Source organism: Seriola dumerili, unplaced genomic scaffold (assembly GCF_002260705.1).
Source record: "Seriola dumerili isolate Sdu_G_001 unplaced genomic scaffold, Sdu_1.0 BDQW01000105.1, whole genome shotgun sequence".
Classification (NCBI taxonomy): Eukaryota; Metazoa; Chordata; class Actinopteri; order Carangiformes; family Carangidae; genus Seriola; species Seriola dumerili.
The window spans coordinates 1,548,901-1,617,852 of NW_019174360.1; the positions used below are offsets into that span (position 1 = coordinate 1,548,901).

At 42.8% G+C, this 68,952-nt stretch overlaps 6 protein-coding genes and 1 long non-coding RNA gene across 14 annotated transcripts in view; 4 read left to right on the plus strand and 3 right to left on the minus strand.

Annotated features, from left to right (window-relative positions):
- Positions 1-845: 845 nt before the first annotated feature.
- cpo (carboxypeptidase O) lies at positions 846-4,940 on the plus strand. Its single transcript, XM_022746468.1, has 9 exons — positions 846-913; positions 1,666-1,705; positions 1,831-1,932; positions 2,043-2,147; positions 2,298-2,414; positions 2,762-2,855; positions 3,228-3,430; positions 4,318-4,402; positions 4,505-4,940. Exons 1-9 carry the CDS (start codon positions 846-848, stop codon positions 4,768-4,770), a joined length of 1,080 nt encoding a protein of 359 aa, XP_022602189.1. The 3' UTR covers positions 4,771-4,940.
- Positions 4,941-5,025: 85 nt separating this feature from the next.
- On the minus strand, positions 5,026-6,699 carry nudt15 (nudix hydrolase 15). Its single transcript, XM_022746560.1, has 3 exons — positions 6,462-6,699; positions 5,496-5,692; positions 5,026-5,402 (listed from the first exon to the last, which is right to left on the minus strand). The coding sequence occupies exons 1-3, from the start codon at positions 6,608-6,610 to the stop codon at positions 5,296-5,298; spliced, it is 453 nt and encodes a 150-aa protein (XP_022602281.1). The 5' UTR covers positions 6,611-6,699; the 3' UTR covers positions 5,026-5,295.
- Positions 6,700-9,101: 2,402 nt separating this feature from the next.
- On the minus strand, positions 9,102-9,709 carry LOC111222781. The gene is made up of 3 exons (XR_002665147.1): positions 9,621-9,709; positions 9,447-9,509; positions 9,102-9,191 (listed from the first exon to the last, which is right to left on the minus strand). It is a non-coding gene; the product is annotated as an uncharacterized LOC111222781 (long non-coding RNA).
- A 2,266-nt stretch (positions 9,710-11,975) lies between these two features.
- LOC111222670 (E3 ubiquitin/ISG15 ligase TRIM25-like) lies at positions 11,976-17,713 on the plus strand. Its single transcript, XM_022746470.1, has 16 exons — positions 11,976-12,679; positions 13,717-13,812; positions 13,915-14,148; positions 14,533-14,692; positions 14,778-14,810; positions 14,909-14,947; positions 15,033-15,077; positions 15,170-15,223; positions 15,312-15,359; positions 15,461-15,505; positions 15,619-15,798; positions 15,940-16,044; positions 16,232-16,267; positions 16,368-16,436; positions 16,545-16,610; positions 16,780-17,713. The coding sequence occupies exons 1-16, from the start codon at positions 12,050-12,052 to the stop codon at positions 17,352-17,354; spliced, it is 2,415 nt and encodes an 804-aa protein (XP_022602191.1). The 5' UTR covers positions 11,976-12,049; the 3' UTR covers positions 17,355-17,713.
- A 1,374-nt stretch (positions 17,714-19,087) lies between these two features.
- On the minus strand, positions 19,088-36,490 carry LOC111222695 (trafficking kinesin-binding protein 2-like). Of its 5 annotated transcripts, XM_022746498.1 has the most exons (17): positions 36,391-36,490; positions 32,596-32,788; positions 31,227-31,412; positions 27,628-27,687; positions 26,866-26,942; positions 26,655-26,771; positions 26,299-26,517; positions 25,754-25,832; positions 25,519-25,649; positions 24,972-25,046; positions 24,433-24,570; positions 23,943-24,022; positions 23,673-23,813; positions 23,280-23,578; positions 22,514-23,032; positions 22,332-22,431; positions 19,088-21,974 (listed from the first exon to the last, which is right to left on the minus strand). In XM_022746498.1, exons 2-17 carry the CDS (start codon positions 32,648-32,650, stop codon positions 21,200-21,202), a joined length of 3,051 nt encoding a protein of 1,016 aa, XP_022602219.1. In that variant the 5' UTR covers positions 32,651-32,788; positions 36,391-36,490; the 3' UTR covers positions 19,088-21,199. The 5 variants fall into 5 exon arrangements, with proteins under 5 accessions (XP_022602219.1, XP_022602220.1, XP_022602221.1 ...); XM_022746499.1 differs by lacking the exon at positions 27,628-27,687; XM_022746500.1 differs by lacking the exons at positions 31,227-31,412; positions 32,596-32,788; positions 36,391-36,490 and adding an exon at positions 30,626-30,712.
- Positions 36,491-36,587: 97 nt separating this feature from the next.
- Positions 36,588-44,429, plus strand: LOC111222754 (STE20-related kinase adapter protein beta-like). Of its 4 annotated transcripts, XM_022746591.1 has the most exons (13): positions 36,588-36,791; positions 37,311-37,424; positions 37,574-37,640; positions 38,338-38,418; positions 39,759-39,861; positions 40,000-40,121; positions 40,230-40,338; positions 40,511-40,634; positions 40,742-40,913; positions 41,112-41,216; positions 41,322-41,578; positions 41,682-41,724; positions 42,440-44,429. In XM_022746591.1, exons 3-13 carry the CDS (start codon positions 37,629-37,631, stop codon positions 42,599-42,601), a joined length of 1,290 nt encoding a protein of 429 aa, XP_022602312.1. In that variant the 5' UTR covers positions 36,588-36,791; positions 37,311-37,424; positions 37,574-37,628; the 3' UTR covers positions 42,602-44,429. The 4 variants fall into 4 exon arrangements, with proteins under 4 accessions (XP_022602312.1, XP_022602311.1, XP_022602314.1 ...); XM_022746590.1 differs by having other exon boundaries at positions 37,311-37,640; XM_022746593.1 differs by lacking the exon at positions 38,338-38,418.
- Positions 44,430-50,237: 5,808 nt separating this feature from the next.
- nbeal1 (neurobeachin like 1) overlaps positions 50,238-68,952 on the plus strand; it is a 39,221-nt gene continuing 20,506 nt past the window's right edge. Inside the window, exons 1-11 of the mRNA XM_022746471.1 lie at positions 50,238-50,294; positions 59,090-59,181; positions 60,619-60,780; positions 60,943-61,024; positions 61,218-61,345; positions 61,659-61,741; positions 62,991-63,076; positions 64,371-64,737; positions 64,829-64,935; positions 66,734-66,820; positions 68,815-68,898. Coding sequence (XP_022602192.1) covers positions 50,244-50,294; positions 59,090-59,181; positions 60,619-60,780; positions 60,943-61,024; positions 61,218-61,345; positions 61,659-61,741; positions 62,991-63,076; positions 64,371-64,737; positions 64,829-64,935; positions 66,734-66,820; positions 68,815-68,898 — 1,329 coding nt within the window. The 5' untranslated portion in view covers positions 50,238-50,243. The remainder of the gene's footprint in view (positions 50,295-59,089; positions 59,182-60,618; positions 60,781-60,942; positions 61,025-61,217; positions 61,346-61,658; positions 61,742-62,990; positions 63,077-64,370; positions 64,738-64,828; positions 64,936-66,733; positions 66,821-68,814; positions 68,899-68,952) is intronic.

Sequence of the window (68,952 nt, forward strand, 5' to 3'; positions counted from 1 at the left end):
TCCATATTTTCCTCTTCTTCTGTGTTTTATTTTGAAGTGTCGATCCATAAGAAGACATATTTGTGGTTTTAATAACCAAAAACCATCTAAGTGTAGTTTTACATCTTCTCTCTGGAGCTCCAGTAACAACAGGTCATTTTGTGTCAGTCTCTGAGCCTCTCTTCTGATTGGCTGTTAACAGAGTGATGCACGGCCACCACGGGTAACGTGGTAGCTTACTACTGTAGCCTGGTAAAACTCAGATGGTTACCTCGACTTGTATATATAATACTGTGTCTCATGTGAGTTTATTACAAGGCGGTTAAACTGTTCCTTCTCGACCAGGATCAATCGATCAACCACTAATGGATGGGTATGTTGAAAATGTGAGAAAAGAGTGAGCTGGTGTGGACGCAAGGAAAAGTTAAAGTTAGCAGTTGAGAAACATTAAAGGTCACGTGAAGACGGGAGATAACAGTCGTCAAGAAAGAAGCTTACACTGCAGTTCAGTGTAAAAGCATGTTGCTCAAGTCTAGATTTTCTTTCCCATCATTTATCAGATTGTCAGTCAGATGACCCTTATTGACCCTTATGAAAACAAGCACATGCCAGTACACGAGATATAAACAAAACATTACTGACACCTTATTAAGTTATATCCTCCATTCTAAAGCAATTTAGCAGTTCAGAAGTATTAAACGCTCCCAGCTCAGGGTAAACATTAACTAACACGATGGTCATGTCAGGGGTCTGTGGCTGAGGCAAAGGTGTGTCTTTATCTGATGGATGTCTTCTATAAAGGCTTTCACTGAGGTCACTGAAGTTAGCAGTTTGCAAACAAGGGGTTTATTTTTCAGTAAGTCACAATGCTCGACTTTATGGGACTGAGCTTCGTGGTGCTGCTCTCAGCAGTGGGAGCAGCAACAATAGACAGGTGAGTTTTACTCATAAAATTGCTCAAATGAAAGCAGCAAAACTGAAATATCAAAATATGCAATTAAAAGTAAAGGTCTTTTTTTAATTGATTTATTTTTTTCATTGAGTAAATGTGCAGAGGAATCTTATTTAAACGTACCTCAATGCAAAATGACCCATATTAACATGTTACATTATTATAATTTAAAGCTGAAACAACTAGTTGATTAACAGAAAATTAACTGGCAGCTATTTTAATAATCAGTTAATCATTTATCTCAAATTCATTAAGCAAATTGCTCTGGTACTAATTTTCTGACATTTTATACAACGAAATATATCAATTAATTGAGAAAACATTTGACAGATTAATCAATGACAGTACCTGTTGCATCCCTAATGATAATGATTATTGCAGCCAAATGAATCATTATATTGTTCGTTGATAGTTACACATGAAGATGGATACCATTTCTGTAAATATGAAGCTGAAGGCAGCAGCCGGTTACGTTATCTTAGCGCTAACCAGATACAAAATGCTAATTATTAAGCTTTATTTTTTTATTTTTTTACCTTGGACGGAGCGACGTTAGCTGTTTTCCCTGCCACCAGTCTTTCTGCTGAGGAGGGACGACCAGGGGTGTAGCAGAGAGTGAGGGGAATAGGTGAACTAAGTAACTGGGGCTAGAATTAATTAATTGTGTGTGTGTGTGTGTGTGTGTGTGTGTGTGTGTGTGTGTGTGTGTGTGTGTGTGTGTGTGTGTGTAACAGAGTGGAGTATGACTACTACAAATACCATCCCATGCCGGAGGTGAGAAAACCTGACCACTGTTCACACTTTGACAAACACTACATACACACACACACACACACACACACACACACACACACACACACACTCTCTCTCTCTCTCTAATGTGTACATCTGCTCTACAGATCTCCAAATGGATGGCTCAGATTAAACAGGATTACTCCGATGTTGTAAGCATAGTGGATTATGGTTATTCCTACGAGCACAGGACCATCAGCTTGCTGAAGGTAAGCCGCACTTTTAACTTTCAGTTTTAGAACCACACACCAGATGGACACTGGGGGGTGTTTACATTTTATGTGTTTGTGCTATAAGGTTATTTGAATTTGTCTTTCAGATCGGCCTGAACACCGGAGAGAGAAAGAAAGCTATCTGGATGGACTGTGGTATACACGCCAGGGAGTGGATCGCCCCAGCCTTCTGTCAGTACTTTGTCAGACAGGTAACAGACAGGCAGTCATTAAATGATGATTTATCATTTAAATAAATATAAAAATAAAGGTTAATTTATTAACAAACAGAATATTATTTTGTTGGGTTTCCAGACTTCTTTCACTCAGGTTCTGTGTTTTTCTTTCCTCTCTTAAATCAGATTCTGCAAACATACAAAACAGACCCAAAAATGGAAGAAATGATGAAGAACATGGACTTCTACGTCACGCCAGTGCTCAACGTGGACGGCTACATCTATTCCTGGAAGGACAACAACGTCAGTGCTCGAATTTGATGGATATTTATCCAATTATTTTTCCAGGGTTCAGCTCACAAACCACAGATGAACCGCATATGATGATGATAGTTGATGAGAGTCTATTAATGGAAGTGGTGGCTCCATTAAAACGAGCTGCGGTTCAATTATTGAAAAAATTGATTTCTGATGCTCAAAAAGCCCCAAGTACAAAATCATCTAATTTTCTCAAAATACAAGAGCAATCCCAGGCAGCATTAAGTACCTGCAGCATGTGCAAGTGTTAAGTGCCAGATCAATTTATGACCAAATTAAAAGATGGATGTGAAGCAGCTGATTCAACTGACTGAACATTATGTCCCATTCAGACTCGACTGTGGAGGAAGAACAGATCACCGGGACCTTCAGACTGCAGCTGTCCCGGCACCGATCTCAACCGCAACTTTGATGCCAACTGGGGCAGTGAGTGTTGTTATTATAAACTCCATTATAAACAAATATCACAAAATCAAAATACCCACATTTCCCAGAGTTCCCCCGGCTTCTTCTCTCTGGTTAAAAAGCTAAATATTTCTCTCGGGAGCTGGTGAAAACCTAAAACAAAGATAGACTCACGTTCATAAACTAAGAAAAGAGAAGTTTTACTTACTGTCTACAAGTCACTAAATGGTCTGGGCCCTAAATATGTTTCTGAAATGTTCGATGTTTATAAACCTAATGATCTCAGGAGCTGAGAAACGTGTAAAATGGCTTCAACCATAACGTGTGAACGCAGCTTAAATGTGTAAAAAGACAAATTATCTCAATGATCTATTCCTTTGGCTGCTTTCACAGCAATTGGTGTGTCGACTGACTGCTGCTCAAACATCTACTGCGGGAGCAAACCCGTGTCTGAGCCCGAGGCCCAGGCCGTGACTGAGTTTGTTGGAAGCCGGAAGGACGACTTCCTGTGTTTCCTCACCATCCACTCCTATGGCCAGCTGCTCCTGGTTCCCTACGGACACCCCAACTTCACCGCCTCCAACTACGACGAGCTGGTATTTACATCTACGAAACACAGCAACACAATATCCTCCATAATATCACACAACAATTCAGGATAAACAACGTTCATGCGTCTTTATAAGCTGATTATAATTATCGCTGCGTGTTTCTACATTAATAAAGAGACTACTCTGCCTATAAGCAAAGAAACGCACAGTAACGAAGATAATGATTTTAATTCATGTCAGGGTTTTGGATCTAATATTGTTTATGTGATATACAGTGCAGTTGAATGGTGCATTGCAAGATACACACACACACACACACACACACAATGTCATTAACGCTCTCAGCATCCTCGGAGGAAGCTGTGAAAGCTTGACTGTGAGGAGGGAGGCTGAGGCAGGTAATAACCCAGCGGAGCCGTCATCCAGAGAGAATTATGCAAAACAGGATTATGTCCGTTCGTTTCCCGGGCTTTAGCAGGACTTTAGCAGACAGAGGCCAGCCCTGTATCCTAAGCCATTCAAACACCACCACCGTTCTCCGGCTCGGACCGGACGCTGAGTCACACCGCACTTTTTGAGGTTTTCAATTATGAATCTCAGGTGACTGAACCTGGAGCAGGATTGGTTTATGAAACACTGAGACTCCAAAAATGATGCCAGAACATCCTGGTGGATCCTCTTGATGAGACAGTTGACACTGAGTTTGGTGATAATAAACTGCTTCCTGGTGTCTCCCAGTGGCCTGAGCGCGTTTCTAAACTATGACTTCAGGCTCACAGAGCTGGTGCACCTGTAAGAAAGGCATATATTTAACACCAAACACACTGAAGTTTCACACGCGGCTCAAGCTCTTTTCAGCTACATCCATCTGCATCTACATCCCTGCACATTTCAGTGACTTGCATGACAAAAGCTAATGTCTGCGTCCTCAGATGGAGGTGGGTTTGGCTGCAGCAGACGCCATTAAGAAGGTGCACGGGAAGAACTACACTGTAGGAACCTCACCTGATGTATTATGTAAGTCTACACACCCCTGCTGAGCATGATGACTGGTTTTAGTTTAACTGACTATGAAAACAAATTGGTTACTTGACATGAAAATAAAAACTCTTCCCACAGACCCAAACTCTGGGTCATCCAGAGACTGGGCTCGGATGCAGGGGATCCCCTTCAGCTACACCTTTGAGCTGAGAGATAAAGGGACTTTCGGCTTCGAGCTCCCGGAGGATCAGATCCAGCCGACCTGTGAGGAAGCCTACAGAGGAGCCCTGCACATCATCACCTACGCCCACGACAAGACCTTTAATAGTGCTGTGGCCGCCACTGCCGCGACCCTGTGGACCATGCTGTTAGCACTGGGTGTCACCGGCACCACCCTGATGTGAGGTGGAAAAAACGTACATCAAACTACATATATGGCTACAGAAACCGTTTTTTTAACAGCTGAAAAGTGTATTTGAATGTTTATATCTGTCCACAAACTTCCATACGTGTCATATTGCAGCCAATAGTTGGAGTTGGTGCATTTAATTATTCCAGAGACTATTTGTTTTCATCTGTAAATATCATGACGTATAGCCGACATTACCTGGCAATAAAAAGTGCAACAACTTCTCCATATAAACCAAAATATTCACATATATTATATTTTTTATTCTGTTCATTTGTGTGTTTTATTTGTGGCATTATTTGCTTAAAATCTGAATAAACTCAAAGCTGACTCTTCTACTATATTTGTAACCGTTCTTAATATTGGCAGAAATTACAGTATGTATCATGACATTTGAGGAAAAGGTATCTACTGTATGTAAACTGACCACTGATGTAAAACAAGGTATTAAATATATGTCCGTTTATCCCCTGAGGTAGGATAAGTTTCCTAATGTAACATGCAGTTTCAAGGCTGAGTGTCAGTGTTTGTTTCTGAACGGCTGGAAGCCTTGTTGTCTCAGACCGGCCAGCGGCAGGAAGAGCTGCTGCTCCGGAGGAAACTCATCCCAGTGTGTCCACGTCCAGCCTGAGGGGGAAAGGACCACACATTCATTCTTATCATCTGCTCAGGTGGGCAGAAATGATTACCCCCCCCAATTTAAAAACCCATTTCACATACCCTCGTTCTTCTCCGGCTCCAGGTTCTCTGGCTCTCCTGACTGCTTCCTGTCCAGGTCTCCTTGCATGAATATGGTGACGTAGTGGTACTGCTCCTCCAGCCTGATGGAGTTCACCACTGACGCAAGGCGGACGTTCACCAAACGCACCCCAGCTTCCTCCAGCACCTCCCTGTGAGCGCATTCCTCCCACGTCTCTCTTTCAAGGACACAGAATCAGTGTCACTCCCCCCCCGGAAACCATCACATTCAGGTCTTCCTCTCCACATTTCACATTTCAGGGAAGGTCTTATGTTCTCTGGGTCAATGACGTATAAGAATTTTCAACAGGGCAATTTTAAAATACACAAAATAAGAATATTTATTTCAATCATCAAATATTACAAATGTTCAGTACACATATATTTATATTACATTTTTTTAATTAATTGATTTCAGTGTTTTTTCACCCAGATGAATTGGCTGTGGCCTTAAAGAAATATTTTTATTTTGAATTTAATATAGTTATTGCTATTATTGGTCGCACCACATGATATTTTGACACTTTAAGTGACAGAAAAATAACAAATACCTAAAGGTTTTTGAAAAGTTAAAGTGAGCACACAAGCTAACTGACTGTCTTTAATGGATCTTCAAGCATCTCAGAATGGTTATCCACACTTCGCCACACTGCCTTTACAAATATAGAAAATAAGTATTTGTGAAAACTTATTTGGCAGACACTTGAAACAATGCAAATTTACAATATGTTTTTAATATTTGTTTACAATTTAAGAAGAATTCGGCGTAATAATAAATGTGTCATAAATCATAGTGAAAGGAGGGAAGCGCATGTTTTGTCAAAAGAAAAGATGTTTGGTGAATAACAATAACAATAACAATAATAATAATGAAAACCAGTGTTAAACAACCATATAAACGCTCTTAGCCGGTGTCGGATTTGTGAATGAGGTTTGCTGTCCACCTACCCAAACTCCAAATGACCACCGGGAAGCTGGTACGTCCCTTTGCCCACAGCGCTCCTCCGTTTCCCCAGGAGAACGCACCCGGGGTGGGCCGAGTCTGTCACCAGCACCCCGACCCCCACCCCTGGCCGTTTAACTGTTTTATCTGACATCTAGGAAAAACAAAAACTCACGCCTCGTAAACGGGACAAAGTTAGCAAAACTAGCCCGTGCTAACGCGGCAGAGTCGCTATTCAGGAGGTGCAAGAGTTTGACTTCTGTGTACTTCCGGGTTCGTTTTACAGATCGTCTGGAAGAGCCATGATTGTATTAGACCTTATAATAGGAAACCAGACTCTCTCTTGTTGGTCCATTTACTTGTTTGGTTTTGTGAAACAGGAAAACAACAATATTGAGGTATGTGAGTAAATAAATAACTGATATAACAGTTTATATTATCCAATTAGCTGTTTATTTTTTAATTGGCTGGGCACCAGTGCACTCTCTTCACAATTAAACACACTTTGGCTAAACTTTGCTTTTAATTTCAAAGCCAAAACTTCTATAATTAGTTTTTTTCTTTAATATTATGTACAGTAATAACAGAGTACAGGGATGCAACACTGCCACCTACTGACATACTTAGTGTATATTCTAGTAAAAAGTCAGCTGTAATCACTGCTCTTAACAGCTTTAAATCAATGTATATCTTGACTTAGATATGATGAGGCTTTGTTTGAAATTAAAGGATATATAGGAATGTGGCAAAATACATAAAATTAAAAAAAATAAAGCATTTAGCAGGCTATAGTTATATCAGACTTTTACACATCATTGGATATTATTATATTGGATTATTAAAAGTAAAAGTTGATGCATCAGTCAAGATTTCTTTTCGATTCTGTGATGCGAATTCAGATTTGATTAATTGATCCTAGAAACTCATAAGTCTTCCTCACTAATAAGGACAAAAAGTTTGAGCTAAACCAAACTTGAATTGATGGTGCACAAGTTTAATTAAACACACTGAACACTGAAAATCAATTCAGTCATTTAATTAAAGAAAAGATTGAAAGACAGAAAGAAGATACAGAATGGATGTGTAAGAGCAGATTAAATGTTGTCCTCCTGTGAAAATAGCAATAAAGATATTTTAGTTTTTTGTGAATATTTAAAAACAGTACAGTGTTAGTAGTTACAGCTTTTAACTTTTTAATATTCACTTACCAGGATTTCTTTAGAACATAGAGATCAATTAATCTGCAAAAAGACAGATTTTAATTAGTAAACTCTGTATATTGAGTTCAATTCATATTGAGTTTTAAGCTTGTAGGATAAATTCACTACCGGTGTTCGATACCCACCACTTCTTCTCTCCTTCCCTCTGCTGCTTCATCCCTCTCTCCTGCCTGCTGCAGCCATTTCTTCACCGCAGACTCCACCGCCTCGTCTGCAGCTCTGGCACACACACTGTTCCTCCTCACTGCATCTGGAAATGAAAGACGGAAAACTTAAGAGCTGTTGTTTAAATTTTAGGTTTAACTGTGCAACAGCGACAATTGTTTGTTTGTTTGTTTTTTAACTTACCGTTAACAATGTCCCTCAGACATGAAGTCGCAAAGGACACCTGGTTGTTTTTCCCTCTCCAGTCCATCCTCTTTGCAAATGTGTTGGACAGCATCCTCTCCAGTATCCTCTGCACTGTTTGATCAATAGGACGTCCATCAGTGTCCCCGAAAAAGCTGATCTGAGAACACAGATTAATGCCACTCCATGAAAAAGTGAACCCCAAATAAACAGCCTGTGATTCACAGTTAAGGAAGGAATAGATGATGGACATACTGCACATGACTTTATGTGTATTTGTGCTGAATTCATGATTATTTTATGATCTTTATTAACCAAACTGACACAAATTATTACACGTCCTTTCTACTGACGTGTATGCAGCAGTAGCTTAACACACTGAGCACCAGCTAGCCAAGGTTAGCTAGATAAGACAACTTAAATGTGAAAAGATACTATAGTCCAGTTTATAACATTATCTTCATCTTCAAGTGCTCGTCTTCATCAATAACATTTTGTAGATATGTGATTTAAAATCTCTTCTCGTAATGCCTCCTTTCTCAGACTTAACTAAAAACCTCCTTAGCTAGCTAGCTTTCTTAGCGTTAGCTTGTTAGCTTAAATGCTTTAGCTCCATTGACAAGAGTTTATACAGTGATTCTACACTGAATGTAGTACAGTTAAGATAATTACTGTGACAATTGTTGGTTGGTGTAATTTCATTACAAACTTTAGCTTCAGCTAGGTAGCTAGCTGAAAATGTTGTGATAAGTGTGTTTTAGCATTGTTTAGCTAGCAACACAGTCTGACCTGCTCAACTGAAAGTTTAAAGTAAAGTGAAAGATAGAGTCCTTAGAAGAGTAAAATGAATTAAGCTTCATTTTGTTTTTATCTCCAGATTAATTTAAAAGTGTTACTTCTTGATGTAATCATTTATATTTATAACAGTTTTGTGGCTCTATACAACATAACTTCTTACAAGTTGATTTTTTAACTCTGGAGTTTCATTGAGCTTCAGCTCTAACAAAGTGAGTCCTTCCTCATCTGTGATGGGGAACATGGCCTTCAGTTCAGCCTCAGTGGAGTCATTAATGCTGTCTGTGTTGGTGAGTTTCAGCAGCAGCTGCAGGATTTGGTTCTGCTGCTGCTGAAGGACTCTCAGCTGGGTCAAGATGTCCTGCTCGACTGCTGTGGAAAAGTATAAACAGACCGTCAGCACATGGTTTATCCACCTGAGAGGCTTTCATGTGATGTAACGCATTATAAACAAACATTATCTTGCAATACATAAGTGTTACCAGTCATTTTCTGTAGGTTTATCACAGGTAATGAACAAAGAAAATATAAATAATATTATAAATAAATTACAAATAAATTAACATGTGACAAATCTGGTTAAATCTGTTGTTAAATAGTTGTTTTACTTAGTTTGAATCTGCTTACGAGTGGGATTGTGATGACACTTTGATCCACCAACAGCTGATTCAGTTGTTACGTTGAGCCGACCTGTGAAAAAGGACAAACATTTCCATCATTATTAAAGTAAAAGAAAAAAACAAACCTAAATAACCCTGTAAATTTGCTTCCAACTCTATTGTATAAAAGAAACAAAAATACCTTTGAGGGCTGAACTTGAAGTTACACCTGAGTGCTTCATTTTCATGTGGATGTTAGGCCGTCTTTTATTTATCACCGCATTGCACTGTGGGCATTCTGCAAGCTGCTTTGGCCCAAGTTTTGATTGACATGACTTATCTGAAGGTGCTGAGGCCAGCTCATTATTTAAACCTGGTCCTTCAGTCGGTGGGGGAGCCACGATGTTTGAAAACGCGTCTGAAGTCCATGCTGTTGCATAATCTGTCTCACATGAGCGCAGAGTGTCATTGATGGGAGCACAGGTTGGACTCTGATCAGCGTTAGGTTGCTCTCCTGACGATGGAGACGCAGGTAGCGACTGCTCTGCATCATCATCACCATCATGAGCTCCAACACCGGGGCAGACAGACACACACGCTGTGTGTTTTCTGTTCAGATGATGGATGAACTGATTACGATTCAGGAACAGTTTCTCGCAGAAACAATGGAAATGAGCTTGTGGTCGGCATCCCAGGTTGCATTTGTAGATGCTGTACCCTGTGGGTGGGAAGAAGAGTCACAGTTAATAACTACACTAAATGTTGATTGTGGGTTTCTGCTAATGCTGATGATAATTATTTATGAGGGATTTGTTTAATAATGTAAGAGCCTTACTAGACACCAATACAATCTAGATTAAACTACGATATTTTATTTTATTTTAATTCTACTAGGCATTTATAAAATACACGCCCTCATAAGTTTAATGTTTTTTATATACAGCATATTACAATGTAGACGTAGAACCTAATTTATGACGTTGTACCAATAACTTCCTTATTCTGGTAGATTCAGCCTGAATTGAACCACAAAATATCTCTTCATTACAATCAATTTACAACTTTTCAAACTGTTTCCTGTTTGCCGCTGCTGCGCTGGATTTGTGCAAATATAACAGGGAATTAATGATGATATATGAGATTATTTACATAAGAAAGGCTGTTTGTTGTATATGAATACGCCGAATTGTAAAGTCCCCTATAGTATTTCTTAACATATACTCATCTGTGTTCGTGAACCATACAATTAAATCAATTAGGAGTAAGACGATAAATTAGACACCTTCTCAATGAAATTTGGCACCTTGTGTTGACACATGACATCACTGATTTACCTTTAAAATGAATGGCTCTCGTAAGGTGACATTTCAGATGTCTCTGGACCTTATATCTATGTGCCGGCTTGTAGACGTGAGGGCTGCAGAGAGGGCAGTGGTAAAATAAACAGCACTGAGAGCATTTCTGCACCGGCGGCAGCTGACTGCCCTCCTGCACGGTGATGTGGTACTAAAACAGGGAGAGGAACATACCACACTTTAAAACAAAACTGTATTTATAACATGTCATAAAATGTAACAGGGTTGTCTGTTGACGACAAAACACACTTAGCAATTCATAGAAGTTATTTTGAAATCTAATAAAACTAAGATTTACTGAGAAGGGAAGAGAGCTGGGGACATATTTACTCAGGGACTAGTTTTAGCAGGAAGCTAGCAAAGCCAGTCTCGCAAAGGGAAATGGTTTTGATATGAAAAACAGCTACATTACCTGCGACATTTAGGCCAACAACTGCTCTCACCTCTTGCCTGACTAGAGCAGCATAAACCACACTGACATGACACTAATCTGCAGATTGTTTGTCTCTGTTTTCTTCAGTAAAACTAACTCAGTCTGCGTGTTGCTGCTGGGCTCAGACAGGTGCGCCCTCTACTGGCCGGGTGGACTCCTACAGTGGCCAGTTTTAGTGAGAGGACACACTGTTTACCACAGGCACACCCCCACCACCCCAGTGCCTAACAATGGCAGTGTTGCATTTGAGCCACTTTACTTGAGTATTTTCTTTTTATTTATTTGACAGATGTAGTTACTAGATTCAGAGAATAATCTTTTAAAATACTGGGTTCCCAACCGGTTTGACTTGGGACTCCTTACAAAAAGCAGTGTGCTGTTGAGCCTCTTGTCACATTTGTAATTTATCATGAAGCATCTTAAAAACTATCTGAAATGACTGAAAAAAAAATACAAATTTGTTTAGCAGAATTTTAAAGGGCCTGGTTTGGGAGTGAAGTGAACAAAACTTCCCAGTATCTGACTTCTACCACAGATTTGGTGAAATGATAAATTGATCGGTCTATTCACACCTTTATTTTCCTGGCATTTAGCAGTTTCCCACCGACACCCGTTTTCCCCGCTAGACCTGCCTGGTGGCTCTGGCCCCGCCCTGCTCACCTCTCCCAGCTCTCACCTGAGAGACAGCATTCCCTCCTGTGAGTCCAGACTAAACCGACCTCTTTGCATCTCTGGATCTTTGTCTTCCATGTTCTGCTTTATACGTGTAGAAATTTCTCATACCTACTAACCATCTCTGTATTCTCTCAGTGTCTTCCCTCTGTTTTGTCTGACGCCGTCACCATGAGTAGCAAACTGTGGACAGAGGAGCAGTTTAACTGCCCCGTGTGCCTGGATCTCCCCAACGATCCAGTCACCATCCCCTGTGGGCACAGCTACTGCATGGCCTGCATCAAGGATTACTGGAGCAAGGACGACCCCAAGGGGATCTACAGCTGCCCCCAGTGCCGCCAGACCTTCTGCCCCAAGCCCTCCCTCTCCAGGAACACCATGCTGGCTGAAGCAGTGGAGCAGCTCCGCAAGGGGGCCCTCATATCTGATGTGCGTGAATCTATGCGCAGCGCCCGCGGGGCTCCTTCCTCCTCATCCAGATCCAAAGGGAAGCTGTCCTCCTCAGCAGTGCCGTGTGACATGTGCAAAGGAGAGCAGCGAGCAGCGGTCAAGAGCTGCCTGGTGTGTATGAGCTCATACTGCGAAGCCCACCTGAAGCCCCACCAGACCAAGAAGGCCCTGAATAAGCATGAGCTCATCGCACCCACGGGCAACCTGGCTGAGAAGATCTGCACCCAGCACAAGTACCTGCAGGAGTTCTTCTGTCGCCAGTGTAAGATGTTCGTCTGCTGGCTGTGCACCAGCAACCAGCACAAAGGCCACGAGTGTGTGTCCACCAAGGCCGAGCGCATGGAGAAACAGGTGGGCATGTTATGGATGCTGCAGGGGCCTCAGGCTCCAGAGGAGAAGCCGGTGATGAGGGTCCCTCAGCCGGTAACCAGGGTGTACTGTTATGTGATCCAGTATCAAGTGTTTGGCTTATGTTGCAGATAAAATCCTTTTGAGTAAGTGTTGTAAATTACACAATGAAAGATAATGTAGAACCAATTCATTATGGATAAAGATGCATTTTATGTGTATTTGTTAAGCCAGGTGTGCGTTTAATCACTCAACCAAGGCTGCAACTGATTAATATTTTTATTACTGATAAATTAGCAATTATTTCCTTAATTAACTGAGTTGTTTGTTCAACACAATGAGAGAAAATAGTGTAAAATATTTCCATCTCAAGCACAAACTGACATTTTTGCTTTAAAAAATCACTTTGATTGACATTTTCCCTGATGAAAATAACAGAAACAATAGCTAAGATGTGAATGTGAACACTCCAAACAACAATCACATAAATACATGTAGACCAGCTGACACTGTATATTGTTGACTGAAATGAAAGAATCACAAACATACAGAGACAAGAGGAAAAAACAGACACTGGAGAGAAACAATAGAAAGAACTTAGTCTACGTGGCTAACGTACAGTTGCTTTCTGCTTCCTGTTTGTACCCGGCGTGATGTCAGCACACCTAACAATATCAGTACTTTTAATTTTGACTTGTTAAATATTTATAACAGATCATAAACTGGAACACTGTTTTATTTATTTCCATAAACCACCTTAGATGGAAAGAGCTGTTTCTACAGGTGACAATCAATACTATATATGAACAGTATATCACCCCTATTGCTGATGGGTTTCTGTTTCAGTGTCATCCTCTCTCCTTTTGTTTGGGAGGACATGCCTAACTACATTCCTGTCCCTCGCTCCACCCTCTCACGCTGTCTGCCGTGTCACTCTTCACACAGCTGTTTCCTCCTGCCGGTGTTGTCTTGGTGTCTGCGTGACTTTTTGACGTCGGTAACGGTTTTGGATGTTGTGTCTTTTATGTATCCGTCTGTAGAAAGTGCTGTCAGAGATGCAGACAGAGAATCAGCAGAGGCTGAAAGACAGAGAGCAGGAGCTCAAAGACATGAAGAAGGTGATGGAGGGGATGAAGGTTGGTCAGCAGAGTTCACCATGTTTACAATAACGTCATAAATTACACAGTTTACTCTGTACTCACCTACTGGAATCACCTTCTTCTTCCCTGCCTGCACAGCGATCTTCAGACAGGGTGCACGATGACACGGAGGAGGTGCTGTTGGACCTGCAGCGTTCAGTGGAGCGTCTGCAGGAGCTCCTGGAGGAGGTGCTGGATCAGGCCAGGCTGGAGAAGATGGGCCAGGCCCAGGAGGTGGCCAACAGTCTGGAGGCAGAGATCAAGGAGCTGAGGAGGAGGGAGACGGAGATGAAGGACCTAGTTCGCTGTGAAGACCACATTCACTACCTGCAGGTAGACTGGGCTGTGTAGAGGTGGTGACGGACGGGGTCGAGGGTTAGACTCTCACTCCCTTTTATTACAGCTCATCGTCATTCACACTACCTTATTTAAACATGATGTTCATATTGTCATGTTAGCTGAGCGACATGCTAACGCTTTCACACTAAAGTGGGATCCATCTCTTCCTTGTTAAATATAGCAGATTTCAGGTGAAACACTCAGAGAAACCAAATCCTGGTGGGCGGGGCTTGGGGCATGGCTGAGAGTGGTGACTGCTTTGTTGTGACATCACAAAGTTACAGGAAGTCCTGATGGCTCGTGTTAAGGACGTTGGAGGTCCTGTCTGCTGTAAGGACGTGTATTTCCTCTTAACAGTCAAACCATATGTTCCTTCAGACTTACGAGTCCATGTGCAGTCCCTTGGAGTCGGGGGACCTGCCCACTGTCGTGGTCAATCCGGAAGCTTCCTTTGAGCCTGTACGTGACGCTATCCTGGACCTCAGGGAGCGAGTGGAGGACCTGTGCAACCAGGAGCTGGGCAAGATCACCAAACAAGGTCAGCCTGAGTCTTTTCTTGTTTATGCACCTTCTTTTCTTTTCATGTTTTATAATGTTTCATCTTATTGTCTGTTCTCTTCCAGTCAACGACACAACAATGTTCACTTTGGGAGACTGTAAGCTCTAAACGTTTTTCTTTTCAACATGAGCATAAATAAAGTTGTGATTGTGTTGAGCTTTCTTATTAACTGTGACTTCCTCTTACCTCTTACAGCCAATCGGAGCGCGGGACAGAGAGCGGGGATATTTAAACGTGAGTCTGAATATATCATAGGATTACATTTTCCATAATCTCATTATTCTCATTATTCAAATAACTCATTTCTGATTTTCTATAGTGTTTTCTGGTTTGGGTTCCCGCAACACAAACAGCCGTTCACCAGGTGTGTTCAGAGTTTTTCTTTTGTCCATCATCATCAGCCTCTTTTCACTTTGTCATCTTTGATATGAATCTGAGTCTTTTCATGTCTCACAGCTTCTACTCCCAGTCTCTCAGTCGGATCGCGGAGTACAGACAGACGAGGACTTGGTACCGACATTAATTATAATATTCAATATATAACAACATCAAAAGTAATTCAGTATGTTCTTATTAAACGTGACATTTTATTACTCAGGTATAGGCCTCAAAGGTCAAGATGTGAGGAGCAGAAATACACCACGAGGTGAGACTTTGTGCTGTTAATGAAGGATAAACTGTAGTGAGACTGACTCACAGTAAAAATGTGTGAACATGTTTTAAAAATATTCTTTTTCCTTGTTGCAGACAGAGGAAACACGAACTCCCCCAGACAGAGGAGAGAGGAGACAGGTTTGTCGACTTGACAAAGTTTAGGTGTCACATGTGAGATGTTTGATTGGTGTCTTGTTTCCTCCGGCTATGTCTCAAACCTTGATCTAACACCTCACACGTCCTCCAAACAGTGAGGGAGACCAACTCCAGACCCAACCCCAGACCCAGTCCAACCCCCAGTCGCAGAGAGTCTCAGTCCCTCTGGAGCAGGTCCAGTCAGAACCAGATTGCTCCTGCTGCAGCTCCGACCCCGACTCCAATCCCAGCCACACCGGCTCCTGCTCCTGCTCCTGCACCAGCATCGACTGGAGGTATAATACAAACCTTTAGACAAAATGCATTTGCCGCCACCGACTGGCCAAACCTGAACAGTGCAGCTCTGACAAACACTTGCATGATTGAAACACCTTTTATTTTTCATCTGTCTGCTCTGTCTCCTCCCCCCTGGTCAGCTTTCAGTCGGATGGCGTCCATCAGCAGCCTCTTCCGCTCCCATCGACGGGGCACCAACCAGGCCACCCCGGTCAACAACACACCACCTGCAGGAGGAAACCCATGTAAGGCCTGACTACACCTCCCATTACATGTTCATTCATACAGTATCTCATCTAATATGCTGCCATGAATCTGCCTTATCAAGTGTTGCAGACATTTTGCAGATATTTCAGTTTAGTCAGTAGAGTTATGTGGCATGTACATTAAGTTTTTACTGTCTAAATGTGTGTCTCTGTTTACACTCAACAGGGGGGATGGCTGCTCTGTCTGAAACACCAACACAAAGTAAGAATATGTCAAATTAATCTAATTGGCACATTCAGTCTGATCACTTGAAGATGTGTTGTAATACTAATGTGTATAACATTGTCTCCTCACTGGACAGTTAACCCTGGTCTCTTTTTGGACTCGCCCACCCCTGACACCATGAATCATGCTCCTGCCTTCCCTGCTCGTGAGTAACATGAATGAAAAACTGAGATACTTGAAAAATCCTAAAGTGTGTACGACAAAGAAAATCAAAAAGTGTTTGTGCATGAACTGACAGACTTTGATTTTCCAGTGAGAGAAATCAACCTGGACAGCATCCAGGCCCCAGAGCCCAGGACCAGAGAGGAGTTCCTGCAGTGTGAGTCTCAGTGTTTAACCACAACATTAGATTTTACATATTAGACGAGTTACAATGCAGAGAAGGTTTTATACTCATGTCACTGAAAGTTCAGTTAACTTTAATGCTTAATGAATATTCTTGTGAATGACTCTCTCTCTCTCTCTCTCTCTCTCTCTCTCTCTTCTAGACTCTGTGACCTTGACCCTTGACCCCAACACAGCCCACCGCCGACTGGCTCTCTCAGAGGGTAACACCAAAGCCACCCTGCAGGGGGCAGCTCAGCCCTACCCCGACACTCCCCAGCGTTTTGACGGCTGGACCCAGGTGATGTGCCAGAGCCCGCTGTACGCCCAGCGCTGTTACTGGGAGGTGGAGTGGAGAGGCCGGGGATCATCTATGGGCGTAGCCTACGGGGCATTGAACAGGAAGGGCTCAGACGCCAGGTCAGGTCTCGGCTACAACGCCCAGTCTTGGACCCTGGAGCTGTCGGACACCTGCTGCTCAGCCATGCACGACAATGAGAAGAGGGACATACCGGTCACCTACTCCCCCCGTCTGGGCATCTACCTGGATCTGTCCACAGGGACACTGTCTTTTCACAGTGTGGCAGAGAGCATGACACACCTTCACACCTTCCGCGCTAACTTCACCCAGCCGCTTTACGCTTGCTTCGGGGTGGGGAGTGGAGTCGGGGTGGGTCTGGACTTTGCCCTTGGCCAGTTCTCCTCAAGCTCTGACAGCATCAAGATCTGTCCCATGTGAGGATGGAGACTGTAAATCAGTAACTTGGAAGTGTTCATGTCGATAAAACTCATTCGAATCTGACACAATGACTGAAAGTGTTTTGTGAAGTTTGCTTGCACCTGATCTTTTTTTTTCATGTTAAATGCACTTAGTAAAAGAAGATTATGTTTTACACAAAAAAACAAACATTGCATTGTTTACAGCCATGGTAGCAGCATGAAACTATTGATAATGTAGTTCTGTCAGTCTGAAATCTCAAAAACTATTGGATGGATTTTATTTTATTTTTTTGTATTTTTTAATTAGAAGATCCTGCACATCCATGATCCAACCCAGTGGTGTTTAGATTTCTCATTTTCTCTCCTGACAAGTTAAAACTGGTGAGTTTGGTGACCTCCAACCTGATCAGGTCGAGTCAGCCACAATAACTGCAGAAAACTTTTCTGCAGGTGCTTCAATAATCTATAATAATGCATTGTATTTTTATGTTGATCATATGTTATGTATTTAAAACCATTGTATATTCTAAAGTCACATAAATTGGAAATAATCAAAGTGGCCATACGGATATTTTTTACAATAATTATGTATCAAATGACAATACGAAAACAATGTGAAACATACAGAGCTTTATGGTGAGCGTTTAAATGTAGTTCTGGTTCACGAGAGCTCTAAAATCCCACTGTACATTACCTGCTCACCGGGAGACAGACAGTCAACAACTAGCTAGCAAATATAATGGTGCTTTTAGCAGCTAAAGAGCAGACTGGCCATGCGGACCGTCAAAACATACATAAAGTTTTTAAAGTTTTTACTGGCTCTATCAGTGTAATTCGTGTGACTGGTCCAAGGTTGAAGTTCTTTCTCAGGACCGTGGAGCCAATACTGGTCCGGCTTTACCGAAATGGGGAAACTCTACGAGCGGCTAAAGGGTCCCGCTTGACTCGGAACTGGCTTTTCTTCCCGTTAATATGTAAGTAGCTTGATGGTTCATAATGTTAAATGTCTGTTACGTTATCACAGTAGGCGTGTTAACGTTAGCTAACTTAACGTTACAAATTTTATGAATGTGTCCGGCTCATGTTGCCACTGCTAGCTGGCTAACTGTCAACATTGCCGTGGCGCATATCACGGCTATGCTAGCGTGGGCTAACGGTTGTTTGTTTTTGGTCTGAGATGCTGGTGGTTTAGTGACATCTCGTGGCAGTGACGTTCGTTTACAGAACCTTTTAAATAATTAACTAGTACCTCAAAAGTTTGCACAATGTGTATCTTTGTACCTCAAAAGTACAGTACTGAAGTAAATTTGCCACCAAATACCTACGAAACTAATGAGCAGCTGGTGTACTTTGGGCTAATTAGCAAATGTTAGCATGCTAACATGCTAAACCAAGATGGTGAAAGCCGATAAGCATTACCGCCTAAACATATAGCTCAAACCACTACTGTGCTTGGTCACAGCTAGCTTCACATAGCTGCTAGCAAGCCTCTAAACACTTAGTCTAGTTTTAATGTATTTGTTGTAATGCATTATTTTGAAAGTATGTTCCAGAAAGCTAGCTTGTGTTAGCTGAAAGCTAGGAGTTGCGTGGATTAAAATAGTCTTAATGTAGGACCAAACTTAGTGTACTGTACATTTATTCCGATTTTCAACCAATTTTTAGCTTTTGCCTGTCATGAAATCAATCACACAATAACTGAATTCTAGCTCAAGACTTAAATAAACCAGTGCGTGAGTCAGAAGCTTTTTTCCATTGCTTTATTTAAAAAAAGAGGCAACTGTATAATACCCATAGTTTACAGAGGATCATGATCTTAGAGGGGAGACATGAAGAGGATATCTTATATAGACAGAAACCTGAACCTCCTGCTTTACTGAAAGGAGAGCATATGACTACAAATAATGTAAAGATATGAACAGTCTGAATGTGTCTTCTTTCCTCTTCTCTCCAATCATATAAACATACAAAACATCAAACTCAAGCTCTTCTTCCAATGTTAAATATGTTACAGCTGGTTAGCACAAAATTGGTTGCATACAGTATACACATATGTAAGCCAGAGTCCTCCATTTCTTCAGAAATAAAAATAACATTTGGCTTGATTTGGATTCCCTTCTGTGGGCCTCTAGTTATGAAAAGGAAAAAAAAAAGGAAAATAATGCTACATATATTAAAATCTTATGACAAAATGTTAGCTGACATTATTAAAACAGGCACACACTATGCTAAATTTTCTCGTTATGTTAAAATTTATATACTTTCAGATAGTGATGTCAGTAAAACAAGGTTAAATATAAAAAAAAAAGTAAAAGTGCAGTAACTGAGTGGTGGAGTCTGGTTGGACTGACACATAGGGGGCAAGCACAAAGCTCTAAGCTTACTTGTATATAAGCATGAGATTATGTGGTGTTATAAGTAGAATATAGAATAAATATTATAATAATCCGACCTTCTGGCTAAAGTGTGAACTATATATGTCCTTGACATAACCCCCAAGGTCCATTTTAAACAGAAAACAACCACTCATAGTAATCCTGGATGTGATGTACAACTAAAATAATGTGTCAGTGGTTTTTCCCTCTGAACAGACTGAACCTGAACGCCCCACAGGCCTGAGATAAACACAATGGCTGAAAACTTTTCTTTTAAAGCCCCAGCGCTGTGGTGAAATTTTTTCAACCAAGCAGTGATCCTAAAATGAACTCAACCTCAACCTCAAAAAATCCCACCGAGTGCAACTCATATATACAAACATGGCTTCACAGGAACACAAATCAGAACAGTGCTGGCTCCTACATAAGGCCTCATCATATTAAAAACACACAAAACACAAGGACCTGAAGGAGAAGGTAAAACTTTTTTCTTTTCTGTATTTTTTTTTTTTTTTTGCCTGGTGTTTTGATTTGGTTCTGACCTCGCCTTCAGCCTGGCCCCACCCGTCTGCCAACAGGGTGCATGCTGGGAACCTGTAGGCAAGGTCGCTTTAGACGTGTCATGCAGACGCTTGCAGGAGGCAGGAAAAGGGGAAGGGCACGTGGACGGTCACCAGACATTTGTGCAACAATGGTCTATTGTAAAGTTATTATAATATTAATACTGGCATGTTAGAGGCATGGTCTGACTACAAGATGAGCCTGGCAGTATGCCGTTGAGCCAGCTAGCACTTAAGTCCAGTTCTCAAGTAATAAAAGCAAACTGAATCCCTTCCATTGTGACTGTAAAGGTTTAATGTGCCGAGACAGATGTTGTTAAACCAGTCACTGTGTTATGGGAATGGTCGGCCAACATGATGCTGTTTTACTACAGACTAAAGCTTTTCCAGCCCAGAACAAAACAAGCCCTTGAAATGTGAAAACTCTGGATGCTCAGTCCTTCTCTCTTCACCTTACGCTCACTTTCTCTTCTTACTCTCTCTTCTCTTTACAGCTTTACCGTGCCTTAACTCTTGCTCTTTTCTAATCCACTTCCACAAACCCTCTTCCACTTACATGTTCCTTCTCTCCTCCACCTGTGCCTGAACATCCAGAGCCTCACAGGAAAACTACAAAACCTAATTCTTACACGACTGAGAAGGTACAAAGCTGAACAACCCGTTCAGAGGCGAGCTAAGGCCTTGACAACTAGCATCATGGCAAACATCTACACACACAGACACTGCGTTGTCGCTAAAAACAGTCAGTTTAGTTTAATTGTGCTTTAAAATTAAGTCTTATAAAGGAGGGATTGTTTTGCCCATCGATGCCCTGACTCTTCTCTCCAAAGGCAGAAAGGAGGAGAGATGAGAGGAAGAAGGAGGGGATGAAGGTGTAAAGGAGGAGGTTCATGTTCTCGAGTATGCGCCCTCCCAGTCCATCCCTCTCTTCAGTGCTTGGGTGAACTTGACGGGACACGGGAGACGGAGGCAAGATGCCGGCGCCGCTCTTTAAGATTTCCCCATGGTGGTGGGGGGAGGGCTAGGGAGGTGGGATGAAGAGGAGGCGTGGGGTGACCGACTGGCTTTCCCGCCCTTGCACCAATCATGGCAGGGAGGCTCTGGTTGCGCCTCAGGCCGTCCAATAGGCTCCCCCCGCCTGCCGAAACAAAAGTGGCAGAATCCTTACGCGGCTCAGACTCCGAGCCGTGGAGCACCTTAGTGAATCCCAGCCGCCGCAGCCTCTCCACCAGGCCGACGCTGACCGGATCGGACCTGGCTCGGCCTGAAGAGCCGAGGGCTGGGGTTTCCTGGGAGGTGCTCGGTAGGTCGGGATGTGGGGCACGGCCCAGATTCAACCCGTAAACGTCTTGGAGAAAAAGCTCTGCCGGCCGCGAGGCTAGAAAATTGTCGGCTGGGTGCTGGCGAGGCTCCATGGGCACAGGGGAGGGACAGGGCGAGTGGGTGGGGGAGTTAGGGGGTGTACTTGGGAGGAAACGGTAGAGGGGCTGCCGTGGTGTGGGTTTCGGGGATGAAGGTGGAGTGTCGGTAGACACCTGTGCCGAAATGCCCCTCTCTAGGACCAGCTTGGCCAGGCTGCTGGTGGGTGCAGGGGGGCGTCGAGGGGGGAAGGAGTCACCCAGGCTCAGTCTGCAGGGGGTCACAGGGGTGCTGGGACCTGTCCTCATGGAGCTGGGTGTGTTGGCCATGAGAGATGACTGAGAGCTGCCAACACAGACACCACACGAGGAGAGAAACAGAGATGTGTGTGAGCATGATGATGATTTGACCCATGGCGTGAATAGGCTTGTAATTGACTGTTCACTAAAGCCGTCCCCCAGACAGCGACTGACCATCATAGAGTGTAGAGAAGTGTAAAGAGAGTGTGTTAAATGTTTATCATGTCAGACTAATTAGCATTATAATATGTAACATTCCCAAACTGTGTGGCAGCCAGTCCTGGATGCTATCAGAGCTCTGGCTAACGTTAGCACCTCTGTCCTGCTCTTTTGTGGATTTGGGGAACAAATCAAAATGCAGACATGATATAATGATAATCTTAAACCGTTGAAGATGATTTACCTCGGGGTGACCTGTGTGACATCACTGGGGTGCAGGATGCGGCAGGTCGTGAAGGTGTAGGTGGAGAAGGTGGAGCTCTGACACTTCCCTGGATTTTGGACTGAACACATAACAAATCAGGTTAAGAGAAAAACCAACTCACTCAGAATGAGCAGTAATGAAATACAGCACACAGTGTTTACCAGAGGAAGATGCCGTTGTTGATATTGAAGTGCAAATTTGACTCTGTGGTTGGACCGCTGCTGCAGAGACTTGTGGAATGGGCTGAGGTGATAGGCTGGATGTCTCAGTGACTAGTTGAGCTGCAGGTGTCAGACAGATGTCCGATCTGACCGAGGAGGATGACGTGGGCATGGTGGGGGAGAGAGGCGGGACAGGGAGCGGTGACACCGACTGCTTCCTCTCCTTCCTCTCCTCTGGTGTAGATGTGTAGCGCACCTTGAAGGTGATCCCGCCCTCCTCCTCTTCCTCGTCCTCCTCTTCCTCCTCCTCCTCCTTACCCCGCTCTGCTGCCCCCTTCTCCAGGACACCAGCCCCTCTGAGCTCTTCATCCTCCTCATCCTCCTCCATGTCAGAGAGGCGGTAGACAGCGTCCTGAGCCAGCGGGCGGAAACCCTTCGTCACTACCCCCGGGTGTGGGTCCAGGATGGTGGCCAGGTGCGGTTTGGCCAGCTGCTGCCAGTGATGGAGCGTCAGTGAGCCTGAAAACACAAAGCCAGGATTATTTTTTGTTATGGCTGCAACATTTACAAAGCAGCAGCTGGTTGTGAATGTAGGAAAGATGAAATCAGCCAGTCACGATGTGGCTCATGGTACCAACCTAATAATTCTTCACATTTTCCACCAGAGACTCATGTGACAAGGCCTGAAATTGCTGCATCTAATGGAGAAGTGCCATTTGAATGGCTTTGAGGTAAACAGTGAAAGACTGTGACAAATCATTTTTACCTTCCATGGGTTTGACGATCTGAAGCTTCTCAGGCAGGAAGGTCTTAAAGACACTGGAGCTGAAGGAGAGCTCCGACAGGTTAGAGAAAGACGAGACCACGCTGCCCATTGGTGAGCTGCAGCCGCTGCCCTCTCCGTCTGCCTCCGCCCCCGCCAGCACCTGCAGCTTCTTCTCGCGCTCCGCCTGGAAGAACTGACGCTCGGACAGGAAGTTCTGTCGTCGCAGCGACAGGCGGTGGAGGGCTCTTGTGAGGTCGTTTCCACCGGGACAGCCGGGCTGGCCCATTCGCACCTCCTCCCTGCAAATAAAGACATTTTTTTGAGCTGAAGGGGTCCACACTTCATCCTTAATATAAAATGCAAGACAGGAAGGCGATATTCTTAGTAACGTACCCCTGAATGGACTGGAAGGGCTGCGCTGTCATCACTAGAGAGCTCTGTCCTGAGCCGGGGATCGGAGGCGTAGCTGAAGCTGGCCGCGATGCCGAGGCGTTGACGGAGCGGACTGTTTGGAAAACTCGCTTCTGGGATATTCTGCAGGGCGAAGATGTCACAGGTCAGAGACAAGGTCAACAGCATGGACACCCTCACCCTCCCAATCACACCAGTCTCTTCTCTCCTGTCTGAGTCGTAGCCTGAGTGTGAAGCGTCTGGGTTTCTAACCTTTGGTCCTGAAAGGCAGTCTCCTCCTCCACACTCAGCTCTCTCCTCATGGTGCCCTCGATCTCTGCTGCTAGAGAGTCCTGCACACACACACACACATTCAAAAGTGCCCTCTGGAGTTTTTCTTGTAAAACAACAAGTTTTTTATTGTATGGTGACATTCAGAAACACTCCTTATTAATTAGTCCTTTAGCCATTTGCTTGAAGGCCACTCACATCAAAGAATATTTGTGCAATGATTACATCCATGTTTTCCAGCTTGAGCCTTTATTGACGCATTGCTACGCGTCTTTGTGCACCACCAACACCAACTGTCAAACAGCGCGATAGCAGGAAACTGGTGGTAGGAATGGTTACTGTGTTGCGCGCGTCAGGCTCTTTGTGAGACCAGTTGAATTAAATGAATTAAATAGCAAATCTGTGACACGTCAGGGTTGAGTGAATCTGTATCTTCTTTTCTTTGTGAGAACCCTCAGGGTTTTTCTCTCACCATGGGGTAGAGGCCGTAGGACAGGTGCCGTCGCATCCCGGCAGAGGGAGAGTTTTTACTGCGGAGCTCTTTGATCTCCTCCTGAGACTCATGGAGCATCTCCACACACTCGGCATTCCTCTCCGCCAACTCGTTCAGCTGCGACATGCACACACACACACACACACACGCGCACGCGCACGCGCACACGCACACGCACACGCACACGCACACGCACACACACACACACACACACACACACACACACAAGCAGTGGTTATTCAGATGAATTTGTTCCTTTACACAGCAATTAATTCAGCAAAAGGGAAATTAAATAGTTATTTAAATTGGGCATGAATTCAGACTGTAAACTGTAAAATAAATTTGTCAGTTGAATAATAAATTGCTTAAACTATTAAAATTAACATAATTACTAATTTAAAAACTAATTAAAAAGATAGTGTTTTAACCACCGTTGAAATTACAATGTTTATTAAACATCTAAAATTAAATTAAATTATTATTTTTTTATAATTTATATTTAATCTTATCACTGGTACCTCGGCCGTGAGCTGCCTCTGAGCATCTTTGGAGGCCTGCAAATGGATCCTCAGCTCCTCTTTCTCCAGAGCCAGCTGCAGAGAAAAACAACATGAGCATTTAAACAAGAGACACACACACAACAAATGTATTCACCTGTGAACTGTGATACTCAAACAGTGTCAGCCATTTATTTCTTCATACCTAAAGCCCAAAGATTGAAGTTTATCATCTCATAAGCTAAAGAAAAGCAGCAAATCTTCATAATAATAAGTTAGAAATAGAGAATGTTTGGCATTTTGTTTGAAAAATCATAAATCAATTATTAAAAAAATGGTTTCTAATTAATATTCTTTTAATTTAATCATTTAGAGACTTATCATTTCAGCTCTAAATAAAAGGAATTGGACAATTGAATAGAAGAGATTCAGGCAATTTATCAAATATGGAACTAGAGAGCTGGAATTACATCCTAATAATACTATATATGAGGCTACAGTATGTTATCTGGACCAGTGGTTCAGTCGGCCACCTCCCCCCTCTCCCCTCTCTCCCCCCTCTCCTCACCTCCTTCACTCTGTGTTGCAGCTCCACTATCTGGGAGAGCAGCTGAGCGATTTCCTCCTGGTGTCTGAGCAGCTCCTCGTTCTTCAGGGACAGTTCATCCGTCAGAGACACCATCTGGGTGTTGGACTCACCTGGGAACAAGAACACACACACATGCAAATCAACGTAAGTTTAAAAACAGCACTTCACACTGAAGAGTTGCCTTTGTATGTGTGTTTGTTTGCTTTCCACTCACGGAGCTCCTTGACGCAGTCGCTCACTAGCTGCTGCTCCTTCTCCTCATAGGTGATAGTGTCTCTCTTCAGTTGATGAGCCTGCAGTGGAGATGTTACCAAAAAAAAATTAAAAATCAGTCAGCACCTCCAATGACAAATTTATAGTTAGTGTCATCACATTTAAATACCTTAAAGGGACCTCTGCAGTAAACTTGTTAATCAGGACTTTTAAAGTAAATTTTACAAATGCATCGAAACACTAATCTGAAGAATAAACCTATCCACTTCTCCTTAGATTGAGATTGCAGAAGAAGAATCTTCCAGTTCGGTTGTATTTCAGTGTTTTATGAATCACTCTCCCCTTGTTTTAATTCAGACCTGACGGCGTGTGCATCATGTAAAAATGTTCTTGTGTGGAAAAACCTGCCAATCGTCTGTGTAATTTGTAGCAGTGATTAAACTGACTTCTCAAAATGTGGTTGTATTTTAATGCTTCCCGTTTCACTTCGTATTATTTTCCATTGCAGTGATTCATCGCCTCCACCAAACTACCCTGTGTTCGTACCTCAGACCTCAGCGCCAGGTTCTCCTCCTCCAGCTCCTGCAGCTTGCTCTGCAGACACTCCAGCTGGCTGAGTGCGGCGGCGGCGGTGGTTCCCCCCAGCGGCAGAGGCTGCTGCAGGGGGGTGGACACGCTGGAGTCGGTCTCGCTCTCCTCCGAGGCGCTGGCCACCATCCGCAGCAGCTCGTCCTTCTTGGTGAGTTCATGCTGCAGCTGATGAACCTGGCGGGTGGGGAAGGTTTGGGAGGAATGATTAGTCTTTGTCTTAAAGCTTTTAGAGATCATGCCGATGTCATATATCTGAACACCTGTGAAATGCTTAGATAATCAAACTCAGACATGACACAATTTTAGTGTACCTGGTCCAGGGCCTGTGCTAGCTGCTCCTCTAAGGCCTCATTGCGTTCCTGCAGCAGGTGGTTTCTCTGCAGGAGTGACTGACCGATCCGCGCTGCCAGCTCCAAGTCCCTGTCCCGCTGTCCAATAAGAACACAGGACACTCAGGGTCAATCAGCCAATTAGATGCTACCTCTTAGCAGAAAAAAAAAAACTGTTAGAAGAAACACTTACCTCAGCCAAAAGGTGTGTGACCACTTCGATGTCATTGTACGTCTTGGTCATCTGCTCCACGCGATCGGCACTGAGGACTGGCCAGAATATTAATGTTACTAGTAGGAAATGCACAAACACATGCACAAACACACACACACACGCGCACACACATGCAATCTAGCGAGCACATTGTGGCGTGTGCATGCACATTGTGCAGTCAGGGAAGTCCACACAAAAACAAAAACATGTAAAACTAAAATAAAACCATTATATCACCCCAAACTAATGGACACACTTCTGTAGCATGCCAGCTAAATTTAAATGTTCTGACCACAAGCAACGTGAGCAGCCAGTGGCTCAATGTAGCATCAGCAGCCACTCATTAAATGGTTTATTTATATAAGTATATTGCTAAAACACAAATTATGCTATTGAAAGTAATTTGTGAGATCCACAACATGGCGATGTGGTTGCTAGTGGTCTGAAAGTAATTAGCCCTACACACACATAAATAGACCACACACATGTACTATACAGTGCTGCAGTGCAACAAGCTGTCTACAGTGGCAGACAGCAGACCTATGCTACGCGAATCTCTCGTCTGCTGTCATCTACATGCAGTAAAGCTGAGAGGGGCTCCAGGTCTGTGGCTCTGGAGCGGTTCCAGATCCAAGTATAAGTACAGCTGTCAGAGCCACACCGAGGACCGGAGCCCCTCTCACTCTGGAGCTAAATGAGGCAGTTGCAGAGCAGAACAGGCAGATAGGGAGAGAAAGATACCTTTGGAGAGGCTCTGGGAGCCGGGGTGGGAATAAGAGGTGGGCTCCAAAGCAAGATATGCTAGTGAGGAAGAGAAGAGAGAGAAAAGAGGGGGGAAAGAAGTTCAGGTAGGTGTAGAGGTAATCAGCTTGTTTTAAGATGAACTGGAGAAAGAAAGAAAGAAACCAACAAAAAAAGAAAGAAAGAAAAGGCACAGATAGAGATGTAAGGAACAGAATGTGAAAGCTGAAGCTTCGATAAATCAACTTCATATAGAAACATTAGTTTGTGGAGTCAGAGAATCTACACATCCATTAGTTTGGTCTGATTTTAGCACCTGAGTGGGTGTCACCAGCGCTGCACTGCTCCCACTTCCACCTGTTCAAAGAAAAGTGGCATCTCTAATCACTGAACCATCTGACAGACTCCATACTTTGGATTTACCCTGCCGTTTTAATTTGGCTTTAATTTGAGGGAAAAGATCAATTTATCATATTCGACAAGTCTTTAACGGAGGATGACAAAACATCACTAGGAGGTGAAATATGAAAAAGAATTTAAATGCACTCCTTATTTGACTTAATCACATAATCAATATGATAAACAAAGATCCACAAGAAAATTAAGGCTGTAACAAACTTTTATTTTTAATCTTCCCAGAGCCAAATGTGACGTCTACAAATTACTCTTTTTGTCCGAGGACATAAACACTGATAATCCTGACAGTCATGCAGCCTGATCACTTTTTCTTTATACAATGCTGCACATTTTCATGTTTTCATTTCTCTTTTGTTTGGTACATTAAGTGTAGTAAATACAAATTTCAGTGGGGATTAAATGTAAAGTCCAAAGCAGCCTCAAGTGAAGCAGCAGCTCAAAGGGATGAGAGCTGTGGTCCAGTAATCTGAGGCCCACAGTGACCTCTGGATCTGGACACCGCACTCTCCTCCAACAACCAGCAGTTAAAAATAACAAGTTCCCAACAGAGCTATCTCCTGTTACACAAACAGACTGATACAGCACACACACACACACACACACAATGCATATCATCTCTCATGTTACTGTATGACATTTTATCTCCACACAAACAAACAGATGCTGTTACCTGCAGGGTGATGTACGGTGTTTTGATATAAATTATGTCCCTGGTCCGGTTTGATCATATTCTAACAAATACTACTTAAAAATCTAAAGATATTAAAGCAGATGCAGTAACACACTGCGCAGACATGATCACACACTGAAGTGGATTATGAAAGTGAAATAAAGTGTCTGAACTCTGTCCACAATAACATGCATAACTGCAAAGTTCAATGATTACATTAGTACTGATACTCATTTTGATACTGATTAATGGACTGTGCGCACACACACACACACACACACACACGCACGCACACAGTACAATGGGTGACTTGTTAACAAACACTATGGACCTTTTGATTCATGGCTGGTTGGACCTTTGGCACCATAAACTCCAGCTACACCAGCTGCAGGTACAATTTGTTTATTTGACAATTTAAAAAGGCAAATGTGAGAAGTGATTATTAAAAACACACATAGAAAAAAACTATGGATTATAAATTCAGATGAGGAGACAAAGGTCAGGGTTGAGGACAACAGACAACAGAGACAAGACAAACAATTCTGTCAATTTTAATGATGTTTTTGTGTTTAACTCTATAGTAGCTATTCCATAAGTGACAGTTGTGTTGCTGATGTGGTTTTGTGAGGTTGAATCAGGCAGAACACACACACACACACACACACACTCTCACACACACACACGTGAGGTCAGATCTGCAGTTTCCCAATGTAGAAAGCATTAGAGTCAATTACAAATTGATCCCCTAAAATCTGCACACGTGTGAACACTGACTCATCTCTTCCCACGGACAAAACCACATGCTATGCTAACATGTTATCAAAACTTAAATTCACAGAACAACAAGAAACAGTATTTAACCCTCATTCAACAAGATCTGGGTTTAATATTATAAACATTTGCAAATGCACAATTTAAAAGAAAGAGGTATTTAAACAAATATACTTTGAATTTGCACTAAACTACTCTTGTAATTGTTTATAATATCTCCTTCAAATAGCATTGATGCCAAATCTGTGAGACAGCTCGCTCCTCTGATTTCACAACATGACACAAAAACTGGATACTTGAGATGCTTGTTTCATCATAAAATGTAATGTAATATTCAGGCTATTTAAACATTGTCAGCATTGTGTAAAAGTAAGTCAAAGCCACGCTCCTCTGAGCTCATTTATATATCTTTATTTCAGGGCGACTGGGAGGCATTCAGGTATTAACATGCCATGTCTCTGCAAGTGCATCAAGATCTATTAATAGGCCGCTGTTGATTTTACACTGCAGAAGTGGAACAGGGAGGAATATGAAACCGAGACTCCCTTACTGTACCCCTTCTCTCACACGTGCGACGCTTCATACAAAATCATATAAACAAAAAGCTTTCTGCGTCTTCCATGTTTCACTTGGCAGATTGAATCTAATGTGCAGGAACTTTGTTGTTTTTCCCCTGTGTTCCTCTGCAAACTTTGCACCAGTTATATAGGTCAAACATTAACAAAGGATTAGATGAATGTAATGTCAGAAAAAAATCAGGTCAGATCTGATTAAACAATGAAATAACAAGAAGAAAGTATGTATTGTATTTTCTGCATGTGCGAGAAAAAAAAAACAGACAGGAAGTCAATCCAACTGTCGGCACTGCTCCCGCATACCACAACTTGTTTGAATGTAAACACACAAGCATTGATTCAGACTTGCCCACTTCCCATCCTCCAAGGCTTTCACTTAAACACAGTAACACACACACACACACACACACTTTCCCCTCCGCCCTCTGTCCCGTCACGTTCTGCCTGACCTTGCAGACATGACTGAAGCTGCTCCGCTGTCACACCAGCTCACATGTCTCTCTCTCTCTCTCTCTCTCTAAAGTCATCAGACACAACAGCAAACTACACCAACGCTTCCGCTCACCTTCCACAGCGAAGTTATCGTAAACCTCCTCATTGTGGATGTTTAAAACCGGCATGGCTCTCAACTCTTGTCTCTACTGTCCCGTCTTCATCCTCCGTCTATCCACTCTGCCTCCCCCCTCCTCTCCTCATCACTCTCTGTCCCGTGACTCTGGCCCTGGCTTTGAACTCGGCTACACTTAACTCTGGCTGGATCTCTGGATTCCTCTTGCTCACTGTCTCTCTCCCTCCCTCCCTCCCTCCCTCTCTCACACACAGTGTCCGAGCTGTCTAACACACATAGGAAAAGGCAGACAGACACAATGACAGCCCCTCTGCCAAATAATATCCACAGTAAATCCCTGTGATTTTAATTGAAGAGGATGTGCGCTGTATAAAATGAAGCCGTCACGTGTCTAATGTACTGAGACGCACAAACACACCATCTGCTCAGTGTTGTCGCCACAGGCTAAACCAATCAAAAGAAAGTATACAGAGAGCTAGACAGAGACATAATGTGGCCATTTTCATCCAATCAACTCACATAAATGAGTGTATTCATGTCCAACTTTATATTTCTTGCCCTAATAACACTAAAGTGAAATATTAATACAGACACTTACTCATGTAGCGGAAGGTTTCCTCTGCCAGCACGGGGGAGATGGCGTTGTGTTGGCTGGAGCCTTCGTCTGGAGAGCAGCTTGGGGAAACCACCCAGTCCTGACTGTCTGACAGGTACACGGAGCCGGAGCCGGCCGACCCGGAGCCCACCGAGCCATGATGCCTCCCGCTGCTGCCCAGCCCCTCATCTGTGGGTTAGAGGACAGATAAAGTAACATTTAGGGGGCCATGGCGAATTAGATGAGCCATTCTCATGTTAGCTTAGCTTAGCACAAAGACTGGAAACAGGGGTAAACAGCTAGTGTGGCTCTGTCCAAAAGCCCATCTACCTCTAAAGTTCACTAATTCACATTGTATATTATCTGTTAAATCCATTTAAGTGTAAAAATCTACATGTTGTGGTTTAATGGGGGCTAGCTGACTCCCCCCTTCCTCCAGTCTTTATGCTAAGCTAAATGTCTCCTGCTGTCGTTTCCTACTTACCCTACAAACATGAAAGCAGTATCCATCTTCTCATCTAAATCTTTACATGTCACACATTCCTCTTCCTTGTTAAAACATGGTGCCTACATTATCCACACTGCCATCTGACTGCCAGCAGAGGAGTTTGAGATAGCAGTGTGTTATGCTAGCAGTAGCCTTGAGCCGCTAGCCTCAAGCAGAAATGAGGAGGGGGCTACAGAGGACCAGTGACCTCACATTAAAATATTAAGTAGCTGAATGATATGGGATGTTTTTATTTTGTCAAAACAATGCAGCTAAAGTGAGATGAAGAAAGTCAGGCTGCAGTGATTGTGTTTTTACAGCGAGCATTTGAATATGCAAGTGTGTGAGTGTGTGTGTGTATATGTGTGTGTCTGTGTTCTCTTGGCTCAGGCACTGTACAAGCCAATGTCCTTCCACTTGAGCAGATATGTGGTTTACTGGGACAGATGGGGCTAACTATAGCATCAGGCCCAAAGGCACAGCAGACTGCACTTCAGGGCAGCATGACATTGGCAGTAGGGGTCGACTGATTGGTTGTTTATTTTAATGGCTGATGCACATGTCGATATTTAGAGAGCAGGGGGCTGATGGCTGATGATGCCGATATTATGTTGTTGTTTTCATTTTTTGCGTCTGATAAAATACAACAATTTAATAAATACAAATAAGAAGGAGCTATTTGTAAGTTTTGCTCCCATTAACTCTTGTTTTACTTCTATTTTTTTTTAGTGTCATCTTGCCGGACCGTGTCATCACTCCCCGACACCGAGTCACTGTAGCGTCCAGGCTGCCCTGAAGAAGTAGCGCTGCCCAGAGGTCGTATTATAACCTCTTGTCAACACAAGCATGGCTGTAGCTCCCGGCATGGCTGGTAAGTAAACCTACCTGTCTCTGTGCTTGACTCCTTCTTCTCCACCGCCCGGGGTTTGACTTCAAACATGTCCTGTCCTTGGAGCGGGAAGGGCCCCCCCTCCCCACTCGCAAACACAAAGCTGGACAGAAAGATGGAAGCTGCTATCGCTATGACATCACATCCTGTTCCTGCACTGACAGGTGGTGCCCTCACACACACCTTTACCTGCAACAGGATTAGAGAAGTGTTAGAAATCAAAGAAGCAACTTATTTGTGAGGTAGACCGAAAAAAGAGGATGTTATGGTTTAATTCATGTGTGTGCATGGAGCATATGTGACTCCGCTGCTGATGACATCCATCATTTCCCTCTGTTGGCCTCACTCTTTTCTCCTTCCCACTTGGTTGCTGACATTTAGAGCCAAATGAAAAAAAAACATTCCTCCCACCGTGTGTGCTGCTGGACACTTTAACCACCAATTGTCTGGTGTCTTCTTCAGGATTCAACAGATCTAAACTACATCAGTCGAGCCTTAAAGCTGCAAAAAGCTAAAAGATTCCTCCTCTTTTATTAAAATTAAACAAGGACAAGTTTTCAGAAAAGGTCATTCATTAAGATTTTACAGGAGGAAATAGTCACCAAAGCAGGCCAGCTGCTATACTGCAACACTGATGCATTTTAATTCCCTTCCTATGTGCAACATACTGTTTTAAGAGCGGGCCGAGGGGTGACAGAGAGCCCTCCCTCTTCCTGTTGCCTACCTCTGGGGACTTTTCCAGGCCTTAAAGGGATGATTGGAGGAATGAGACAGGATGCGCTCTTAAAGGGATGGGTTCCCAGTAGAGAACTGGGAAAATGAACACTGACCAGCTGTGTACTGTATAGCACTGTAATTTGCTAAATGACATGAAATCACTGTGACATCACCGGGGTTATTTTCTCCGACTTTAGCTCCTTCCAGAGCCACGAGACATTATACAACCATTTCCACAGGTTGAGTACGACTCCTTGTGACAAGTCAATTGAACTTCATGTGTGTAAAATTGGTGGAGTGTCGCTTTAAGTGGATAGAGGTCTGTGTAATTGTGCTATTGTATTTCATCAGCTAAAAAAAAAGCAGCAAAACTGGCAGGACAATGCCATGAATAGCTACTTTAAAAAGACAGCACTGTGCAGGGTCATACATCCTACCACCCATTAGTGGTGTGCCATCTGCATCACTGACCTTAGTGCTTGGCCTGTAGCTGTGCATGCAGACACAGACACACACACACATACATATCTGTATGTGTGCATCAGTAAGCATGCCTGTGGAAAGACAGAGTCCTTGGACAACATTTATCCTCTGCTTACATAACTATGAAGCTGAAACAGTTTGCTCCATAAAGGGGATTACTGTGATGCACGCAATGCTACAGCCTAAATGCGCTGTTGACTATTAGAGGCCTTGCAAATACACTGTACTGATCCATTAATGACGCTGGTATTGACTGAGTGATATTGGAATTATATTAGTCACATTCCGATGATGCCTTGGAGCAATTCTATGCACAAACTATTGCATGCATTAATCATTAGTATGAGTCGGATATGTTGATGTTTGTCATAGCAACATCTTTCAGATATATGCTTCTTCTTTTTCTTGTGTTAAAATGTAAGAGCTAATCTTGCCCTGGTGTGTGTGACTCATCTCATGAGTAACACTGTCACAGCCACACAGCTTCTTGTTTGTGATAAAATAAATGATACAAGAAATTGGTATCTTAAGATAGTAAATACGAACGAGAGATGCACTTACATTACCAAGCCTCATTAACTTCCTGACGAACAAAACCTATCATTTATTTATTAAAAGGATCTTTGTGGTTAACATTAATGGCCACACACACAATTTCCTTTGGTTTTAAGAAGCAGGAGAAAATTCTGGATCACAATCTGGAAACTGCCATTTAATTCTGTTGACAGATTATTGCTCATTATAGTGATGTAAAATGCCAAGAGAAGCTCTGCAAGCAACTCTGTGAAGTACAGACAGAGGCAGCATTATACACAACACTGGTCTGTCCCAGCTGTCCCAGAGGGACTGTCTGCTTACATCAGCTTTTTACAGACTTCATCTCCGTTCATGTCTAATCTAAGCACCCCACTGGCGCTCCTATCCAGAGTGACCTACAACCACTGCAGCAGTGGAAATGTCAGTATCTGAATATCATACTCAAGTGAGGTAAAAAAAAAAAAAAACTACAAAAAGTTTTTCCACACCTGAAACTCTGACCTGATGTTGTTAAATTTAGATGTGGAAAATATCCCTCTGGATTTTTAATTGCCAGTTATTTGCCTTACCTCTATTTGTGCTGCATCACAGCATCTGCACTCAGCCCATCTTAGATCTAACAGTCTGGACACGGCATGGGGCAGCATGTGACACTGACTGGACCAGAAAGTTTAACTGCATTACCAGAAACCTCTGACTGCAATAATCAGCAGGCATTTCTTGCCATGCCTTGTCAAAAGAAGAAAATGTAATAACCACATACGACATCTGATCACACTGGCAGCTGACATGAATAACAGCTAACCCCTGTGTGCCATCTTCTTAAACAAACAAATTGTTTAAGCAAAATTCACTTTGAAAAAACTATTTTTTAAAGACTTTACTGGACAGTAAACACACAGATGGGTAAAACATAACTGAATGATTAATTCATGAAACCTGAGGAACTGCTCTTCAATTGTGCATGATTTAATTTCAAGTTAATTGGATAAGATTCTTAAATAAATGAAATTTTAAGTGTAATTTCTTGAATAATTTGCGAATTTTGTGAGGTATGGAGAATTTATAAATTAGAATTGTACTGTTAATTCAGTGCATCTTCGTACGAAATTTACCAGAAGATCCCAACATGTAAAAAAACAAACAAAAAGAAAACATAAAGGTTAAGTCATCATAATTTTAGGATTAATTTTAGAAATTAAATTTACGCATTCGTTGTTGGTTTACGACACTGATTGCTTCATGTTCAATTAGCTAACACTTATTTTATGTTTGTCTCTTATATATGGATATAAGGGTTNAATGATTAATTCATGAAACCTGAGGAACTGCTCTTCAATTCTGCATGATTTAAATTCAAGTTAATTGGATAAAATTCTTAAATTACAGAAATTTTAAGTGTAATTTCTTGAATAATCTGCGAATTTTGTGAGGTATGGAGAATTTATAAATTAGAATTGTACTATTAATTCAGTGCATCTTCGTACGAAATTTACCAGAAGATCCCAATATGTAAAAAAACAAACAAAAAGAAAACATAAAGGTTAAGTCATCATAATTTTAGGATTAATTTTAGAAATTAAATTTACGCATTCGTTGTTGGTTTACGACACTGATTGCTTCATGTTCAATTAGCTAACACTTATTTTATGTTTGTCTCTTATATATGGATATAAGGGTTATTATGAATTGTACCATGCCACTCATATTTAAATATCCTATGTGAGCTAACGCTAGCAATGTTTACGCAGGCCAGCTAACATTTACCGTTATGAGTGATAATCCTACAGGTCTATAGCAGAGTTAACTGTTGATTCATTAATATTTGATTTTCCCTTTGAATTTCATATACTATTATTTGTTTTGGTGAAGTATTGAGCGTTAGCTAACGTTTGACATGTTTTCCTATAGGTGAGGATGACAGCTGCCTGTCTCTTGGCATAGCGTTGGCTAACACAATACCGTCACGAGCTCAAACTGGCAGCATCCCTCACGCGGTGGGCATCACAACATTATAGAAATCGAAGATGATGATCGATTATCGTAAATCTTACCCAATATCGATACTATTCCACAGCATGGACAGTTCCAGCGGTACATGCGGTGTCTGTCAAGCCCTTTACCAAAACCTCAAACAATAGAGGGGAAGGGAGGGAGAAGGCTAACAGCTAAGTGAATCATCAAGCTGCGACAGTAGGTTTGATGACGTTTTTATTAGGCGCCTGTTATCGGTGTCAAATTAAAAGTCCTGTCAAGATTACATTTTCGCTTGGGGACATTGTGCGGCTCGTTACTGACAGTAAAACTCGTTACTTTTAACTTCCGTCGTATAATTTTGACAAAGAATGATAGAAGATAATCTTTGTAAACAAAACGTTTTGTAGGTTTTCAGGCTGTCCTTTGTATTTTTAACTTGTTTACGTCGAGGCGCCTGAGCTGCTGTCGACAGGAGAAGGTAAGCAGCGTCTTTTCTTTACATGTCGGGCACTTTTAAATAAACACAAAAAATATAATACTCAGCTCATAAGTAAGCTAACCTTAGTACAATGTTTGAACCAAGCGAATATATTTACGTTAGCCAAGCTACGGAATGAGAACCTACAGAATGAGTGTTTTTGTGTATGTAGCATGCCCCGTATATTTCTCCAGACACTTAAAAACCAATGTGTAATAAAAAAAAAAGAAAAAGTTAGATAAATATCCTATATTTATTTTATAAAAGTCATGTCAGCTGACGACATTAACCATCGATTTGAATAATGCTCGTCCTCAGATTACAATAAAATGGCTGCAGTTAATCTAACCTTGAAGTGAAATTGAATTTGATAATTGTATTGCGAAATTATCGCAATTTTTGGAATGTGGTCCACAGGTGAAACCTTATTGTGCCACTTTCAGCATGACCTCTTTTTAGTACATAAACAATGATGCAACTGACTGAAAAAATATACATCTACATTCATATATATTCCAGGCTGCACGGTCTTCCTTTCGATGTCAACGCCTTCACTGACTGGACTGGACGGGGATCTCCGCTGGTGAATTTCTTATCATTTCCTCCGATCTGTAGATCAGTTGATGCAGCCAGGTAAGCCGCAGACGGATGGATGGATGGATGGTTGAGGTTGGATGGATGTTGGCTGCTTTCTAGTCTAGTGGGGGATTCTCCGTGTGTCTCATATTACACTGCTGCGCTCCATCCTCCTGCCTCCCTCCATCGCGGTCGGTCTCCTGCAGCCTGTGAGCGGATGAATGCCAAAGCCTCTGGTTTTACCGTCGCCAAAAGGACTCCATGTCTTTCTTGGTAAGAATAAAACGCTGCATGGGTTTTTTTTCCTTGTGTCTCCGTGCGTGTCGCTTCATTGTGACCCAGTAGATGTATAGTCACGAATCAGATGGCTCATGCTGATACCCCTGGTGGGATATGATAAATTCAGGAGTCTGTGAAGTGTATTAAAAAATTAAGAGCTGAAAGATAGCGATGCACCAATAATTGTTAGATATCAGCTGATGTCAATTTGCAAATTAGCATTTTAAAGTTATATGAGATGTCAGATATTGTTTAAATAGCTTGTCTGAAAAGTGTAACCAGTGTGCATCTGCACTTTCATATATAATAAGGGCTAATATAGGTTTGAAAATAGCAGGCATTAATATAATCTAACTGTGCATCTCTCACAGCTAATAGATACATCTAAGTATGTATGCAGCTCTTATCTTGCTCTTTTGGGACACATCAGTCAGTCAGCTGCCTCTTTGTTGCCTCTTATCATCACTCTCATTCTCTCTCCACTCACCACTTCCGATAAAATGCCATGTGAGTGCCTTCACAGCCCATATTTCCAGATGCTTGCTTGCCTGCCTCATCTCTGACCCTCCCACCCAATGCAAAGCAGTGTGTCATTCACCCCCACCCCCACTTTCCAAGCTCCACATTTCCTCTCCACTCCTCCTTGTCCTGTAGGGCATGTCTCACCTGTGCTCCCCCCCCCCTTCACCAGGATTGTTCCTGCATCTCCCACGCTCAGGTCCAGCCCATGGACATAGAGGAGCGCTATGAGGACACCAGCCACCAGTTCCTGGTCAGTAGCCAAGACGCTGTCAGCATGGAGACAGGCGTCACACTGATGCTCTTCCGTCATATCACCACTATTCATTTATCGTTTATCAGCTGTATGGAGCTGCTTGACCATTAAAGTTGTTAAAGACAGTGCCTACTGGAATAACATTGCAGCAGTTAACTCTGCTGGTAACATCCAAATGGGTACTCCATCAATTTAGTATTGCAAGTGTAGGGACTCCCAAGAGACGGATTTAAACAAGAATGGTCAAAATTTGTGCAGCAGAGGCCGAGATTTCCTCATTTTAACTCCCACCTATGGATCAAGCTCTAAAAACACTCAATCCTACAATTCCCATAATGCAACTTGATACTTTCATTACATTAGACTCTTTATGGCCTGGTGAATTCCTGTGTAGGTCATATTCCCAGTTTACGAAGCAGGCTTTTTGTAATGAATTTGTAATAAAGACTCAAGCCTGAATGATTGCAGGAGAATTTTCTGTCCTCTTATTCCTCTGTAACTACAACCATTGTTAGTGCAGTACTACTAATTATTATTAAGTACTTAATGATAATTATTAATGTACTGCTATTGTGTGAGGTCATTTTCTCCTGATAATACAGACAAAATGCTGGGACAGAAAGGAGTGAATACAAAGAATATGAATGAATGAAACCAAGTGTGTGTGTGTGAGAAAGAGAACTAGACTCTCCTCTGTCCCAAACCTTTGTCTGCATCACTAAAACTGCAAGCACCCCCCCCTCCACCCCCTCCCTTCGCTGTGCTCAGTGTCACAGTGACATCCCCTGGCGGCCATCGTCCCCTCACACATTGCCTCACAACAGTGGTGCTTTGACCTGCCTGTCAGACGGACTCTGTGCCAGTAGTCGTGCGTGAAGGAGATTTTGGGGTTATTACAGGACAAAGCCAGTTAGATGGATGAGATTAGATGAGATGAAAATTTAATGATCCACTATGGGGAATTGGTTATTGCGTAATAAGCTTTACTAAGAGGGCAGAGAGATTTTTTCTGAACCACGGCACAAAATTATTAGAACAAAACTGAAAATTCTTTATATGGTTAGAGCTAATACCACCAACTCTACAGCTCCTGTCTGTCTGCCCTTTGTGTTGAGATCTAATCCACCTACACCCTGCCTACTCACACTCTCAGCCGTTAAGTGATGGTGGTCCGAACCAACAACATGCCGGAGAATAACAATTTAATGCATATGTTTGAGTCACATACATAATACATTGAATCATGTTCATTTGCAAAGTGACATTGTTTTTCATTCTTTGAGATCAATGCTTAATAAATGTTTGTGGGGTGCATGTGGGTGTGTGCGTCCCTGCAGAGCTGTGACGGTTCTGAATACACTCTGCAAGGGCCAGCAGGTGGTGATGACATCACAGGGCTGTCGGCTGAGCCAGCCCACTACCAGCTACTGTCAGAGCTGGGTGAGAGCACCACACCGTACACCTGAGTCACATCATTATGTCACCCAGGGAAACTGCAAAGAGTTGCATCAAATTTCCCTCCCAAATCTTTCAAAATAAGAGTAAGATTTCACTTCAGGTCGATTCACTGTATTACAGGGAGGGGCTTCAATAACCTGAGCCAGGTGAGCATGGCACGGCACAACCCTACTGGCCAGCTGGTGGCCGTCAAACAAACCAACCTGGACGAGTGCACCGAGGAGGAGCTGCTGCAGCTCATGGTGAGTTGCTCTCCAGAAAAAATGATATTTTTGCTGAGCACATACGGTTCTAGATGTTCGTCTTCATCCAGATGTGTTTTATTTTCTGATTGTGTTCCAAATCCCCAGAACGAGGTTCTGCTTTCACGGCTTTTCCGTCACCCCAACCTGCTGACCTCCCGCCTGGTTTTCAGCTCCTGCTGCCAGCTGTGGGTCCTCACACCGCTCATGGCCTACGGTCAGCTACTGCCACATATTTTGTTTTGTCTTTAAAATCCATAGAATTTACTAAAGCTGCAACATTACTACATCTCAATTATTACATCCCCAATTTGCACCACTTCCTCAGAATTAGGAAAAATCACTGCAGACCTGCTCAGCTGTTCTTCTCGGTCTCCTCCTCTCTGCAGGCTCTGCAGACACTTTACTGAGGACATATTTCCCAGATGGAATGAGTGAATCCCTGATAGCGTACTTGCTGTACGGTGTGCTGAAAGCGCTGGAATACCTGCACCGGATGGGCTACGTTCACCGGTCAGCGGGAGACAGGCAGCATTATAAGAGGAATGAAGGAAAAAGTCTAAAGATATAAAAGTATTTGTATTTTAATGTCTCTCTGTTTATTGATTTTTTTTTCTCAGGGGGGTGAAGGCCAGTCATATCCTGCTGTCAGGGGAGGGGCGTGTTTACCTCTCAGGGCTCCACAGTGTTTACAGTATGATGCGTGAGGGGAAGAGGATGAGGGCGGTGTTCGACATGCCCCATCACAGCCCCGCCCTGCTGCCCTGGCTCAGCCCTGAACTACTGCGACAGGTCAGGACTCCCTAAATTAAGTGAAATACTTCCAAATGACATGAGCTCCAGTTCTCCTGAGTGTAAGCTCAACATGTACCTTTTAATAACAGCACTGCAACTTTTAGAAAGGAGCCATTTGTTTTTAGTGTCCATTTGTTTTCAGCCTCATTCTAGTCTGTTCTGTCGCCCCTCTCTCCATGGTGTTGTCCTCAGTAGGACCTGCACGGTTACGGAGTGAAGTCAGATATCTACAGTTTAGGTATTGTGGCCTGTGAGCTGGTCAGCGGCAGGGTGCCCTTCCAGGACATGCCCCCCACTCAGGTAATGACAACACCTGTCTTACAAGAATACGTTTTCAAGGGTCAGTTCATCCAGATGACAAAATTTTGCAATCTGTACTTCTCTGTTTTTAATCCTCCTCTTCAGATGCTGCTTCAGAAGCTGCGCGGCTCCCACTGCTGCCTGCTCGATGTGGCTCCCTTCCCGCTCGGCGAGCTGGGGGGGCTGAAGGTGTCGCGGTCCGGGGTGGACTCTGGCATCGGGGAGAGCGTGGCCACCGGAAGCCTGACACACAGCGCCACCGCTCCTCCCACCGACCGACCTCAGAGCCCCGGACCTAAAAACCACTCGGCCACCCTGCACAACCTGGTCCAGCTGTGTCTGCAGCAGCAGCCTGAGCGCAGGTCGTTACATTAAAGGAAGAGTCAACTTTATCGACAATCGATCACATTCGAATTACAGTATAAACTCCAATGACAGTGTTTGCCCTGTCTTTCTCTTCTCTAGACCGTCAGCATCTTCACTGTTGACCCACGCCTTCTTCAAGCAGGTGGGTTTCCTACCCATGATGTCCAGGGACTAAAGATGGAACCGCCTTTTGTGTGGGATGAAAGTTGTTTGCTTGGTCAATCTGTCTGTCAGCCAGTTGATCGATCACCTTCCTCCAGAGTGAAACATCTCAAGAATCCTTGGATGCATTGCAATGAAACTTGTTACAGACATTCACGGTCTCCATAGGGTTAATTATAATTACTTTGATGATCCTTTATTCAACTAGTGTCACCTACAGGCGAAAAAGTTCTACTTGTCCAACACTAACGTTCATAACAGAACACCTCTAACAGCTAGATAAATGTTAGCCCTGAGCTGTGCTTTCAAGTGGAACTATGTAACGCACAGAAACACACAAATGAAAAGTTGATTTCAGAACCAAAAACACACCCTTGTTCAATTCAGCAGACTCAGTCTTATTGCTACAGCTTTACTTGGTCTGGTATGACTGGTAACTAAAGTTTGCCAGCTTGTGTAGCTGATTTTACTGACCTCATAGCCCTGCTCTGCTTGTCCTATTCTATTCTACTTTTTAGCATGTTAGAGAAGCGTCCCAGGTTATGATTAAGTCTCAGAATGTAAATGTGACACAGCAGGTGAGAATATACAAAATATGATGACATCAGTGAGAGCTGACATTGAACTAACATTGAAAAAAACAACAACAATATGTTGTCCCAGTGTTTGAGCAGAGTTGTGTTGTTCTGTGACAGGTGAAGAGGCACACTAGAGACTCCTTCCTCAGCCTCATGTACCCAGCAGTGCCCCTCACCAGCCCCGAGGACCCTCCAGTGTCCTGTCCCCCTGGTCCGTCCTGCCATGCTCCGACACCGTCCACCGCCGACACTCCTGAGGCTGTTTGGGACTTCTCCTAACCCCCCACCCCCTCTCCCTGCCCCTTAATCTCCAAACCCTGACTAGCAAGCCAAACACAAGACAATCAAAACAAAGCAATGAGGCCAAATTCTACTGTGCTTTTATTTTTTATTATTATTATTAACCCAACTCTCTGAGCCTTTTTTAAGTAGTTTTGTAGATTTTTTTGATATGTTCATCTGATGCATATGTGGACTTTAGTTGTGGGGTGGTGAGACGACTGTGAAAGTGCTGGTTCGAAGAAGCTGCTCCGATCATGTACGAAGGAGCCATAATAATAATTGTGGACGATCGACGAGTCACATGACAACAGATGTATTAGCTGACTATAATCACGCACTTCCTCTAAGGTAAAAAGGCAACTAAGAGTTAAAGGAAAAGTCCACCAAAAATTGCTTCATTGTTAAAAACAGATCTTTGTGTTTAACGGTGTATGTCTCGGCATATTCTGTTGTTTTTATGGTGTTTCTTCATGTTTCTTTTGGGTGAGTGCTTTACCTGTTCTTCTGCTCCAAAAGCAGAAACTGAGGACCTCACTAACTGTATCTGAACTAAATGAGTGAACACACCAAATAAGTATTGACAAGTTAAACCCCTGAGTGTAGGACACTATGGTGGATTTTTCCTTTAAAGTATTATGTATTCTGACTGTGAATAGCGAATACTGCGGTACATAGAAAGAGATTTACAGCACTTATGTGCATATATATTCATCTATACCTGAGAGTTAGTGAGACACTCCTTTTGGCTCCAGAACTTACCTGAGAATCGTCATATTTTTAAGTCTTCTTGAAAATCAGACTGATCCATTGCAGACAGGAACAGCTAAGAGCTAATTCTGCATACTTGATGGTGACAAAATGATTACAAGTACAGACTAGTTTCTGTTTACATCCTTCAAAGCCCCAAAATTATGGGAAACGTGGTTCAAAAAGAGTTTGATTACACCTCAAATCGATGTGTATTGACCTGTATCACTCAGTCTATTTAAATCATAATAGAACTAAAGTCTGCACACTCTCCCAGGTTACTGCATCCAAAATGCTTGGAAAACTGGCCACAATCAAATATGTGAATCTATTTTTGCTGTGTGTTGGAACATATATGCACATAGTGTTCTTGTATAGTAGTTTTAAAACTTATTATTACGTTTGCCAGTGAGCTAATAGGACAAGGTGCAAACTGGGCTCTTAAAAAAGAGCATATGAGCAATAGAATATATGTAGTGTTCCACGTAGGAGTTAGAAACCATCAGTAGAAACAGTAGATGAAAACCTTCCCTCTCCCGATCATCAGTGAAACGCCAAAAGAAGAATATTTCTACTGTGCTCTGTGACCACTTATCCAACAATGCCTTTGTGTTTCACTGAAACCTGCATTCTGAATATGGTGATCGATCTGTAACTGTGATTAAGTTTACTGTGTGTAAGAACTGTGATTTGCAGTACATATCAAACATGGTAGCTGTATAAGCCTGATATATACACACTTATTATAAATGACAAGTTGATTTCTAAACCTCCCGTTAGCTTTGATCGACTTCTTTATAGTTTGTGGATTATGAGCCTGAAACAACCTGAAGGCTCGGAGACACATTTTTAAATCATATAGTGTCTCGTGACAGTTGGACATTTTTATTTAGCAGTTTGTATGCATCCCTGTGAACCCAGAACTAAGAGAACTAAACTGCTGCATCTGGAGATTTGTACATTGAGTCAAAGCTGCCAATAGAGGCGGTTATTTGTCACCATCTAGTGGTTGATTGGATGTACTGCAAGTGAAATGACTACCTTGAACTTGACAAATGCTCTCGAGAAACTAGAGACTTGTTTCACCTGTGATAGCAAATGATGACATATGAGATGTCACAACCATATCTTAGTTTGAATTTTCTTTTAATTCAGTTTTTGGAAAGTCGAATTGAAATGTGTGGGCAATTTAGAGTGTTCAATTGAGCTGCATGTTTGGGAATGTGGGAGGAAACCGGAGCACCCGGGGAAAACCCAACGTCAGCACGGAGAGAACATGCAAACTCTTCACAGGGCTGATAAACGCTCAGCCTTCTTCCTGTGAGGCCACAAAGAGCCACCGTGCTGCCTTAGCTCTTAAAAAGGATGTGTTATTTTAACTACATCATTACAAAAGTCTTTTTAGGACAAATCAGACTCTGATTTAATGTTTAGTACTAGTCGATAGGTAGTACTTAAACAAAAGACCTTTGTAATGATATAGTTTTTTTTTTTTTTTCTTTTTCAAACACATCCTTTTAAAGAGTTTGTATTAATCTTGAAAAATTATCCATTGATTATTATTTTTGATTAATTTTTCAAGATTAATTCAAAGTAAGAAAGAAAGAAAAAGGGGGGAAAGATTGAGATTGGACACAGGATCATGGAGTGTTCTAGTCGTCCTGTGAGCCATTGATGCAGGAGGTGAAGGGCCTCCTCAGAGTCTTGGCCATGAAGGAGAACATCCTGATGATGGCGGGTCGCTTCCTGGTGTTTGGAGGCGGAGAGTCGACGACCTCAAGGTGAGACGCTGGTATATTACTCCTCTCATAGAAAGGAGTAACTCTGGTGTTCCTTCTGTGGAAAAACCTCCTCCCCCTCTCCATGAAGCTGCTGGTTTCTCCTGAAGACTTCTGCAGCTGTGCTTTTAGAATCTTCACCAAGGCATCCTCAAACATCACGTCATTGGACGCCATGGCAGCCTGCAGCAGCTTTGCAGATCCGAACTCCCAACAAAGCTTCTTATAAACGGGGATGTGGGTCTTTCCAACCTTCTTTGGGAGAGTGAAATGTAATTTTCCCCCAGTCCTGTCTCTCAGACCTGTCAAAAGCCTGTCGATGTCCACGTCATATATTGATGTCCTGGTAGAATCGGCGATGTGTTCCACCAGTTTCCCAAGAAACACGATGAGAAAGGTCTTTTCTCGCTGTGGAAACTCGTCTGAGAGGTCTGCACCCTGCCTCTCTGGTGTAACGCTGAGTGATTCAACAGTGGCGTCGTCATCACTCAAGTCCTCAACGTCCGTCACATGGCCTGGATACTGGGCTTCACAGTTATACTGTGATGCCGAGTTGTCTGTTTCATCCTGAATGACATTCTGAATCGTCTTCATGTTGTCTTGACGGGAACCCTCCGAGGAGTTACTGATGGCATCGAGTGACTCCCCTGGTGAAATGCCAGCTGATCGAATAGTTTCATCCTCCTCGTTGAAGTCATGCAACTCTTTTTCCTCATCTGATGAGCGAATGTCTGGGCTGCTACTGTCCAGACACTCCTGGTCTTCTGGTGACTCTGGGTTTTCTGTTCCACGTTTCAGTATAAGTGCGATCAGGTAAACCATATTCTTCATATCAGATTCAGGTATTTCTGGCTGATCTTGAGGCTCCTCTTTCTCTGACAAAGATTCTTCCCCTTTGATGAGAGACAGTTTTCTGTTCACCTGACGCGTGATCTCTACTGCAAACAAGTCCCTCAGTTGGTTGGTTATGGACGGGTCCTGATTGATTCCAAGTGTCTCAACAAAGCTCAGGTGAAGAGAATCCCCGAGGGCGGCATGAATGTCGTCCTCCGTCACACAGTAATAATTCATGCATCTTAAAAAGAGAAACAGTGACAGTTAGTCCACTGATCTGCTTTGAGCAGAGGTATTCAAACATTTCGAGAATCTGATGGAAAATGTTCTAAGAGGCAGGATTGATCAGTAACTTCAGTTTTTGGACTCTAATAATTGCAAAGTTAGAAAATACCACATACGATATGGATTTTTGAGAAGAAAGTGTTTGGAAGCCTTTGACTTACCGTTCATGAAGCATAATGGGTAAGCCGTTGTTCTCCTGTACCCGGGTACGGACCTGAGGTCCCACAACGTCCATGATTAAGACGGTCAGTGCGTCCAAAATCTCTTTACAGGTTTCGGACAGCATTCTGACTGTGTCTACATCGATGTTCCCAGCTGCCAAAATCATCCATTGCCTGGAGGAAAAGAGTAGGAATGGTTGAGCAAAACAAAAACTTAAACCAATGCATAGTTGTAATTTCTGCAGCTGCAACTTGTGACTTACTTGTGTGTGATTTTGTCAAGAAATGATTCAAAGACCGTTCTGAAGACAAGCGGTGGGAACATTGGAACATCCAAGTCGCTGCACAACATTTCTCCATATTCATCAGGTGAAATCTACAAAGAACAGTCAGGTTTTAGAAGACCAGGCATCACTAACACCAACAAAACAGTTCTTGTTATTGGGAGGGTAAAAAATATCTACATGATTTCACAGCTTAGTAAAAGTTGTGGTACTTTCTGCCAAATTAAATCTGCAGGCTGTCTGCATCCAGACAGACCAGGTAGGAATCTGACTTGTTAGACTTATTTTAAAAGCTTATGGTTGAACAATTGCATATAATATTTCTCTTTGTTTTTTAAATAACATCATTGTAAAATGATGGGAGGTGAAAACTTTCTCTCCTTAAACTGAGAGAGAGGGAGATTAAATAATTACCATGCAATCCATTGTTGTTTCATCCATCTCTTTTGTTGTTTTCTTCAAAAACTCTGGTACTTTATATAGAAAAACTCTGATACTTTCTTCGTGGTTGTCTCGTTGAAGGTCAGTGTAGTTCTGTGCCCTCTGTGTCTGTGCGGGTGAGAAAGGGACTGCAGAACAGAACACATCAAAGCCAGGAACAGTGATGTCACAATGACACCTGCAATGTAATTACCTTTCATACACACACACACACACGTTCTGTTGTCGTGGAAACATTCCTTGACCTAATGCATTCCCTATACATTCACCCTATTAAAACCAGAATTTAATCCTTTAATATATATTAATATTTAATAATTATAATCCAATAATATCATATGTTTGATATTATTCTGAAATGGGACTTCTTCTTGCATTTCCACAGTTTTTTTTTTGTTTTTTTTTAATTAAAAAATAAAGTGAAATTTATTCCCATCGTTATATAAATAAAACATAACACAACAATATAACACAATCTCCCACATGCTCAATTACCACAAGCAAACAATTTCTTATTTACAAAACGTCTTTATTATATATAGTAGTCTGGGAAATCTATGGAGCCAATACAATGATATTAGATTTTGACATTGAAAACAAAATTCAATTTCCATATAATTTTCATATTAAGGAGAGAAAGTCCCCCCCCCCCCCCCCCCCCCCCCCCTTTATTGGTGAGTTTACATACATGCAGATGACAACAAAAACAATAACAGTTATAGAGATTTTTGTATTTTGATTTACAAAATAGTGAATAGAAATGTCTGCAGTCAGTAAAGTTTACTTTTTGGTTACAAGAGAAGTATTTTCTTTTCTTATCTTTTTCTTTACTCTGTTATTATTTTTTATTTTTAACAAATGGTCTTTTACATAACAACAATTTTAAATAACAACAATAAAAACTAATATTCTAGCTTTAACTACTTAATACCTTGCTATTCAAAATAGAATAGCTGGAAATCCTCAACTGAGCAGGGGGGGATCTACAAGTATGATAGATACTAGGGATAACCTATTATCTAAAGCCAATAACATATAATTAAAAGCCATAGAGTCTCTTGAATTTGATCCCAGCTTGTGCACTGATTACATAAAACATAACGTGGAGGGGGAGTAATGTAAGGCCTTCAGGAGTGTAGTGCAGTGTAAATGAGGGGGCTCTACTAATGCTTCTGTAGCTTCATTTACTTATCATTTATTTTTGATTGATAATAACACACAATTCACTTGTCTTCTGCTCCACTAGGTGGCACCACAACATCAAAATAAACCGGTGCAGCTTTGCAACCCGGCCCACCCAGCCCTTAGCAACCACGAAGGTCCACATCGACAACGTAACGGGGAAAAACTGTCGCAAGCACACCGAGTATTATGATAAATATTAAAAGTCACATTTTTGTTGCTATTTAACATTTTTCTGAACTAAATCATGTACAAAATAAAGGCATAGACTGCATTGCAGTTTAAGCCTGGAGAGTTCGCTTAGTTGGTACTGTTTTTGTGCCAGTTGCTGCAGTGTTTTATGTATCCGGTTCATCTACCAGATTAAAAGTTCGTCATATAATATACATACAATGGTCCATACAGAAGCACATGCAGAACAGCTGATGAAATAACACTGGTTACATATGTCATATTGCACTGTCATCTAAGTACAGTATTTTCAAACTATGATGCTAATCTTGAAAGTTTTGTTTCACTTTCGGTGGCATAATGAGCATATCATTGTCTTTTGAAGCAAAATCAAATAGAAAGTGTTTTTTTTCTGTTGTGGTCTTTTCAAACAACTTTATTTAGCATTCTCAACCTTAAATCCAGGGTAAAATCACATTTTCCTTAAACCAATATCACCGGTAGTGGCAGGAATACCATATTATTTTCTGTGATTGCCAACCTTATTGTAGGTACCACACCCCATACAGAAAAAGTACTTTGAATTCAGATGTTAATTTTTGTCTAGCTTGCCCTTGGAAAAAGTAGAGAAAAACAAACAACTAAACTTTTAGTAATTGCTAAATGTGTAGTAGTTGTTTTTAGTACTGTGCTTTCTGGGTGGGCTGTCTTATTTTGAAATAAACCTAAACGTCCTTCGACAGGAAGTTGCTGTTGGTTGCCTGCGCGGTGTAGTCGTCGCAAACTTGACAATTTACAACAACTCTGGAAACGGCGTCAGTGACAGTTGGTCCTTTCGTTACACAGGTGAGTGGTCCTCAATTTCTCGACGGTTTCATTACAATTCATCCGGTATTAACGCGTTTATTATTTTAATGTGAGACTTCTGTAGCCGGGCAGGCTTGGGAGGACGAGGCGTTTCTGTCACATGAGGAGGAGGAGGAGAAAGGGAAGCTAAAAAAAAAAAAAAAATAGAAATAGCCTTTTTTGACAGCTAGCTTTTAGCTAGCTTGGTCAGGTAAGGTCGACTGAGACGGTAACGTTCGCCGAGGATACCCGAAGGCGTCGTACGGCTGTCACGGGACGGCCGAGGCTGCTTGTAGCTTATTTGTAAAAGCCCACGACAGAAACAGACATTATTAATGTTGTGTTTTGTTTGTTTTTTTTTGCCGTGTAGTTAAACCACCACCGCACCAAGTCTGTCCGAGCTCGGAGCCAGCGGGGCAGCTCAAAGTGCACAGAGTAGTAACGCTTTTCTGGAGGTATTTTGTCGCTGCCGGCGGAACGGGTAGCTTAGCCGTTTGTTCTCACCGTGACAAAACATCCGCCTCCATGAAATGTAATTGACTGTGTTGTTATCATTGATAGCGCAGACGCTGCCGGGAACACCTCCGAAGAAGAGCTGAAGAAGTGGAAGCACAGGCCCAGCTGCTGCAACTCCTCTCTGGGACTGTTCAGCTCTCCTCTTGCCATGGAATAATCTTTTTTGGAAAGTTTCTGCCACAACACGTCGACCATCGCCCTTTTTTCTTTTTAATTTTTTTTATTGCATCTTTGAAAGAAGGAGTGTCACACCTTTGCCAGAGTTGGACAGTCATGATGATGATGAGCACTGAAGCCCAGAAGCAGAGGTTTAGCTCCTGACTGAAAACCATGAAGCAGCCAGGGAAGTGACCTCAGGGGACACTACAGCCTGAGGGTGCCACACACTGGCACCATGGCATCCAAGGAGAGACTGTATGAGGTCTGGATGCTCTACTACACTAAGGTAAACCCACACACAATCTCACTGTGGCTGATTCTGGAGATGTCATAGGGTGAAGTAAGGCACGGTGTGATGGCATTTCCTCCCTGGCAAAGAGGTTATTCACTCTTGGCATTTATATTTTGAATGTCTAGTGTTACTGGCTGTTTTTATAATAGACTGAGGTCAGTATGGTCAGTAGTGATTAAAATCTATGTGGCATTTCAAAGCCTGTGCTGACAATTTTAAACCAGTGTGCCATTGTTTTGTAGCAGTATTTAGCCTTTTTTTCATGTCTTATAATTACACTTTTCAGGTGGCAAAACCTATAGCGTATAAATGAATATTAAATCCACAGAGAACACATTGCAACTTAAGTTCTGGTATTACAAATAGTTTCTCTGCAACTTCCATATTTCCTCTTGACTGTAATACATCAGCAACAGTACAAGAGTCAACACGAATAGGGATGCTGTGTGTCTCATAATGTGGAGGAGGGGGCACACTGCTGCAAGGAACAGTGCGGAGCGTTGCTTTTTTACAGTGCAGATGAATGAACGATACTCTAGTAGAGACAGCACCCCTTGAGTCAGCTGTTGGCTAGATTTAATTCACTCAGCGATACAGCATGTGCGCATCCTGGCGTCCAATCAAAACGGCCTGCCTGAGCCGCTCCTCACGTGAGCCAGTCTGCAGTCACACACTTTCTTCCCACAGTAATCCCTCACAATAACACACACACACACACACACAGAGCACATAACAAGCTGTTTTCTGTAAGTTTACGATATCAAGTAAAGCATAGACACAAACAGAATATCTTATGCCGGTGGTGTGGGTGTTTGGGGGCTCAGAAGTATTAGAAGTATTCAGACCTGCTGCTGCTGCCCGCACACACTTGTCACAGTCACTTGTGAAAATGCCAGCAATGGCTGCAAGCATACACATTGCATTTGCTCTAGCAGGAGGAGTGTGTGTTTGCATTGACTAAGCATTAAACTGCACCGAAGGATCATTTCATTTCACTCTGGCTGTGAGCCAAGGTCCACAGGGCCAATACTTCTCTCTGCATGAGCCAAAAGAGACGCTGAGAGAGAAGCATTTAAATATATATGTGTAGCGGTCTGTCTCTCTCCGAGCAGCTGAAATGTCAGGTATGGCTGGTGGGGTGTCTCTATGCTATTAATGTGTGTGTGTGTTTGTGTGTGTGGGTGTGTGTGTGTGTGAGGGTTAGGGTTGCCAGGATATGTTGGCTGTGAGGAGAGCGTGCAATCACGTGGCTTAAATCAGATGAGGAATGTTTCTGTGCGAGACCCCCTGTGTCCCACCGAAGGGGTTAATTGTTCCACAGACAGCCTCCCCTCCCCAGCCTCTCGTTGTTTCTCAACCCAGAGCATTCATTTTTCTCATCTCACTGTGTGCGAGGAAATAATTGTAGTTTGGGTTTAGATGATTATTTTCCTCATGTAGAATCCATCAGTACTGCTCAGGTGGTGTGGTTTAATCTGAATGAACATTGCCTCAACCTGGAGTGATAATGTCTCAGCCACGCTAAATATGCTCAATGTTGTTAGCATTTGAGTGGTTAAATGTAAATTGATAATCACATATTGACGTTTCCAGTCTACATAGTACCACAGTTGCTCCTTTGAAGGCTGTTTAAGCTTAAATAGAATATAAAAGAAAAGCAATATCTATTTAACTACACCATGTAATTCAGTTAGATTACTTGGAAAGTGTTTGCTTCCTTCTTGTGTTCATCCTGGTGCAGTATCTCCCCTGTGTCCTCTGCTTAATGATTGACAACAATAGAGATATCCCTGCCTTTCATGTCCGAGGGTGACACTTGAACTGTTCCCTGAGGAGGAGTCACTCAGATAAACACTGTTGACAGTAGAAGCTTGTACAGTACAAGCAGCCCAGGGAGAACCAGCTCATCCTGTTCTGTCTGTGCATTTAAACAGACGCGTGACGCTTGTTGGGAATCATTTTCCTGAAAACGTTTCAAACCAGAAGTGGCAGCTGTTTGCATATTGATGATGAGGTCAGGAATGAGCAGCTGTGGTATCCAAGCCAGCGTTGAGGAGCTTGTAGGAGTTGCTGTATGGGAAGTAACTGTCAAAGCAACTTGACATTAAGTGTTTGTTTTCCAAACCTTGATTGATCCTGGTTTCAGTTTTAATTCTCTTCTCTACAGTTTTCTATTACACCATAAGTAAACGAATCCCGTGAATGTGTCTCTCAGTATTTCCTGACTCAGCCCCGACCTCGCTGGTTCCTACTGAAGATATGAACTTTAAAAATTGGTCAATAATAGGTTTCACTAATTAATTAATGAGCTCGTTGGGGACTATTTCCAGTCACGGATTAATACACATTTGGTGTGCTAGGATTAATGACTATTAATGACAGCAGGACGGTGTGTGTGAGATTAATTCACTTACTACAATGCCCACACTCTTCATAATGAAAGAAGACACTCAACAGTTTAGCTCACGAATGTCTTGTTTAATACTTTTTGTACAACAATGGATCTCAGTGGCACACAGGAATAAGATATATCAGGATTTGCATGTACATATAGAACTTGTTAGTGGGATTGATTAATTGTTTATGTCTTTTTAACATTTAAAACGAGGCAAACTGTATATTTATAGGCTTGTATACCCAGTTTTTGCTTTTTGGCCAGACCGCATAACAATCCAAGCAGACACGTCCACCAGGTTCAGGCAAGTCGTTCAGGCCTGATCCATGATCTCAATGTAAACACAAGGGTAGCCCCACTTCCAACAGCAGCTACACTAGTCAACACCTTCCGCTAACAAACCATACATGTGTTTACGTCAGTACCTTTTGTAAACACAGCTGCTCAGAGGGTTTATAATGTATTAATTTAAACAATTATCATCAGAATCAGTGGTTGCAGAGACTGACTCCAGCTTGCTCCTCGGAGTTGCAGAGGGCTAAGAGGTCACAGACGACGGCTAAGACCGTTACGTAACCAGCGATCCTCTTAGCCGCCCGTCATTGGTTTGTGCCAGAGTGTTGTCCCCGAGCAGACCGAACCGCTGGTTGCCGCTGGCGCACAGTCACAACAACGCAACACTGCAGCGGCTCTCCTCTTTCACCAGTATATTATCCAGTATAGGGCTTGTCAGAGAAAGTGGAGGGGTTTAGCAAGACTTCTAAATAATGCCAGTTACTCTCTTAAAGCTTTTGTCTGCTGCAGAAAAGCCCTTTTTAATTCCCAACCACAGGGAACATGCCTCAACAGACACGGGCATCATTTCAGCCCTCAACGGCTTTAAACAGGAGAAGTCCTCACTCCTTTTTAATTGTCAACAACCCAGAAACATAGTCCTGTCTGATGTCACCCCACCGAGCCCCACCCTGCCTGATGAGAGGCTTTTTGAGTGTATCTGAGAAAGGACAGTAATTTACATAAACCCACTGCACTTATGGGAGTCATAGTTAAGTGAGGGGATTGGAGGAAGGAGGGATGAGAACAGAGGAGGGAAATAAAACTGAACAGTCGAGCTGGAAATGACGGAGGAGGAGAAAGTGCCGCGGTTTCACATATTTGCTCAAGTAGATTACTCAGGTCTCTTTCCGGCTTTGCTGCTCGTTTGCTTGTTACAGTCTAATCTCTGTTCACACACACACACACACACAAACACACACACACACACACACAGATATACACGTGTGTGTGTGTGTGTCTGTACACCAGCCACACAGTTGCACAAACTGACACACTCAGGCTTTTGTTGATGTGCTGGTATGCAAAGTTTGTTCCCTCAGGCTAGCTCTCTCTCTGTGCTTGCCTCTTGCTTCTCATTTTCCTCTGCGCTATGAATATCTCTGGAATAACACTGATGTCACCGTCGTTGGGTATCAGACATGCTTCGTGTGGTTTTAACCCCTCCTACCAGCGTCTATAAATACACCCCTGGCGCTGACGTCATGGCCAGAGGAGTTGTCACTGACTGATGGGCCAGTGATGTCGGGCAGCAGTGATGGCGCAAGAACAGAATGACCACAGACGTCTTTTTAACCTACAGGGAGTCGGCCGTTTAAACGTTGTGGCTTCAGTGACTCCACGCCACTTCCACCAAGCCAGGTCACCCACAGCCGCCCAAACTAAGCAAGCAGCCAGCCAACCAACCAGTCGGCTGACCACGCCTGTCTGGAGGGGTGGAGCTCTTGATTAGCTGCAGACTTGTGCAGCAACACTGCATTAGAGAATATAGCAACTCATAATAGATCAATCAAACCTATTACTTCTTTTTATATATCAATATCCTTTTAAATTAGTTGGAGTTACAACAAAAGCCGTTGGGTTTTGAGTTGCCACAGAAAATAATGACACATTTAGCCTCAGGCATTTGAATGTTTTTGTCATCATTGTTTAATTAGAGGAATAATTCTTGTTTTTATTGTATGCGTTTAAAACTTGGTTGACTTCGGTATCATGTGGTTTTAGTTTCACGTGCCTTTAACTTTATTTTGAAGGAGCTTAATTTTCTGTAGTTTATTCTGCTTCTACATGTGGCTAATGTACAGATAGCTAATTTGCCTTTCCAGCGATGGTGGCTGTGTGTTCCTCTAACGTAAAGGTGCCATGTTTAGCAAATAAAACTTCTGTGCATTTCCTTCTTCTTAAAACTTTTAAAACGAACATTTTAAATCGTGCATTGTTTACATCCATCTTTGCCTGCCAGCAATCTTCCTCTGCATTTCTCCTGCTGACACATTACCACCAGCAGTGACAGGATATGAACTGAGCTACCTGTGTGCTTGTGCACCTGCATGATGCCAGATAGACTGATACTCCACAGGGTGTCTTTAATAATAACAAGTAACCTCTGCTGCTGCCATGAACCTGAAATGCATCGCTCCCCGTGTAACAAATAAGAGAGCTGCAACCAGGAGCTGCTCAATGGAAAATTAATTGGAATCTATTTTAATAATCATTTAATCATTTTGGTCATTTTTCATAATTTCAGTAATTATAATGAGCGTTTGTCACAGTTTTTAACATTTCAGAGACAAAATGATTAATCAAGAAAAAAATTGGATCAATCAGGAATGAAAATAATCACCAGTTGCAGCCCGACCACGAAAGCAGCAACTATCAAAGATTTCACTCATCAATCAGCCAATGATTTTGGGCAAAGCAGATGTAGATCATCTCTATTTTACCATGCATATGCATATTTTTAATTACTGCAATACATATCTGGTCACTTTGTTCACATCTAGTGATTAAATTGTGGTTAAATTATATCAGTTTTTCCTCCTCTTTAGTCAGACCCCTTATTATCTGTTATTATCATCTGCTGTGACGCATCCAGTGCTGGCAACATGTTAGTTGAGAGGATATGAAATCAAATAGCAGAGCCTGATGTTCTGCTTCAGGTCAACACATATCTCATTGTTTTCCAGAGCGTGGCGTCTCTCATATCAAAATGAATGAGGGCTGTCGGTCCAGTCATTGATCCTTAATCAGCACTTTCACTCAGGGCAACACTCCCACCCCTCTGTGGGCCAGTGGGGATCTCAATTTGGAGAATGAAGTGCATCGATCTGTGTTGCTGGCGACCTTGTTAGCCGTACAGAGGTCAGCTTAAACAGATCTTTAGGAATGTGATGTAGTAGCTTGGCAAAGGGCCTCAAAACGATAATGGATACGCACAGAAGAGGCATGTGATCCTCTCGTGGGAATTGTTTTTATACACATTGGGACACAAGATGATTGTGAGAGTCCGGGACAAGGTGACTGTTGTTGTGTGAGGAGGATTCCTACTCGTACATCCAGATCATTATGTCGGGGCCAGTGATGAAGGCCGAGGATAAACAGGGCCGTGTAGAGCAGGGTGTGTCCCGGGCCTGCCACAGTCCAAACCCTCAATGGGCATCTGTGCTCCCAAGCTGCTGCTAAAAGAGGACATTCTTTCAGACACACTCACACACACACACACACACACACACACAGTCATTTTGCTGCTTGTAAGCTCCCTCATTTGTGAAGCTGCTGGCTTAAATCATCATCCTGTTTCTGGCATTAACATCCACATGCATATATATATATATATATATCGACTATAGACTGTAACTGAAGTTAAAGAACAGCTGTGGCAGCAGCCATAAATAAATGTTATTATTCTCACCGTAGTGATTCACACAGCGAAAGGTTAAGACAGGAAAGAGAAGCACACAGAGGCGAGATGCCATGTTCTCCCAACAGCACATATTATCCACACGTGGCTGCTGCTTATTCCACTCAGATGTGTCTCTCCCTCTTTTCTTCTTCCTCTCTTCCCTGTTTCTTTCTCTCTCTCTCACACACACACACACACACACAAACAGAGGCCAGCGTCTCAAGATTGTTCTGATGACGTCACAAGGAACTGCAGAGAGCTGGCTTCCTGCTTCGTTCTGGCTGATTCCCACTCTGACACGCACACAGAAGCAGTCAGCCTCTCAACCCCTCTCGCACTCTTTAGCCAGATGGCACCGCTATCCTGAGAAAACCTTTCTTTTTTATCGTTGTTGTGTGTTTTTCCTTCGGTGTCGAGCTCTAATCTGCACATTTTTAAGCATTAACTTAACAGGAGAACATTTTTTGTTTGTTTGTTTGTGAATCGTCTTTCGCCCTGTGTCAGTCCTTGTTTGCCTGAAACTGGCATCATGGGATGTTGTCAGGTGTAGTGAAGCCATAGCAACAGTGATGGAAAAAAATAAAAGATAGGCCCATTAAAAACAGACTGTGAATATTGGCACTGTGTTTTGTCTTTCTGGACCTAAATATTCTGGTTATCTTTGCCTCTGTTTGAAAGTAGACTGCCCTTTAAGATGAGAGACAAATGTAGGATGCAAACTATAACAAGTGTGCCGGAGGAGGAGGAGGAAAGTTATAGTCGCTTTAACAGACAGGATTTGGGAATGGACGATCCTAAAATGTCCAAAGTTATCAATTATTGAAGACTGGATGTTCTGCATTTGTCTCTCTTACACGTTAGTGGTCTTATTGATCACTATGACACTTCCTGTCTATGTGGAGCCCGTGGCCTGAACTATCTTTAATTAGATTTTTGTTTCTGGAAAAGAAAATTACGTCCGTAAAATAATATCTGGTCCACAGCTGATCTGTTGGTCTCACACTCTGGGATGCCATACTGGATGGATTGCCGTGAAATTCATTACAGACGCTGACAGTCCCCACAGAGTGAATCCTAATGGTTTTAACAAACCCTGCCCTGACCTTTCCATGGAGCTCCACACACAAGACAGGATACCGCTAAATTATTGTCTTAATTACCGGCCCTTGCTGCTCAAACTATACTGCCAAATGCACAATATACTGACTGTTGTTATAGTAATCTGACCTGATCACCTCTTCATCCCTCATTGACCCAGATTGCTCACTCGCACCCTCCAGATGGGCCGAAGCCCCGATGACAGGATCTGCTGGGGTGGGGGTGGGGGGGGGGGGGGGTGGGTTACTTAAGTGAATACTCGCTAGCTGCATTACTTCATTCACATGTCTGCATGTATGTGATGCACAGCTGAACATGAATGACGGAAAATGTATTTTCAACTGTTTTAATGACAAATGAATCAGGCAAAAATGCTCCTTAAATGTGAAGATTTTCTGCTTTTTTGCAGTTTTGTATCATTCGGAAAACTTTGGGTCGGTTGGTCAAACTAAAAAACTCATTTGAATACATCAGTTTCAGCATTAAAAGTTTAATAATCATAGACCAAATTAAGTTTGTCTTAATTGCTACTGTAGAAAGAAAATGTGGAACACGATTTAATGACTAAAATAACTTTAAGTAGAAGCTTCCCTCAGAACAATGAGTGTAAATCTTCTTGCATTGTCTCTGTCTGTTTCTGCTGGAAAAACATTTCCTTCTACACCATAAGACATGACACAGCACTGGCATAGCCATGTGTTAATGAGTGTGTTCATTGTCAGTTATTAGACTAATGACGGTTATGAAAACTGACACCGTTTGTGTTTTTATTGAGATCTTTAAGAGCTAATGCTCGTAATAAATAACAATGAGTATTATTATGAGCCCCAGCTCTTTCTGGTTAAACAGTGTTGTCGTTCTGCTGTGTTTGGGGCTCTGTGTTTCTTCCTGTGGGCTGAAGCAGCTCCACTGTGACCTAACAGGCTGAGTCAGGCCGGCCTTTGCTCTGTGTTGCCGTCCCCGTCCGTCTCTGGGCATTGTTCCAGGAATTTAGGAAATGTCGATCAGCCGGCTGCTAGAATGCAGTCAGGCCTGTTCTCCCCCCCCCCGACAGGTGCATGGTTTAGCTCCCACTCCTTAAAATGATAAGATACCCCCACCACACACACACACACACACACCTGAGACATTCCTGCTCTCACGTGTTTCACATGCTTTGGTAGCAGCTTCACAAACAACTATATCTCAATTTTTTATTATAGTATTCAAATCCTGATGAAAACATTAAAAGGGTATTTTAATTTTTCACACCCATCTTCTTTCATTGTAATTTAGTGAGACAAAAAGGTCGTGGTCTGCAGTTTTCTGAGTGTAGAAGTCACACAGGACTTCACTTCACACACACACACACACACACACACACACACACACACACACACACACACACACGCAATGAGTTCAATTGAATTGCAGACGAGGCCTGTCAGCTGCCTGCCATCTATGTATTTTAACCATGACAGCTTTCGTTAGCAAAGGCAGCTAACCGTACTCTCATCTGTCTGCTTCTCCCTCTCCCATCTTCACTTCCCTTCTTTCTCTCTCTGTCTTTTAATTTCTCAGAGGGATCCAGACTACTTGAAGCTGTGGCTGGAGATTTTCATCAGCTCCTACGAGCGATGCCTGGACGTGGACTTTGAAAAGCCGCCTTCAAGGTAACTGGTGACAAACTGTGATCATTTGAAGGTCATTTTATGCTGCAACTGAAAATATAAAAATGCATCACTTTGTGTAGGTTATTTAATGCAATTAGATATATTGTTAAAACAGTTGAATTATTCATTACTTTTATTTAACAGTTTATTCATGATTTTAAAGTAACAATTTCAACAGCTAATCACTAATTTTTGACAGATTATTTCACTATTTCAACAGTTTTCTAACTCTTTGTCCATATAACAGTATGTATGTTTGCCAATCAACAAATACGCTAACACATGCACACATGCAATACCTACACACACCCACATACAGCCATGCAGGTAATCTAAAACATGGTAACACACACACTCACAGACTTGGATTAATTTTAACTTGCCTCTTTCTAACCCTAATATATCACAAACCCTTCCTACTCTAGCTTTCCTAATGCATATAACAATGCACTATTGTAGTGTTCTGCATTAGGTCAGTGCTAGTTGGCTCAGAACCATCTTTTCTTGTGTGTGCGTCAGCCACAGCATGACCACACACACACACACACACACACACACACACTATGCAACTTTCCATAGCACAACCCAAAATAGCTCAGCCACAACAGATGCTTCTGTGTAGAGCGGTCACATTTTGTTGCAGGTGATGCTCTGATGTGTGTTGACCTGTCGACATATGAAAAACCCGTGTCCAGTGTTTTCATGCGTGTCGGAATAGGTGAAGTTTGTCGATACCCAGTTGTGAACATTTCAACATCAGATGAAGATGCCCTGGGAGTCAGACAGGCAGTCACATTTTCTATGGGAGGCAGGGCCATGTGAAAGGGTGGAGTGGGGTGGAGGAATATGGGTGGTTAAATCCTATTTGTCAAGCTTTTCATCTCTCCCTCTCTCTGTCATTTCCTTTTTCTCCTCCTCCCTTGACTCACTTTCTCCCATCCCCTGCTTTCTTTCCGACTCCTTCTTTTATCTCTCTCTCTCTGCTGTCTCTTTACCTTTTGTCCTCTTGTCTTCTCTCCGTTTTCTTCCTTCCCTCTCCCTCCCTTCCTCTGCAGCTGCCACATCTGTCCTGCTTTCCCACTGACATTCATTACATTGGTTTGGCTGTACTCTCTCTCTCTCTCTCGCTCTCTCTCTCTCTCTGTCATATGAGCAATGCAGCACACATGCTGTTTTTCCTAGGAACGAATGCTTGAATGCACCAGGCATGTGTGTGTGATTGAGTGAGTGCAGAGCAGGGTCTGCTCCTTCAGCTGCCCTTGTGTGTGCTGCGGCGTCGCCTCCATGATAAACCTTTAAGATAAAAGCCCATGTTTAATGTATTCATCAGCACTTCACCAGTTTTGACATGAAGCTCCAGTATAAGTCCGATGCAGTACATTAGCAGCTCCTCCTCTCTAATGGAGATTCATATTCATCTCGCTCCTGTGTCTCCAGGCCAGAGGAGGTTCCCCCGGTGTTGACCCTCCTCCCTGACAACATCCTGCAGGTTTTGCGCCACCAGCTGCTGCAGTGCGTCCAGAAAGCCTCTGATGGCCTGGAGCCCGAGCAGCAAAACCTGGCTCTGCTGCTACTCAAGTTCCTGATCATCATCTGCAGGTCAGGACAGTAAACACCCCACGACATACGTGAAAAGATCCTATGAATTCTGTGTTTTCAATAGACTGTGTCGTGCTGTTTTGTAGAGTAGGATGCTTGTGACTGACAAGCTAATGATCGACTTGTCCTGTGTGTGTGTGCATGATTGGATGTTTCTGACAGGAACCTGTCCAACGTGGAGGAGATTGGCACCTGCTCTTACATCAATCACATCATCACCATGACAACACTCTATATTCAGCAGGTCTGACTCTTCTCCTTTTTTTCTTCTCGCTCTGATGTCTCAAATTTCTTTAACACCTTTAAATATTCAAATGTTTTCCGCCCTACATATGATGTAGAGATAGTTTGAATGAGACATGTAAAAGGACATGTGTGTGTGTGTGTGTGTGTGTGTGTGTGTGTGTGTGTGTGTGTGTGTGTGTGTGGTGTTACAGCTCAAGAGCAAGACCAAAGAGAAGGAGATGGCAGACCAGAGCCAGGCGGAGGAGTTTGTCCGTCATGCGCTGGCCTTCTGCGAAAGCCTCTATGACCCTTACCACAACTGGAGGCATCGAACCTGCGGGTAACGACGTCCGGCAGCAAACTTAACTCGCTCACTTACGTAGGCAGGCACTTGGCAGGCAAAGTGTTTTTATAATAGAAAACCCCGATAAAAAACCAAAACCTTGTTGTCATGCCGGCGATTAATTCTGACTAATGAATCACACGCTCGGTTTAAACTCACCCACAACACCCCCCGGCCTTTGACGAGTGTTGATTTAAGCTGCCAAATAGAAATGATGTGACAGCAAGAGTGCAAAATAAAATTCAAAGATTTAAGTTTGAAATATTAAAATATTATTCATTCTGTTTTTCTTTTTTTCTTCCCCCCTCAGGGAGCAGCTGGGAACAGTAGAGAGGAGCAGACAGAAGTACAAGGCGGCTCCACTCACTGTTGAGTTTGTTCCCTTCTTTTACCGTAAGTCTCCTGTTTTCAGTCCTTCTCCCTTCTTCTCTTCTCTGCGCAGTGTCGGTAGGAGAAAATCTACAGCTATAGATTGAGGCGCTCGGCATCGGTATCTGCACCTCGCATCTAGTAATATTACCCTTTGCTTCTCCTGCCTGCTGCAGTGGCCCTTTGGATGAGGAAGAGTCCTCTGCATCATAAAAGAAAATCCAGCTAGTGATCACAGAACATGAGCTCTTCTCTCATCCTCTTTCTTTCTTTTTTTTTTTTCCCCCCGATGCCGTCACTCACTCTCTCCCGCTGCCTCCTCCTCCACCTCCTCCTCCTCTTCCTCCCTCTCCGGGTCCAGTTGAATCCGCTCTTTGTGTCCCTGTTCTGTTTGCCAGGCGTTGAGATGAGCCGATAGTGAACGGTGTCTGTCCGGGCACTTCAGCGACGCTGGCGGCCATTTTGAACAAATACTCCCTTCTGTCCCGAGTCCTGTTTGTGGTTGCTGTGGTTTGGCACCAAAGATAACACCCAGGGCCCGACCTGACAGACTGTGTGTGTGTGTGTGTGTGTGTGTGTGTGTGTGTGTGTGTGTGTGTTATGTGCAAAGAGCAAGTGTGTGGAAGTTCTGCAGAAGACTTTAAATATAAAAAGAAAGATCAGTTCCTCTTTGTCTCTTAGTGAATGAATGTAATTATATCCTGATGCTAGAGTTGAAAATGTAGTTGTGGCATGACTGGGATGAAGGAAACACGACATCACGGAGCCAAGATGTCGTGTTTCTCCTCCGCAGTCGGGCGTGTTGACAGATGAGTTAATGGATGACTGGGACCACCGTGACCCAGAGGTTACTGGCAGGACCGCCGCATGCCTTTGTGTGTTTGTGCACCATGTGCGCTAACTATCTTATCTGGTTTGCAGATTTCTTTCAGCTTCCATTTGCAAGTGTGTGTGTTTGTGTGTGTTTGTGTGTGTGTCTAGGTATGAAAGAGACAGAAAAGATAAAGGTGTGTCTGTCTGTTTGTCTGTCTATGCGTGTGTGTGTGTGTGTGTGCGTGTGTGTGCATTTATTAGTGCTTTGTTTATTAGATAATGAAAAACAGGAACTTGGCCTGTTTGCTGTAAGGTGTAGTTTCGCTTTGTGGTTAAAGCTGACATCGTGCCAAGAGAGCAAACTAATGAAGGCCTTTGGGTGTGTGTGTGTGTGTGTGTGTGTGTGTGTGTGTGTGTGTGTGTGTGTGTGTGTGTGTGTGTGTGTGTTTCCTCCTCCCAGAGTGCTTCCAGGAGAGCGAGCACCTGAAGGAGAGTCTGAAATGCTGCCTGCTGCACCTGTTTGGAGCCATAGTAGCTGGCGATCAGGTGAGCCTCTGGACCACCTGCAGATCAGGTCACAGGCTTCACTCACTGGATAACCGCTGTGGTCTCATCTCAAAAATGGCACCACATTCATTCAGTCTAAGTAAAGCTTCTTACCCAGGGTTCCTCTCTCTTAGGTCATAAAACATGGGCACATAAGTCTTCTAATTATGACACAAAAATAAATGTTGACAAGTTTTGCTGTAGATCTACGGCTGTTTTGTTTGGCAGAATTTCTTTCTTTAGTCTTAATATGTTTGCACATCATTGTTTAAGATTTACAATAATAGAGCATAAGTGGATATGTGCATGTGAATGCCTTGTCGTGCCAAACCGAGTCACGCAATCTGCAGTTCAGACTGTGGCCGCCACGCAAACCCAGAGCTCTTGCTGGAGGCTTGTTGTCAACTCCTGTTTGCTCCTGAACTCCACTCTCTGTCCCCGCCATTTAAATGCAGACAAACATGTAGGTCTGCTTCCAATGATCTGTCGATTAACTGATGAATTAATCATCTAATCATTTCAGCTCAGGAGCTGTGAATAGTGGGTTTCTTCATTACACTGCATGCAATATAGCAGCTAAGTGTTTTTTATGACTGAAAGAAGAAACCATCGACTCCCCACACGACAGTGATAAACCAGCTGGGCCCGTGGCTTCCAGTGAATAATTTAACAGCTAAAAGGCTCAATTAACCACAGGCCCAGCTCACAAAATCACAGCCTGAAGCACCGTCTTGTTGTCATAAAACAGACCTCAGTTAGTACCAACTAAATAACAATAACTGAAGGAAAAGTTTGACATTTTACTAATATCTTCCACCGCATTCATGTCTGTACACTAAATATGAAGCTAGAGAGGAGCTTGTTTGTACTTCCTCTAAAACTACACCTCACCTACACCACATCTCATTTTAGGTGAAATAAACAAAAGAACATTACAAGTCACAATATACTACTTCAAATAATAAGTACACAAATACATTAATACATTACATTACCCTGATATCAACGGATGAAATTGGTGCATAACAATAATATTCTTTTTGAAGCAGTCAGCATATATTATAAATACAGCACATTAACATTTAAGAGGCAGTTAAATATTTAGTATTGGAAGTTCCCAGCCGGTGTTATTTATAGTGTGCAGGTTTTGTTGTTGTCACAGGGCAGTGTGTCCTCTGCTGTGCGTATCTTAAGAGATTTGCTTTGATTAACCTTTGACTAACCCCTATCCCTTCCACTCTCATCTCTCTTACCGCTCTTTGTTTCCCTCCCTCCAACCCTTTCTCCGCGGCAGAGGAACGCTCTGCTCGCCATCTCTCCAGCCACCATGGAGGTGTTGATGCGGGTGCTGGCTGACTGCTCCATGGGTAACTGCTCTTCAGATGAAGGCGAGGACTGGGACAGCGAGGCCCCCGACCGCAAGGCGCTGCTGACTCTGGGCTGCCTGCGAGAGGTGGTGCAGCGCCTCCTCGCCTCCAGCTCCGACCAGCGGCAGGTGGAGATCGCCTCAGTGCTGGAAAACTACTTTAAGCTGCTCAACTCGGACCCGGCCGCTGTGGTCTCTGCCCGACAGCAGCAGCAGCAGCAAGCCAAGGGCCGAGTGCCGACACTGGGCCGACACTGGGAGAGCCGGTTTGTGGCGCTGCAAGTAAACATGCTAGGTAGGGTTTTTACAAGAACACTTTTCATGATATTAAACGTATTCTGCAGAGTCTAACGTCCACTCTCCGTCTTCCCTGCTGTCTCTCTCAGACACTATCAGGGACATGTTCCTGTGCTCGGACAGGCCGGTTCTACAAGCCATCTTCCTCAACAGTAACTGTTTTGAGCATCTGACACGACTGCTGCAGAACAGCAAGGTAACGGCACTGGTCCTCTTATCTAAATATAACCTGAATACACAACTCTAGAATGAGTGTGAGTGGCTGGTTCCTGTATTCGATAATTCCTCTGAGTTAAGAGCTCAGAACGGGGTGAAATCAAACATTATTCCTAAATTATTAGTAGTACTCCAACGTATTTTGTATCTGATACAACAGGATCAGAAGGTTGAAGTCGTGATCTGATGATTTATGCAGAGATTTATTACATTTTTAAGACACAATCAATTCTAAAATATATTGTTTTTGCGCAGTGGTACAGCGTCTCAGAGAGAAGTAGTGTAGTGCAGCTTGAGGCTGGTTTGCAGTTGTTTTATTATGTATGTAAAGGAGCAAGGTAGCAACATTTTTTTATAGTAGGTTGTTTTATTTCAGATAAATCTTCCTTTGTGTTCTGATCCTTTACTTAAGAAAAAGTTGCAATACCACCTTTTGAAAATACATTGTACAAGTAAAAAAGAAAACACTGACAGATTATCATGTTATATTTTTATCAATCATGTAACATGATAGCTCTCGGCTGCAGTATCTACTCAGTTATATGTTAAGTTATCAACATAGTATCTTATCATGTTGTGACGAGGGAAGATAATTTTAACGAGATGCAGTGTTCAATAAACACAGATGTTTATATTTTGACTCATTTGGCAGCCTGAATTTCCTGATAGCATATCTGCACTTCTTCTTAATCTTAAATTTCTGTTTCAAATCCAGCTTGATTTAGAGAACAAGAAACAATCACAAAAACACAGTCAACAGACCAAGACAGCTCAGTTCCACAATACAAAAAACTAAGAAACAAGGAGTTACAAGACTAATGAAGAACATTACATAATGAAGCTTTAAAATATCAAAGGGAAATGTAAGACTAGCTTGAGGGCAGTTTGTAGTTCATAGTTTTTGGGATGTAATGCGATAAATTGATGTTGTTTCTCGTAGTAATGAGAAAATACATACGTCATAATAATGTGAAAAATATCCAGCTACGTGAAGAAGAACAAGAACATTTTTCTTCTTTTAACAAGAACGTTTCTCATTATAATGAGAAACTGAGCAAATATTTTTTTTGTTGAGGTGGCAATATGTAATTATCAGCAAAATATGCTTAAAGTATAAGAAATAAAAGCACTTATTATGTCTCCTGTCAGCAAGTTATACCAGTTTATATGATGTAAGCTGCGTTTAATGTTGTAGCTGGTCAAAGTGAAGCTAATTTAACTACTTTTATACTGTCAGGTAGTTTTCATTTTCATTTGTTGATCTTATGTTTTGTAAATGATGATGATAAATGTAGTGGAGTTAAAATAAAAGCACCGTATTCACCCCTGAAGTGTAATGGAGCGCCGCCATTAAAACTCTCCAAGATATTTTACATGAATACGTCCAGATTTAGTGTTTTATATCTCTGGTTAATCAGTTTGAGCAGTTCAGGTGTTTTATGTGTAATTTGGATAAATTTTAATCCAGGTCTGGCGTAGAACTGTGTGTCATGTTAAGTCCTCCTTAAAGTGTCAGTGTGAGAGAGAGCATTTTGCCCACCTTGCATGTTTACCTCCCCAGAGCAAGGCTGGATCACCAACACGCCTCCTCACAGTGACCCCTGCTGAGGGTCATGGCTTCTAACCTCTCACCCTCTCCTCCACGTACAACATCTGTCCCCCTCCCCCCCCTCCCCTCCATCCCCCCTGCACCTTCCTGTCTCTCCCTTGTCTCCATTTTCTCTCTCTATCAACCTCCCCACATGCTATGTTGACATGTTGCCTGTTGTGTGTGTCAGCTGGTTAACGCTAGGTGCACGGCGGCAGACAAGGACCAGAAAGATATAACCAACAACAGGTTACTGACAGGAGAGAGGGACACTCAGGTACCACCGAGAAAGCCCCACCCCACCTCACCTGACACCCCGACCCCACCCCACCCCCTTATCATACATCTACCTGCCCCTCACCTTCACCTGCTGCTGCCAAGTCCCACCACCTTGACCTCACCAGAGCCACGAGGCCTCTCCACAGCAAGACACTCACACTGCTTCGCCCCAGATAATTATGTGTAATTGGATCATGTTTTAATGGAGAAAAAACAATCCACTCGCTGAGTCGCTGAGCTGTCGGAGTGCTGGCACTCAACACAACACACTGTTAGTCTTGCATGTAAAACTTGCATGTTAGGTGGTGTATTTTAAGGTGTATTTTGTAACACTTGGACAGAGCTTCCTGTCCAGTTCCCATATTTTACACTTATGTAGACTGAGCGCTTTGATACTTTCACAGTATTACTATAGAACCCAGACCTGCTTTATAATCAAACAACATGTGCATCTACCTTTAGACTATATGGGACCTTTAAGCTAAGCTATCATGATGCTAGAAACTCCCCTTATTTGATCATACAAGTTAGCAACAAGTTAGCCAGTAGCTAGAGAAATGAGAGGAAACATGATTAACGGCTATCAAAGTTATTAATTATGTCTCTTTGTTTTTGTTCCGATACATCTCAGGACTGTCTTTCGAATGGTGTAGTGTCAACCGTCAGTCAGAGCTCTTTCACTGAATCATCTCGTGCACAGAAAGGTCACCTGTTCCCCTCAGAGTAAACCAGCTTTCATTCTCCGCTTTGTACTTTTGGTTCTCTCAGAGCCACCTTTGTGGGGTATAATCCCTCCATTGATGTGGATTTTGTGAATGCAGGTGGAAAAACCTGCATGAAGACGACACGCACAGATGTACCTTTGTTGTTCCCGAGGTCACCTGTAGAAATCCAGGGTGGAGCAGCTGTTCGGTTAAAAATGAAACTTCTAAAACTAGATTTGATCCAAGGTGCTCAATGGTCTTGCTGTGGAGAGACCACTTTGCCTCTGTCAGATCTCATTTATGTTATTGCCATTTTCAGTTTCCTCACCCCCCCCCACCCTCACCTCACCCCACCCCAGCCCTCTTCACTCCCCTCCCTAACCCCCCCCCCACACATCGTCCTGGTTTTCTGCGGTAAACTGCGGGCTCCACTGGAATGCTATCACCTTGGCCTGGTGTGTTTTCTCACAGAGTTCAGTGTTTTGAGGTGATCTGGACTCAGTGACGATGATTTCAGTGTTTGATTTTTTATTTTTTTTTTGCCACAGTCCCTGTCCAGCTGGTCCGAGACTTTCTGTAGGATCAACTCAGTCTATGGCTGCATGTTAATTAAATAAGGGGGTTTGGTGACCCAGAATGTTGTTGGTCACGAGCAGGACTGAGCTGGATGGAGATGTGTTTGTGTTTCATTTTTCATGGTTTGGCTTGTGTTTTATGGGTTGCATGCTTTCTGTGTGTGTGTGTCTGTGTGAGGAAAAACTGTGTGGTACTTCCTTGTGGTTGTCTGTGTGTTTGTGTGTGTGTGTGTGTGGAGGTGGGAGTTTTTTTGACCAAGCCCCTGAGCGCTTCCTGCTCCAGCCACATCTTCATGCTTTTAAAAGGATTGTTTTGTTGTTGTTGTTTTTTTTTTAACCTGGAGCAGAAAGACAACACTGTCCTTATCTTCACTTTAACATCTGCAGTACAAGCTTTGATGCCAGCTCCTACTGCAGTGACACACAGGGTTCTAACCATCATCAATGATTTTACTCACGTTTTCACACTAATTGAATCAAACTCCAAGGCATCTGCTTAAGTCTCTCTTTTATTCCTCCAAGTGATGCATGTTGTTTTCAGAAATAAGTTGATCCTTATCTTTTGAGTGTCACAAATCTTGTATATGAACGTGGCTTTAAATTGAATGCATGCTTTTGTTGCCCATAGAAATAACATTCATCCGGAATAAGAGGAGATTTGACATGTGTCCTGTCATCTGTTCCCAGTGACTGACCTGTATATTGTCTTTCAGGTGTTTCAAGGGCGACTAGACTCCCTCGCTGTAGCAACCATCAAAGCCCTGACAACAGTGATGCATAAATCACCGGCTGCAAAGGTAACAGGAACATAAACACATTCATTTAATCACATATAGCCTCTATACTTCTAA

What these genes read in the sequence shown, in the direction of transcription:
- cpo (XM_022746468.1), top strand. Translation starts at nt 846, where the DNA reads ATGCTCGACTTTATGGGACTGAGCTTCGTGGTGCTGCTCTCAGCAGTG. An exon ending in GGACCATCAGCTTGCTGAAG is followed by an intron (nt 1,933 to 2,042) that starts GTAAGCCGCACT and finishes TTTGTCTTTCAG; the next exon opens with ATCGGCCTGAACACCGGAGA. An exon ending in CCTCCAACTACGACGAGCTG is followed by an intron (nt 3,431 to 4,317) that starts GTATTTACATCT and finishes CTGCGTCCTCAG; the next exon opens with ATGGAGGTGGGTTTGGCTGC.
- nudt15 (XM_022746560.1), bottom strand. Translation starts at nt 6,610, where the DNA reads ATGTCAGATAAAACAGTTAAACGGCCAGGGGTGGGGGTCGGGGTGCTG. An exon ending in GGTGGTCATTTGGAGTTTGG is followed by an intron (nt 5,693 to 6,461) that starts GTAGGTGGACAG and finishes TGTCCTTGAAAG; the next exon opens with AGAGACGTGGGAGGAATGCG. An exon ending in GGAGCCGGAGAAGAACGAGG is followed by an intron (nt 5,403 to 5,495) that starts GTATGTGAAATG and finishes TTTCCCCCTCAG; the next exon opens with GCTGGACGTGGACACACTGG.
- LOC111222670 (XM_022746470.1), top strand. Translation starts at nt 12,050, where the DNA reads ATGAGTAGCAAACTGTGGACAGAGGAGCAGTTTAACTGCCCCGTGTGC. An exon ending in ACAGAGGAGAGAGGAGACAG is followed by an intron (nt 15,506 to 15,618) that starts GTTTGTCGACTT and finishes TCCTCCAAACAG; the next exon opens with TGAGGGAGACCAACTCCAGA. An exon ending in GTCTGAAACACCAACACAAA is followed by an intron (nt 16,268 to 16,367) that starts GTAAGAATATGT and finishes CTCACTGGACAG; the next exon opens with TTAACCCTGGTCTCTTTTTG.
- LOC111222695 (XM_022746498.1), bottom strand. Translation starts at nt 32,650, where the DNA reads ATGTTTGAAGTCAAACCCCGGGCGGTGGAGAAGAAGGAGTCAAGCACA. An exon ending in TAGCACAGGCCCTGGACCAG is followed by an intron (nt 26,518 to 26,654) that starts GTACACTAAAAT and finishes CCCACCCGCCAG; the next exon opens with GTTCATCAGCTGCAGCATGA. An exon ending in AACAACGGCATCTTCCTCTG is followed by an intron (nt 22,432 to 22,513) that starts GTAAACACTGTG and finishes TTATGTGTTCAG; the next exon opens with TCCAAAATCCAGGGAAGTGT.
- LOC111222754 (XM_022746590.1), top strand. An exon ending in CCAGCTACTGTCAGAGCTGG is followed by an intron (nt 39,862 to 39,999) that starts GTGAGAGCACCA and finishes ACTGTATTACAG; the next exon opens with GGAGGGGCTTCAATAACCTG. An exon ending in AGGACATGCCCCCCACTCAG is followed by an intron (nt 41,217 to 41,321) that starts GTAATGACAACA and finishes CCTCCTCTTCAG; the next exon opens with ATGCTGCTTCAGAAGCTGCG.